Here is a 72,089-nt window from a genome sequence, read left to right on the forward strand (position 1 = left end):
TGGACTACTGTGTTTTAAAAAATGACATTCTTTTATTATTAATTTTGATTAATAAATACTTATCAATGATATATTTTCTGATTTTGTTGAGAACTGATTAAAGAAAGAATAAGAATAGTACATTAGGCTACCTTGATTTTAAGGGACTAGTTTATGTTTGTAAACCACACAAAACACAAACACAAAATTCAAACCCAGTGTTGTGATAATGTCCTGGATTAACCAATAAATAAATAAATAAATAATGTGGTTATTGTAGCGGTCGTAACTGACAGTGGACAAACAATGTGTTTAGCTCGCACGTCTAAGGGCATTTTATACACATAAGAACATAAGAACATAAGAAAGTTTACAATCGAGAGGAGGCCATTCGACCCATCGTGCTCGTTTGGTGTCCATTAATAACTAAGTGATCCAAGGATCCTATCCAGTCTATTTTTGAATGTTCCCAAATTTTCAGCTTCTACCACATTGCTGGGGAGTTTGTTCCAGATTGTGATGCCTCTCTGTGTGAAGAAGTGTCTCCTGTTTTCTGTCTTTAATGCCTTGAAGCCCAATTTCCATTTGTGTCCCCGGGTGCGTGTGTCCCTGCTGATCTGGAAAAGCTCCTCTGGTTTGATGTGCTCGATTATGTTATTCACACATTATACACACACCAAACCAAAAGTGTACTGCTTTATCGCACTGAATTTTGATGACGTCTTTTTTAGTTCCTATACAAAAATGAAAGTGCACTTTATATTGGTAAATTCTGGGGCCAACAAAATGGAGAATGGAAATGTTATGTTTGGCAAATAATTGCAGTCGCTACAGTGTGTTCAGAAATAAATGTCCAAGAAATGTATCTAATTTTAAATTTTCATTTGCATGAGTGAGAATAATAAAATATGCTTTTGTATTTTCCCTTTGTATAGCTGGATGTGTTATTTTTATTTGTTTATGGATGTATTATCTGATTTCTGTCAGATGCAATGCATTTTGCGCCTTTTTATATTCTGAACAATTATACTAAAATTGTGGAAAACAAGGCTATATATTTCACATTTCAGCATAGTTGGGATCTTTTAAAATCCCCCGTTTAAGTAAGTGTTATTGACGGGTTGAGACTTGCTAAGTGAGGCTGAGTTTGTAAGGGCACCCTATCGATACTGTAATTAAGATTAGAGTATCTTAGACAAATAGGACAAACTACCCTGTTAAAAGATATGTAGCAAAACACACACACACACACACACAACACACTTATGCAATGTATACAACAAAATACAAAGAATTTAGCAATCTGTGAAAATATTTATCTCAGTCATTTTTACATTTCAATTACGCAAGGTCTTTTCAGATTTCCAAATTCAATGGCTTTAAAATGCAAAATCCACCCTCACCCATGTCCAGTCAGAGTAATATCGCCCCCTGGTGTCATTTAAAAAAAAACAATTGTTCAGTGGAAATACGAATTTCACCAATTCATTACATTAGTATTTCTTAATGCAATTTAATAAGCAGGTCTCTGCAAGACTAACCCCACCTCATACAAAAAAATAAATCAGTTTATGAAGTGCATTAAAATAAGCAATGCGATGGAAATACATGAAATGGATGCGTCACACAGTGCATTGAGGTCTAATGAAATCACACGCCCCGGTGCACATTATTGTTCCCAGCAAGAGCGTCTCTCCGCGGTTCTGATGCCGTGTTTAACCCTTTAGGTTGCCATGTTTAACTTTTGCATTGTTGATCGTTTATGATATGTTTTTCATTTAACAAACGCCATGCATTTTAACAACAAAGGGAAGGAAATGCCTGAAGAAGAGCACGAATAAAAAAGGGCGATTGATTGTGCGTCGTAAGGGTCACTGGAAGAGCCGTCCTTGCTGTCAAAGCGCCACTGTGCACATGTCTAACTCCTATAGGGCGCACACTGAGCACATCAGGACACATCTCTGCCCTGTAGACGGGTTCAAAGCTCAGCTCATGTCGCAGTGTTGCATTGTGACGTCTGTCTCGCTGTTCTCGCTGTGTTGCACCTACTGTACCCGTGCAGTGAGTGAGAGGAGACTTTCCCTGAAACAGTGTCTTCCGGCTGTAAAGCACACCTGCAACCAAGTAGAGTCTAGTGCGAGTCTAGTCTACACTTCTCCTGCTTCACTTGAACGCAGTACATACACACATAAGCAGTTTAACTGTATTATCATATCTGTCACTTATTACAGGCAGGCTGCTGTCATGTGGGATGCGGTGATAGTCGGAGCCGGTCTGGCTGGGTTAACCGCGGCAGGCGAGCTGCTCAAGAGAAACCCTGATCTGAAGGTCCTAGTGCTGGAAGGAAAAGGTGAAGTAGCTTGTAGAGGACTTTAGTCTTTGTTGCTTGATTTTATTTCATGGTTATTTATCCTGTAAGGTCTGGCTTACTTTCTCTAAACATGCTGCCACTGCTGCAGGGGTACATATGACGCATGCCTTTGAACGTGTTGCATCACACAGGAAACCGAAAACAAACAAATGTAACAGCAGGAAACTCATTGCAATAGTAATGGAAGGTGCATTTGTACATTAGAACAGTGCTGCCCCACATAAGGACCTAATTGAGCTCTGCAAGGTCCATGCAGCTCCAGATATTCCCTGTAGAGTCCTGGACCACTGCAGGAAGGTTTTGGCCCCACGTGCTGTTGGAGTGATTCATGCGTTTGTTAGTTTGTTGATTGTAGGAATCAGAGAAGGTTTCCTGTGTGGGATGTGCACTTTTCAGCAGGGTCTGTGTGTAAACACTATCGCCTGTGTTTAATTCAACCTCTCTAGTGCTGTTTTGGCTTCAATGCGATGCGTACCATGTGCTTCACTTGTGTCCCTCAGATCGAGTGGGCGGACGGACAGTGACCCTCAGCCTGCCAGCAGCCCGGGGAGAGGATCGCTGGGACCTGGGGGGGCAGTGGGTGGGCAGGTACTGTAAGAGCTTTCACAAAACCTGGCATCTTCCCAGCTAAGCAGAAAATATTTTGTGGCAACGCTGCGATAAACTGAGCCCAGAGCAAAGTGATGTTGTGGCAACAGAAATGTGTCGACCAGGGGGTGTGGTCAAAACACAATTATACTGTATATATACATGCATTTTCTTGGTGGGTACTGTACAGAGAGGAGACTGAGATATGTGCAGACATGAGAAATGTAAGTGTTAGGTTTCTGCAACATTTTTCTCACACTGTCTTTTTCAGCACCAAAATACAACCAAATTACAACTACTTTACAACTAATTTACCCATAAATTACAACCTCACACACCGTTGTCAGGGTGCAGATTGTCCCTCTTTCTCTGTAAACCAAAACTGGCTTGCGCTGCAGGACTCAGACCCATGTGCTGGAGCTCATCCAGGAGCTGGGCCTGGAGACCTACTCACAATACACCAGCGGCAAGAAAGTGTACCAGTTAGGTGGACCTCAGGCCAGCATCCGCACCTACACCTCCAGTATCCCCCCGCTGTCCTGGCTGGCACTGGTTGACATGCAGTTGCTGCTGTGGAAGGTGGGAGAGACTCGGAGACACACATGGGCGGTGCAGGGTTCATGGGGCTGGCATAACAGAGGCATAACTACCAGTATGGGGAATGACCTAGGGCTTGTTAAAAAGAACTGATGTATCTATCTATCTATTTTATTTTTGTGTTTGTTTGCTATCTTAATGTGTGCATGGCGGTTTATTTGTCAGCAATTTGGCCTGTGATTAATGGATACCGTCAACCTCATGTGCCCAGGATCATTGTGGCATTGCCGGTGTTCTGGAAAAAATGTTGGAGCAGCTGCAAGGAACTGAAATGCAGTCTTTGCGGCCTGTGCAGAAAATAATAATAAACCAAAGCAAACAAACAGCAGTCAAGCACAGATTCTCTTTTCATGCACAGTTAGTAAAATACTACCAACATCACCTGCAGACAAACAAAACACAGCAAAATGCCCGTGTCGGCCTCCACTTATGAGAACCATCTGCTGCTGTTTGCAGATTGAGAAGCTGAGTAAGACGGTTTCTGTGGACAACCCAGGCTCCGCCCCCAGGGCCGCAGAGTTTGACAGCATTACGCTATATTCCTATATCTCTGATCACACCTGGACACAAGGTGAGACTGACTGGATAGCTCTTATTTATTTATGATGAACAGTATATCTTGTATTCTTATTATTCATAATCATTTTTGTTTTGTTTTGTTTATTTCACCCGTGCCTTTATCAACATCAACTTACAACGCATTATAAATACAGCTCTACATAGCAAAGGAGACATCATACAAGTTAAAGATGTTTTGACGTGCCTTAGGCAGGCCTGGGTAGGATTCAGAATCTGGAACCCACTGAGGGGGCTGCAGGGCTCTTAAAAAGCAGGCGTCTGCTGTAACTTGTCCTTCTTCTGTGACCTCAGAGGTGCGCGACGCCATGGAGGTGTCCTGCAGGTCTGTGTTTGGGGTGGAGAGCTCCCAGCTGTCCTTCCTCTACTTCCTGATGTACGGGGCGGCTGCGGGGGGCTTCTTGCCCCTCCTGGAAGCTACGGCGGGCTCTGCTCAGGAGCTCAAGGTGAAGGTACAGTACCCTCAGCAGACAGTTGGGTAAGGCTTTATATTAACTGTCTGTTTGAGTCTCATTCTTGCTACATATTAGTTAGGCCTACAAGCTTACATCCACATCCACATCCATTAGCAACTCAGCAGGTACTTTTATTTCTCCTGCTATTTATTAATAAAAAAAAGCATCTACAGCAACATGTAATTAATTAATTAGGCTTTCAATTGAATTATTAAGAGGCCATTTGGGATCCAGCAAACACAGATGACTTTACAACCAGGTTTTGAAAGACTGTTACATAATGTGAAGCTTTGCTCAGAGTGTGATTCTGCTCTCCTGCCACAGGGGGGCACCCAGCAGCTGTCGGAGAGGCTGGCAGACCGAGTAGGAAGAGAGAACATCCGCCTGGCCTCCGCAGTGACTGCAGTAGAACAGGTGGGAGAGAGAGAGAGAGAGAGAGAGAGAGAGAGAGAGAGAGAGAGAGAGAGAGTGACACTGAGAGCTGAGTTTGAAGCCACCAAGAGAGATATTCAGGAATGATCAGTCATTTCTTATTCTTCTTTTTAATTATCGGTTTTGTCTTTAGGCCTTTTTTATTATTGTTTTTTTAAGATTTAAGGTTGGTTTCATCAAAGAAAAGACATAAAAGAGAAAAGATATAGAAAAACAAAAACCCCATTTGTAAGCGCCACGGTCAGTGGGGGGGCAGCTATTGAATGGTGCGGTATCGCTCTGAAGCACGTGGCCGACTTCAAAACACCAGCCATCACTGGGATTAAAAAATGGGAATGCTAATAAGAAAAAAACAGCAGTCATTTTGAACAGCATCTCTGAAACTTGTTGAGTTGATGTATCCCTCTATTAAATGGAGCAGCAATCACGCCCCCCCACCCCTCCAACCCCATCTATATTATAACACAGTACATCACTCTTATATGTGTTTTGATTTGATCTACGTGGCAACCTGAGTGTCTCCATAGTGCAGCGCAGTCTTCAGACACCACGGACAGGAATGAGTTCTTATACCCTGTAAATAACGAATTGGTTCACAGTTTCAAGGGCCCCCTGGGGATCCTTGATGGACCTTTAATTGAGTAGCCTCTTCTTAAGTACTGCTGCAGAATCACTTACAACCTCTGACCCGAGGAGACACTCAGAGGTGGCCGTACATGGCACAGAGCCAGGACTAGAGCCCCTTAGGAACGTGGCCCTGAGATTCCCCGCTGGGCTACCCCGTGAGCAGAGTGTGGCCGTGTCAGGAGGTAGCCACACAGTGCTATACAAACAGCTCAACAGGTAGAGTTTCATAATTCAACCGAAATGTCTGGCCTTCACACAAAGCTTGTAGAGTAAATGTACATGAAGGCACCAAATCCGCAAAGCATGCTGGGTATGTATTCAACAACAAAACAAAAAACACATCTGAGAAAAACAAAATGTATGGATAAAACAGAAATAGCTTTTTTCAGTTGTTCTTCTATTCGCAATTACAGGCTGATAAACCCAGTCCAGCCTCAACCTAAAGTTCCTGCTACTCATGTGGAAATTTCTCATATCGCTTCGGCCTCCCTGATAGTGCCAGCCAAGGGCGATGACATGTCCCAGCTGAGCCGTCCCCCACCTCCCCCAGAAACAACAGCAGTGACAGTGACTGAAAAATCCCAGTGACAACTAGTCCCTCTTAGCAGTCTCCGGATGACCTCTTATATAAAGCCCAGAGAGCTGTCAAAAAGGTAGTTCTCTTAGGACCAAAAAAAAAAGACAAGAACCTGTTCTTCGTCTGTGAAAAAAAAAAAAAAAGATAATGGCTTTCTCTGGTCTCTAAAATCACTGCTATCTCTTGCCACCCCTGCCCACAGGGCTCTGACAGCGTGGAAGTGAGGACTGTCTCTGGCACTTTCACTTGCAAGGCTGTGATTGTGACCTGCCCACCTCATTTGGCGGGTAAGTTATCATTATTTTTATTTTTTTTCACTTTTTGCAAAAGCAATCAAATAAATAAAGTGTATGAAAGCAAGACTCCATATGGTCTCCGGGGGCGGGGGGTGGCGTGTCTTATTGTCTGGGCTCGGGGGTGGAATCTTACCCCCTCCCATCCCGATTTGATCTTTTTATCACAGAAACAGGACGTGTCTCTCTTCAACTCATATTAACTTCCCACTCAGAGCAGGTCACCGGTCTTAGGAATAAACATACAAGACTGTTCAACTCTGGTCAATGTAGGCCGCTGCACAACATTACCCAGGACCCCAGTCACGTGATGCTGGTGACACCCATAATCCCCTGCTGGACTGTGGATCCTCCAAGGCCGTGGCTGGCGGACCACTGTCGTAGTTTTCCCTCTTGTGTGTTTTCTTGCCCGGCTGTAGAAGGTTGTCTGCAAATGCTCCCTCCTCTCCTTTTCACTATTCTCCTCCTGACAAGGGTTTGGGGACTTGGGAGATGCCAGCTGGACGCCATCACCGCCAAGCTGTCGGTTTGCATTCGCGCCGGGGCGGTGTCATACTCCGGGCACCTTTCACTCCCTCTCGTGTCTCGGGAAGCTGCCAGGCAGAGGCGGCTCCCTCCGGACCCCCCGGCAGGACAGGTCACGTCAGGTGGAAAGAACGGATGACAGGGGCAAACTCTTAGTCACTTCCCCTCACGAGAAGCAAAATACATTAATTCAAGTTGGACTCTAGTAATAATTTAAATAAACAACTGTTAAAGCTACAGGAGAGCCCCCAAAAGCGCATTTTAGCTCCAGTGATTGAATTATCCTTTACATGCAGAGACCCCCACACAGAGGGGCAGCCAGATATGGGAGGGGTGTCAGTATCTGCTCCGGTATGTGTGTGTATTGTTAGTGTGACTTGCGAATTGCTCTCTCCCAGATGCACAACGCGCTCAGTTTCAGATCCCACTCTTCAACTCGTGTTTCCGTCATAACAATAGCGATGTTTAAATCATCACTGCCATATTGTGTCTCGTGAGGTTTGCACAATCACACTGGGAAACGTGTCAGGGCAAATTACGCTGGGAAGCAAGATGGGAAAAAACAAAACAAAATCAACCTTATTAGTGTAACAGTGACCTCTTCTCATCCCAGTTGCCTCCAGAGCATGCTGTATTTAAACTCTGCGTTCCCGAATTTATCTAATTATTTGCTCAGTTTGACACGTTTACTATTTCTCTCGTCACTGGGTGAGAGAGAGAGAGAGAGAGAGAGAGAGAGAGAGAGAGAGAGAGAGAGAGAGAGAGAGAGAGTTGCATTGGATTTGAGCTAAACAGCATTGCACACAGTGTCTTGAGGGAGACTTGAAATATAACCCTGTTAATTACACAATTAGGCCACCCGGTAAAGTAGCTCGGGATTTGGGGAAAGGAGCTCAATACTCCAGAATGATCTTGGAGTCTGATGTTGAGACCTGGGGTTGGTGCTGCCGCTGCAACCACACACGAGTGATACAGACTGAGGACAGATAAATGGACCTGAGCCAAGAGTGCCGAGCTACTACTGGGGGCTTGACTTGTACAATATTGATCCTCAGGAAGCTGCCAGGGCATTAAATCAGCGGAATAGGACAGTGTGGATGCTTAGAATCGATGGCCATAATTTAAGTGCATCCGTCTTTAAAGAGAAAGGGGGGGTAGTAAGTACATAAATACATACATACATACATACATACATACATACATACATAAATACAAACAATGACACATATCTGTGTTTGAAGTACCCCACTTTTGAAATCCAGCTGCACTGCAATCTAACCCCAGGTTCGCCCGATTGCAAACACACAGGCCTACACAGATGGGTGAAAACACACTTCCCACACAGGCACCGTGGATGCAGTGAGAGGCAAATTACTTGCTTTGACTCACCGTGTCAAACCCCCCCTTCCTTTAATTAACTGTCAAGGCACCTGTTAAGCCCATCTATCATTCATAACGAGAGAGGGCGTCTGCTTGCGTGTGTAGTAACTGCAGCTCGGTTGGAGTGAGGAGAGCCAGTATGGAGTCGGTCCCTGTGCCCCTTTACAAGCTTGGACCTTGAATACGGGGGTTAGAAGTATTTGGGCCTCTCTGTCTGATGACTTGATCCAAGTTGACTTCCAATGCATTCCACTCCTACATTACAATATGTCCAGTGCAAACGCTAACAGGTCAAGGGTAGCAAGGCAGAGAGGTGGACTGTGGGATTTGCAGGGACATTGTGAACTGGGTGAGTTTTCAGGGGGTGCTGGGAGGTAGTCAAGGATGGTGCAAATCTGACCCCTGAAGGGTAGATGGGACCCTGGGGCAGGCAGGGGGGGAAAGAGTGAGATGGAGGAAGAGCCAGCAAGAGACGAGGGGAGAAGGTAGAGAAGGGAGTGGAGACAGGAGGGGGTGGATGGACGGAGAGAGAGCAGTAGGCAAGGACAAGCATGCTAAAATATAATCATTATTTTCTTTCAATGATTTATGAGGTATTTCGATATTTTTTCCCCATCTGCCATTAACTGAGCTTTTGTGGTTTTCCTCGCTGCTTTGGTGTGTGTGAGTGCCGCGTCATCAGAGACCTGGCAGAAAAGAAAGAGCTATGCGTGATTCTCCCTGAAACGCCGAGACAGGAGGCGGGGCATTCATATTTCATGTGCCAACAACATTTTCTGTTTTTCTCGTACTACATTTTTTGTTGCACGATCTGCTTTCTTATTTTATAACAAACATATCTATACGGTCCATTTCTACACACGTGTATCTGTCTATATATCCATCTGTGGAAAACAGGACACTTTCACTGTCTTCATTCTAAAGCAGAACAGTTTTCATGTATTAATCTGAACACATTGCGCTCTTAACTCCATTCCCTTCGTTAATCCTGACTTTTTATAATGAGCACGTGTCACCCTGAGCATTGAAATTGAATTGTAGACACTCTTGACATGTTTCCTTTGCAAACTAGGCATCTGCTGGTGTGTCTTCTGCATGAACCACAAATCTCTCGCAATCCACTGTTTATCACGGTCTCCGGCGTGCTATAAATACATTACCCCGTTTCAATGCCAGGCGCCTTAATCTCTCAAACGCATTTATAAACAGCGTTCTCCCAAGGAATGTCTCTGCGCTCTTACATAATTTGCGTCTTTGTAGCGCCCTGTTTCCACCAAAACATGAATGAGCTCCGCAGAAAGCTGGAACGCACCGCATTGGGAACAAAAACTTTCTCCATTGCTTTTGTGGATGTAAAGATAAAGTCATGTAATCTTGTAGCAGGTGACAGTTGATTTATTTTTATTTTCTTCTTGAAATTGTATGATTATGATCATTTTGCACGCCTCCTTTTTGCCCAGAAGTTGAGTGACATGTGAGCTTAGCACAACCTCTTGGATGGCTTAGGGCTTTAATGAGCACATCTTGTAAAAGTAATTGTACCTGGTGAGATAAAACCAACGAAACTGAGCCTGACTGCCTGCCAGGCGACCGTGTCCGCGAACGCGCCATTCATCTCCGACGTTTGGGGAATGGAGTTTTACGATGATGCCAGGTGGCGCCAAACAAATATGCTTGACTGATGCCCAAAGTTCCAGAAAAAAAAGTGCAAGAAACATATAAATTGGAGGCAGTATGAAGCTTTAGTCTGCCAGCAAACGGATAAAACTTCAACAGGGGACTATGACTCACAGTGCGTCAAACACACTGAAGCACAGACGCCCGTATATTACTCCTTTTAAGGCAAAACCCACTGAGTCACTTTGACAGACTGATAAAGAGCCTTGTAACCTAGTAAGAAGCTTTCAGGTATTTTTCTTTAATACAAATTTTCATGTGAGAATAACAAATAAAGAAATAAAGGATAAGATTGGAGTACTCAACAGTTGTTATGAATTTTGTAAACCTGAAAATAGAAAAGAAAAAAATAACTGAAAAACATCATTTGTGGACTGAAGGGACCTTGTGTTGCTGTTTAGTGAAAGCCAGTCAGAGATTCAGTGTTATGGAGTCACTAATTAAACTAACTGTGTTGTGATTACATCTTGGTGAATTGTAACGGTAATGATTCTTGATTTTTACAATTCTCTGTAAGATACTTACAAACACTGCTGTAGCAGGAGTGCATGCCAATGTTTGAGGGGCAACTGGGGTCGGCACGGTTGGTGGGGACCTCATGGTTTTGAGAAGACTTGGGTCAGAACCCCGGTGTGCCAAATCCGTACTGTCATTTCACTGTCTGTGCACGTCTGTCTGCTCTCGTTTCTCCAGCCAAGATCCACTACCAGCCCCCCCTGCCCCTGGAGAGGGAGCATCTCACTCAGTACATGCCAGTGGCTCACATGATGAAGTTCATCGTCACCTACCCCACGGTGAGTGGACTCCACAGGATCCCACCCCTCCCAGGCTTCTCCTGCACCATCTGTTGCTTTCGCTGTGCACAACTCCAGGCAATTCCTTGAAGGCATGGGGGAGGAGCTCGCGGATCCATCTCGCCTGGCTATTTCAGAAACCACACGGATTAAAGATGAAGCAGGCGTGTGAATCCAGGAACAGCTTGGCCAGGTTGCACATGGGCGGCTTAGTTTTTTTCTTACTTTAAGGAGCACATCTTGTGTGTAGGTATCTGTGGTGTACCAGTAAAGATGGCTGCATCCACCCAGGAAATACATACATGAGACAAAAAAATTAGCCCGCCGCTCTGAGTATTGCTCTGCAGTCTAGTTCAGACCTCGTCAGCCAATTAAGTCATTTTCCTGGAGAGCAAAGGAAATAAATTGTACCGCAGTCATAGGAATAGACATTTTCTATCTTATTTACCTATAATACAAAACCAGAACATGAAATCATTAGTGAAATAAACTATTACACTCCTCATGTAAAGCAAATGTTAGACTTATGTCTTCATTGGCCGCATGATCATGCTCATTAGCTACAATTAAGAAGGATGTATTTATTAAATCTCTTGAATATTGCACCAAGAATAAATCATTTGAGGTAAGTGTTGCACAGGCACAGGCTTGTAACTCTTCAGATTAAGTTGAGTTGCACGTCGATGTGACAATGAGCTGTCCTCTCTGCCACAGGCCTTCTGGCGTGAGAAGGGATACTCAGGCGAGGTTGTGACTCAGCCCAGCTCGGACTGCCCCTTCAGCGTGACCTTTGATGCTACAAGCCCCTCTGGGAACCCGGCGCTGGTGGGATTTGTCGCTGGTGTACAGGCTACTGACTGGAGCAACAGACCAGTGAGGAAGACTCTCGCTCTACACACAACACTCTGCTCATCTTTTGCAATTTTGTTTTCCCATTTTCTGTTTGTGTGTTTGTCTTTAAGCTGATTTCGAGCTGACATGGTGTCTTAATCAGAGCATGAAACACAGCCATTAATTACCATCCTGTTTAGCTGCTTCCACCATGTGCGTTGAATGAGCCAGCTTAGTGGGGGCGAAGAACAGAGACTTCAAGCGCTCTGAGTCTGGCACTAACAAGGCCGCCGTACCGGTTGCCATCAAAGCCATCCGTGAATTTGCTGAGGTTCTTAATGGGTTACCCCTGTTCATTTCCAAAAGTTTTCTTCATTTGATTTGTGAAGAAAGCTGCATGCATTTTTAAATGTTATCTATTTGCGCAGCCACTGCTGGTTTCTGGGTAAATTCCACTATGTTGGCTCATGTGGTTATTTTCATACGTGTCCTTAAATGTTAAACTTATGCAAAATCGCTTCCCACCAGGCCCCTCTCAAGCCTTTAAATATTTTATCGATGGTCTGACGAAGTGGCAGGGTTTCGAAGGTTAACGCTCTCGTGTGATTACTGTAGCTGCTCAACCGCACGCAGCCAGAAACGACAAAAAATGGCACCATTTCTCAGCCTCAGCTATCATTCATGTACCACTCCACACAACACGGCTGCATGATACACACCACTGCCATTTCATTGGCTTGGCTTCGGTATTTAAAAATTCAGTTTGTTATGCATATTTAAAAGGATAGCTGTAGGCTAGTGAATGCATTAAGGTTCACACAGTTCTTGACATTAGACTGGCAATGTGTTGTACCCCAGAACCCTCGACAAAACAAGGTTACAGATGTCAGAACCCACCAGTTTGGTCTTGATTGCTGTGATCTATTTTATATTGAAAGCAATAACATCTCGGGTTCTAATTGTTTTATTTGTACTATTATTATGTTATATATACAATACCTGCTCTCTAAAATTGATATTGAGCTTGCTTTCATATTTACAAGAAATTGCTATTTTACAGCTAAATTAAACTAGCAGTTATTTTTAATCACTCACTAATTAATACCATATGTGTCTGGCAGTTTATTCTGCCTCCAACTGACTGGTCTATGGGTCTGATTGAGCCTTTCATTCCCAGTTTGAGCAGAGGAGAGATGCTGTGGTCCAGAGTCTCTCCAGGTTCCTGGGTCCAGAGGCTTCCAACTACATCCACTATGCTGAGAAGGTAAGGGGTGTGTGTGGGGGGGTGATAACATTAGGATCAGGAGAAGTTGCACCTAGATTTGTGCTTAATTTAGCAGCACTCTGATTCAGTCAAGATATGCCTAAGCCAAATCAACTGGCCCTGACCAGTAGTCTCTCTTAGAGGTCCATATCTAAATATTCTCATAATTGAATCCACTTATTGTGAGTGAAATCTTTGTTTGAGATGTTCAAAGCCCCTAGATGGGCCAGAAATACGGTAGTCTCATTGTTGGTTACATCTTTTCATTACATCATCATTACATCATTATATTCTCTGGCTTTTTGGACAAGGCAGGGAGCAGCCTGTCTAAAACCTTTAATCATTTATATATATTGGCCAGGGTTTCTACTCAGAGACTTCTTCACATCAAGGTATTCTCCCACCCCGATGAAGGTGTCGCTGATCATTGACAGGAAAGACTAAATTACATCGTTTGCATGTTAACTGCGGGAATTTTATAGCAGCTCGAATCACAGAGAGAGAGAAATAGGCAATTACTCATCGGAGAAGCTCAGTAAGGAGAAAAAACAGCGCAATACACTTTTTTGAAACTGTATTTATTTAATTATTTTTATAATGGAACTGGCGAATGTAGGCCTGCGATCCTGAGTTATGTCGTACTCAGTCATGCATTCATTTCCTACAGTATAACATAGATTTCCCCTGGCTTCGGAGACAGAGATTCAATTTCTTTCGTGAAAAATGGGCCTTGGAGAAGAATGCGCATAAAAACAGGATTGACAATCTTAACATTGACTTGACAGGAGCTCTTTTTCAAGTGCTTTGGTATTACTCAAGTTGTTTTCTTTGTTATTTTTTGTTTTGTTGTGTTTTGTGATGTTGATTTTCCTCCAGTAAATTTTACCTGCGAGGAAAGTCTGTTTATTGAAATGCCCAATTCTTTACTGGAGACAGACAGAGAAACAGAGAGAGCCAGAGAGGGACAGAGAGAGAGAGAGAGCAGCCTAAGTTGAGAACAAAAAAAAACAAGATACAGACATTCCTGTGAATGAAAACTACAGACTTGTAACACGTCTGAGTTCACATTGTCGTCGCTGCTTCTCCACTAGTAAGCCATCCTTTATTCATAGACACACATGAATACATCACTGTATGATAACGCTATGAAACACAAAATGCCTTCAGTTGGTCGAAGGCTGTTAGCCTCAAAGCTAATTGGCTTTGCTTTGTAGTTATTTTAATGTGATTTACCTGTGAGTAAATTTCCCTGAGCAAATTAAAAAAGTCAACTTTCCAAAGCCGACCTGCCAGCAAGCTTCGCCCCGCTTCCACGATACAATTTCAGTTAAAGTGTGTGAGAAAATAAAGCAAATACAATATTTCACAATTTCCTGAATGACAAAACATGAAAGTCAACAATCTATTTTATATTCTATTTTAAATTGTACAGCTTGTTTTGCAGGAGAAGTCTCCTGTTGTTTCACAGCCATGCCATCTTTTCCTCAAATGTGCTGATGCCACCTGCAAAGTTGGGTCCCTGGGGTAAAACTAGTTGTGTATCAGCATCTTGTCTACACTTAGAGTGGCCTATTGGAAGCTGCCATGGCAAAGGGTTTTGAGGCCGTACTAGATTGATAGATTGATTGATCGATGTATTGACTGAGGCAATAGTATACGAACAGCACAGGGACATCAATTATTATAGCGGTGGGGGATGGGGTGTGATGTGGGTTGTTCTTCCAGCTCTTCTCTTCCTGGTAGGGCCTCGGGACCTTGCCCTGCTTTGAACTCACTGCAGTAATTACGTGCTTGACTGCCTCCATCTGACACCACACTTGTTTACTTGTAAACAAATAAAAACACGGAGTTAGTCCACAGAGAGCAAATGACACTCTGCAAACTGCCTACCAACAAGCAAATCTTATAGATATAAACAACGGCAACGGTGTCCGACGCCCGGGTATACAGGGATGGGCAGAATAATGGTACCGCCACCATTCGTCACATGACTGGCACTAACAAGGTCGCCGTACCGGTCATGACTTTTTATTAAGGTTTCTAAGTGCTATGCTGGGAAATTCAACACATGCCCTTCAGCCTTGAAAGGATAACCATTTATTGATCTCACAGATGTACAATAGTGCTGATTAGGTAACATAATGAAAGCCAGGGACAAGGGGTGGCGTAGGTGTGTGGGTTCAGGTAAATTCAGAAACACAACACCCATATACCTGCAATCCACCTTTGTGTGGAGAATGTGCACACAATCCCACACATGGGTCAGTGACTACCAGGATAATGGCAGTCTGGCGAATTCCCTAACGATATATTCATTTATGGATGTAATTTCACTCGTTTAAGGACTGGGCCAAAGAGAGCTTCAATGGCGGCTGCCCTGTGAACATCATGGTCCCGGGAACAATCACCTATTTTCATCCAAGCCTCAGGAAAGCTTGTGGAAGGTAAGACTGCCCTTGAGGGACAGCTTTCATGTATCCTTGATGTATGAGTCTGTGTATAGTTTAGAATCCTGTGCCAAACATTTTGACGCAGAGACTTCTAACAGTAGTCATAAGCTCCTTAAGTTGCTTGGTATTCTCCAAATTAATGATTGACGCTAATGGGTTCAAGGCCAGATCACGGTCAGGAGGTAAGGAGATTTGTGATCCCGTTTGAAGGCGAGTGTCTTGCTGAATTTACATTTTGTTTTTGGGTGTGGGGGGAGGGGGTATGGGGGCGACGGGCTGCAGTATTCAGTGATAACAGACTAGGCTTAGGGGATTCCTGTCAATATACTAGAAGGTGCAGAAAGATTTATGCAAAATGTGGCTTTGATAAATTAAAGAAAAAGACACATTTTGCTTCACAACACGAAGGTCATCGCGCTTTAAGGCTTGTTAATTTTGGCGGAATGCGTAAGCGGCAGCCGGTTTCCTCACAGACTGCAGTAACGAATTCAAGGTCCGTCTCATTCAGGTTGCTGAATAATTCAGCGGCGGGTTTGATAGTATTAGAATGATCCAATAATGGCTCTGAGCGCTTTAACCTCTCAGTCAGATTCTTATTGATCAACACTTAAGGGGCCGAGTCAGATTGCTTGATTTGTTGGAAATTAATTTTCTCCTTTGTTAACTTCACTAACACAAACAGTCCTGGGCGGAAAAATAAATAAATAATAGGCTTATATCTGGATTCTGGAGGGCGGGCACAGCCAAAACACTGTGGGTTATTAGAGCAAGCATCTAGTCTGACCCTCTGGAGCACAAGCTGTCCTTTGAGTTACACTAGATGCATTCTGTAAACCTTTTGTACTTTTGTCATTTGCCAGTAGAATAATTAAAAATGGTTTGATATAACAATGGGAAGGGTCTCACTTCACAGCACAATACCAACCTATTTCTGCTGCCCTACAGGATTTACTGGGCGGGCACTGAGACTGCCACCCAGTGGTGTGGGTACCTCAGTGGTGCCATCCAGTCGGGACAGAGGGTGGCGGTGGAGGTCTTGGGGAGCCTCTCTCCTGAATCTCTGACCCAGGAGGAGCAGGAGCGGCACAGGACATCGACAGAGTCACCCATCTCAAATCGAGATCGAGGAAGCGCAGCCGGAGCTTCCTGTCTCAACACCTGCTTCCTCCTCACTGCTATCTGTCTGGGACCTGCCTTCCTATTGGCCCAGCCCCGGCGCTGTCAAAACCTGATTGGTCAGGGACTTTCCGTTCTCCAGAAAGCTGTCGGGAAGCGATAGAATGATAGAATTCCCCCATTTTGTGATATAATGATATTACAAACACTATAATAATTATAATACATATATTGTATAAAATGGCTTTCAATAAAAAGTCACAATGCACAAACAGCAAACAGAAACTTTAAATATAACAATGCATTTCTCAGTTAAACACCACAATAAAAACATATATTTTGTAAACTTGGGAGAATCAGGATTATTGTTAAACATATTATCTGGGATTGTTTTGGAAATGCATTGGGATCTGTAGACAACCCTGACCCAGCGTGGGTATGAACTAATCAATTCAGCTTCCACATGCTATTTGTCCTGCAATCAGGCAGCTCATAATCGTCTCCATTAGTGTTGTGATTTTATATCTGAAAGTCAATCATCACCATCTGTGTAGTTGGGCGCCTGCCTTCTTCTTTCTCTGTACTTTTGGCTTTATTTTCTGCCCTGGGTGCTGAGTCAATTTGCAATACTTTTTTTTCCTTTAGAAATATCAGAACGGACGGAGATTTAATCAAGTCATGCTCGGTCCAAGCCTTTAATGTGAACTAAGGCTCATTTTCTCATTAACTTTTAGTAGATTAATTTGTAATAAATGCTACATTGCGGAAGACTGATGGACTGTCAGTGTACTTTTTTTTCTACTCTCAGGCTGGTATTGCAGGTTGGGAAGCTGTTCATTTTTAAACTCAACATGTGAGATGTGCCAGAACATGTTAAATGTTGCATCTCTGTGTGTAAAGGGCAGCTACTTAAGAAAGACACTTCGGAGTTTCAGGTCCTGTTAAAAATCAACAATTTACAACAGTGTCAGGAAACTTCACTTGAAATTAAAATCAAGGCAACTCTTTCATTATTCTTTCTTCCCAGTTGTACTATTTCCACTTGAAGCAGTTTAATTAATCAAGACGTATCTGCGTGTTGAAGAGCGGAAATGAAAGTAATTGAATTCCACAGTCCTCCGTATCAGCAACGCTGCCTAGAATATTCTATAAGGATAAAACAGCAGATGGCAGAATTGTCAATATTTTTTTTATGAGAGCTTTGAGGAGCTGGCATCACGAGATTGAGAATGTCCTTCATACGTTCTGACTGGCACCTGTGCTTAAATTCACTGCACAGAAAGGCTTAGGCTGTTTGTGTTAGATAAAGGAACAATCAGTTCTCTGAAAACAGGAAATTGATCCTCATACCTGCGTTTAAAATTAATATCTGTGTTCTTCAGATTGTTGGGTACAGAGGTCATGGGTCTGGATACCTGGGTTTTTTGTTTACACCGCTTTGTTGACCAAGGGGCAGTGGCCATGGAGAACGTCAAAGACAGGGCAACGGAAACACAGAACACAGAAACCCACTCTCTTAAAATGGTCTATTCAGCTTTAGGTCCTTGATACAACCTTCGCTTTAATAGTTTCATTGAATTCATTATCAATCAGCCAAGCTATAGCTTATGTAAGAACAGCTGCTCATGCCAAAATAGCTCTTTTATGTCTTCATCTGCTCTAAGAAAGCATAATGCTGCACCGGGTGTTTAAAACAAACATGGTTCCAGGTATCTAGGTGGGGAATTCAAAATGTATCCAATGACTCTCCACCAGTTGGGCTTCCTATATATAGTTAAATCACTAAAGGGCTGTTCTCACTTGCATTGTTGCCCTAGTGCAATGGCCAAAAGTGGAGAGGTGGAAAGGGTTTTCTACCCCAGGGAGGAGCGTGAGCCCCAGGGGTGTGAAGTGCAGCTTTGGATTGTAGCGTGAGGGGTGGACTCTAGGTTGTGTCAACCGTGGGCTGCCCTTGTTAAAGCTGTTATCCATGACTTCTAACTTTATTGTGAGCGTGGCTGTGTGTATCTGCCTGTCACAGGACATCGGGTCCGCTCTGAGCTGGCTAACGAGAGCTGAAAGCGCTAAGTGATGCCTCTTGGGTAGATCAGATAATCAATCAATCAGTTTTTATTTGGTATAGCGCCCTTCACAAGATTGCCAAACAGAGCGCTTCAAAGAGTAAAAGAATATAACCATAATTAATCCAATCTAGTTTTTTCAATCCAGTGTCTTTCAGTTCTCCAATGGTGTCTTGATTTCTGAGGTACCTGTATAAGATTATCAGTGTGTCACAGTGGACAAGGGTGTCAGGCAGTTGTAGCAGCTGGAAAGATCTAATTAGACTTGCGATCAGACTTCAGCTTGCACTCCACTGAGAGGAATTTGGGATAGAGCGATGCCTTCACGAAAGGCTGGGAGACTCTTACGTCCTGCTCAGCCAATCACCGGCCTTGTGAGCTTGATTGAGCCAATAGACCCTGTCCAAAGTGGTGAAGAGAGACTGGGTAAAACAGACAGAACTGAATCAGAATCTTATTTTTTCTTTTCGCCAGCACAAAATTTGGCAAAGCGCTTGATGGCAGAGCAGCTCAGGTCGGGCAGCTGCAGAGTGGCCAGAAATGCAGCCCCCACTCCAGGGGATCACTTTTAGATGGAGTGATTCTGGTCACAGCAGATAAACACCCATCTCCCCATGAAATTAATTTGTTCTCAGCCGCCAAATTACACAGTGTTGATCGAAAAGCTTTTGTTAGATTTCCCCACTGATTTTCACAGGGGTGGGTAGGTGGGCGGAGGGGATTGATGAGACAAGGCTGATGCTCGGCTTTATTCACGGGTGCATTGACATTTATTCACATTTTTTAGTTTCTATTTTTTTGATCAGAAAAGATTAAATTCAGACTTAGCCCCCATGCCCCCTTTAGTGTGTCAGCTTTTCATCTTGAGATGACTGCAGGCACCAGGAAAACTTAATCAGTGTTGTCAATTTGGACAAGGACCTTTGCAACAGGTCCCCTAACATTTTGGAATTAATTTCCAAACAAAACTTGAAAACGGCATTGGCATATGGATGGCAATATTTCACGGCACACGGAGAACACAATCTGACAGACTTTGAATGAATAAATTATCTTGGTTTAGCTTCCCTCTGTTGCGTGTTTGCATTTGAAGACTCAGCATAGAGAGAGTTCTCTTTGAAAAACACACATTTAGCTTGGCAATCCCATGTGAAGAGATGGACGTTCACAAGCAGATTCACATCACATTTTTGTACGTAATGTAAGTACCCCCATAAGGTTTGGAGAGCTAAAATCAAATTCTAGCTGACAAGGGGCAAACCTCATCTCAGCTGAAGATCTCCCCAGCCAAATTCCAGTCACTCCCCTGTTTACCGCACACAGAAATCAGCGTGTTTTGCAACTTGTCTAATTCAGCTGCATCAATTGCTTCCCCAGCAGGTACTAAGGAGAGAACTGGTACCTCCTGGAATTCACATTAATTTCCTAAAAGAAAAAAAGCCAAGGATCTGAATCATGGAACTCTACTGTCCATTTCTCATTTTGGATGCCTCCGAAAGTCAGAAGACCAATTTTCAGTCTTAACTACCTATTCTGAGAGTTCAGGGTGCTGTGGACTGATTCAGGGACTCCTCCTGGGTCAGGATCCCAACAGGGCCCAGCTTCAGAGAAAGATGACGTCACCTGATGGATTGGGGAACTACCAAGCATCAGTGAGGCTCCACCAATGGGAGACGCAGGCACGTGCGTTTCATAACATATTGGACAAACCTGAGATTTTCACTCCTAGTCACACAGTGGTCAACGGCAGCGTTTCAAGCTTACGATGATGGAAACCATTCTATTTCGATACAGAAGAGACACAGAACTTAAAATCCTCTGGGTTTTACATGGAGGGAGACCTCTCTCCTGAGCCACCACCAAGGTCTGCAGAAAAACCTCTTTCTCTGTCTGTCTCTCTCTCTCTCTCTCTCCCTCTCTCAATGTGCTGGTTCTTTAAGCCACAGTCGCATTGATCCCAGTTCTCCAGCTCTTGCAGCTAAGCCACCTCTAAGACACACATAGCAAATCCACCGAGAGCAGATTCCATCCACGTCCTGTCCCCAACACCCCCCACCCCTCCCCCTCTTGCCAACCAGGCTTTCCTGCTGATAGAAGAGACACATTCTGCAATGGCCTCCCATTTATCTTCCTCTTTCTGAGCTTTCTCCACCAGAGGCATTTCAACACAGAGCAACTTGTGGCACAACTTCATCTTGTTATTTTTTATTTTTAAATGAAACCCGTGGGCTTTGCAAACGCTGTAATCACTGATCCCACCTGGAGAGAACAACAAATAACCATCACTTTTACTGTAAGCTGTAATGAGTCAAAGGGCTGGAGGTTTTCTGGATGGAAACAAAGTATATGAAATTCACTCTCGCCCCTCAGTGCTGTTGGCTGTTTCCACCAATCAGATGAGAGTCTCGTGGCAGGGACAGCTCCTCGGAGCCACATGCATGGCACATACACCATATCACCGACAGCGTTGCATATCCCCCCCTCAAGAGAAAATATAAAATAGCAATAATAATAACAAAGTAACACCTATTATCGTTTAATGCACTGAACTGCCAAGCGTGTTTGTATCCGTGTTTGTCAGCTTCCCTGCTTTCCAAATCAGACCCCCGTTAAGACGATAAGGAATCAGCATTGTGGAGAAAAAATAAATAGGAGAAAAAAAGGACCAGGTTAAAGCTTTTAATTTAAATAATTTAAAACATGTAATTGAGTCGAACGTAATTAAATGGCTAAGAACGGAATCAAAGGACAGGAGTAATTAAGCACCACTGCTGTAATTCCTTTATTTGTTTTCCAATTGGAGTAAATTTGAAAGGAAAATCAAATAAATGCCAGTTGTTATATTTAGGGGTGGTGCCTAACAATCTCACCATTGAGATTTGGTAAGTTATTAATTTATTATATATTTTCTGTATTATTTTCCTTAGAATAAAATTATGATAATAAATGCTTTATTTGCAAGGTATAGGCAAGATGAATATCCATGTCAAACACTCACACAGAAAAAGCTAAAATGTATGTTTTTTATAGTGCAAAAAATTGCGACCCAGGTTCTATGAATGATTGATGTCTGTCTTGCATTAGCACACAGTTTGCTAGTGTGCGCTTTGCAGTTTCTGACCTCTATCACAATATTTTGCCGACGTGACACAGGAAATAAAAATATACAAGGAGACTAGTGCGAGAATTAATATTTGATTGTTTCCCCACAACACAGCAGTATTGACCTTTAACTAAGAGCTGAATCTCAACAGACCCTGACTAAGAACTCCTGGGATCATTCTTCTGCAAGACTGGAAGTCCTAAAAGCATGCCTGGCAACTGGAAGACATTTACTCAGCAGTGTTTTAAACATTTATACGTAGGTGTACAAAAGCTGTCAAGTCCAGATCCGCTACTGCTCGCCTTTCAAAAAATCTTAATTAATAGGCAGTCACAATTATTTCTCTCCATGCCGTGATGGGGCCTGGACTGATGGAGATAATTGACTTCATGATCTGTTCATTTTAACGCTGCTGCCCTGGCAACAGCAGCCTCACAGCCTCGCTAAACATGTGCCACGGAAAGGAAGGGCGTGCGATTACGAGATAACGAAGAGTATGATTAATTAACTACCGGCACATAAACAATGAGAATATAAAACTAAAAAACATGTGTCCCAGATCCAGGGAGCTTGATTGCACGGAGTTCACCTCTGGACTGATAAGCCACAGCCTGCATTGCCCTGCAACGGTGTTTCTCTGAGCTCTGGAAAAGGCTGACGACCTGCACATTGCTCAGCAGTTGTCTGGGTTATGATAGTGGATAATGATGTCAATGTTGCAGGTCTTCAGCAAACAGTTGTGAAATACCTGGATAAAACACACTCACCTTTCAAAGTTCACAGTTTTGTGGAAGCCAGTTGTAATGCTCTGAAACCCTGCTGGGAGCTGAGTTGGGGTTGTTGCTCTTTTTTTAATTCGCCTTTTTAATTTTTCTTAAAGATTGCGGCGTATGTAAAAATGTGCATTTAAAAAAAGCAGGCAGCCTACATGTGCTTGAATAGCATAATGTGCACGGACCATGTTCCCTTGCACAAAAGACCAACGCAGACTGAAGACAGGTTTAAAAAGGTTGACTAGCTTTCACTTGGCACTGACCTGCATTACCCCCATTTAAAAAACAAAAGACAAGCAATAAAACAAATGAATAAGTAATCGCATTGTAGTACAAGTCAGCGAACTAACCTGTGGCATTATAAAAACATGAATGTGTGCCAAGAGAGATACATGAGGTTAAACCTAAGTGAGAATCCTTAATGTCGCACGACCTTCCCTGACCGTTGTGGCCGTTCGATATTTACCAGACGATCTACGAAGCCAACCGAAGTGCTGCCGACAGGCCCTGAATAATTGATGCTGTGTGTTCTGCATATCTTGTGTGTACAAACCCAGTGACTGGAAATTACCAAGTAATATTTAATTATAGATCTTTTTTTTTCCAGTGTAAGTATTTAATTATGTATATAATCAAATGTCTTTAGATTATTATATAATTATAAATCTAATATAATTATATATAATAATATATCTTTACATTATTTTTAGATGCATTCTTAAAATCGTATTCCCTTGTATATAAGTAGTGAATGGATATACAGAGACTGGGAGCAATCCCCTGTGATTTCCATGTTAAAGCAGGACAAGAGAATGTAGTCAAGCACACAGACAAGACATCTGACAGATTACAAATGACAGGGGAACATTTGAACCCCTTGTGCTTGTCTGTTTGCTACTGGCTAATTGATACAATCTAGTTGAGTCGTTTAAATAAAAAAAAAAAAAACTAACAAGTGTCCCAGCAACAACAGTAATAGTTCTGTGTTCTTTTCCATGTACCCTTCACTCTATCTCTTTGTGTGAACGATGTGTTCGGCATGGTTAACACACTTCTGAAGTGTCAGATAAATGGCTTTAGAAGAAGTGTGTTTATGTGCAGCAGCTCTGCTCTGTGGTGTGCTTTTCTCTGACATGGCTGGTCAATAGTCTTGGTGGAAATCGTTCTGATCCCGGCCTGTTTCCCCACAGACGGTGCTCCTAGCAGGCTGTTTGGGAAAGTTACAGCTACACATTCACCAGGAGAGTCACAGATACTTTTGTATGCATTTCTCAGCAGCTTGAAGCGATTCCTCATTACTTGTACAGAATAAAGATACGCTGCAAAGGCAGGGTTATCCAGAGGGTATGAATTTCTTCATTTTGTATTTATTTTTAGTTTGTATGTGTTCATTCTTTGTGAAGTCAGAATCCAGGTGTATGGATTCAGACTTTTTAAAATATCTTTTACACCAAAAGCCTTGAGAGAAATCAAGGGTAACTTTGGAAAAGGATTTGTTTTTCAACTGGGTTGTTGTTTGGAATAATTATTCGATCTTGGACAAACTGCATTGTACTTAAAACAAACAAAAAAAGCATCTCACCATTAAGAAGAAACGGATTTTCATAAAACAAGTTTATATTTGATTCCACAGATTTTTTTTTCACTCTTACAGCATTTTCATTATAAAAACAGTACTGCTTTTGTGACAATTGACACATTTCCTTAAAAAAATATCACCAACTCAAAGAAATGACAGTAATACAGTATGAAAATTTGAAAGCAATAGTCATGATCCGCAGCCTATTGCAGCCTTACAATGCACTTCAGGAATGTAATAGAGAGCAACCACAGGCTTGAAAGAAACTATCAGCTGGAACAGCAGATGAACTCTTAAGAGTAAAGAGCTTTAGAAGGCTTTCAGTCCCATTTAACACCAATCTGAGTGTGGTTGGGTGTCGTCTGCAGGACATTATACCGCAACACAAAACGAAACATCGGGCAGTTTGGCACGTGAGCGTTGCACAAGTTCACAGAGTAACCAAAGGACGGATGAGTCTGAAGACCAAACTCCCCCTCTGTCACCTGAAACCCCAGAGTGGCACCGTACTGTTAGACACTATGGTTCCTCCATCATCACCAGCTGCCTAGAGTACTGAGGTTCTCGCAAAAGTATAAAATCTCCAAGGGAAACTGAGACGATCCCTGTGCTTGTTAACTATCCTGTATGGCTGTTAATCTGAGAGAAGAAAAGCAATACCCAGGTTAAAATCATGACAGATCAGCTGTATTAACATCCCCAACCCCTCCCCCACCATCACCACCAAATATAACCACTTCTTGGCTTTACACGATTTATTAATAAAATAAATTATTCATCTCAGTGCTCAATGTCACCTTATTATTATTATTATTATTATTATTATTATTATTATTATTATTATTATTATTATATATTTTTCATCTGTGGTTTTGAAGCTGCCGATAGCACAATCACTGAGGACACCATTGCGTTTCCCAGATCTATCTCCAACCCATTTGAGTGATGTGTTGTTTTCCAGAGACAATGAAGGTTGTGGACTAATCAGCTGCACTTGAACCAGAGGGCAAATAGTCAGATATCCAGGGAAGCCATGATAGATCGTTTTTGTACAGCAGTGGTTGTTGAATTTGATGACGAGGAAACAGTCTCAGGTGGCCATTCCCTGGGAGTTACTTGTTGGTACCCCAGTGGATTCACTGTACTGGATCTTTGCTTTGAGCTGTTGGAGTGTACACAGACATAAGTGAATCAGTTTGTCCCATCTCCCCCTCTCCTGGTGCTATTGAGAAGGTATAAACTCCCAGTGAAAGGTGTCTACCATCGCAGCCAGTGCAACGCAACCATCCCAGCAGTTCAGTGGCGCTTGTGTGCAGCGGCTGAGCCCTATGAACCCTGGATGAAGCTCTCATGAGGGATCCATCCCGAGGCTTGTCGAAAGAGGAATACTGAGATGCACTGCAAGCTTTGCATGCCTCCTGGAAGTCTGTGCTACAGCATCTCAGTATCCTCTCCCCTGCTGGGTGGGACCTCTGTGACCACTGTGAATATTTTACATTTGTAACCACCAGGTCACTAAGAGGACTTGGCACTTTCGTGGCTTTCCTGAGTCCTTGGGACGTGACACCTGGAACGCAAGGAAAAAATAGGTTGTTCACACCAACTTGAGCTAGGATCGTGATTCTGTTACACTGGACCAGCCATGGGCAACCCAAAGAACTTGAGTCTGTCTCGTGCTGGATACTAGGGTGGTATTGGAAAGTTCAAAGCAGCCATAGTTCTTTTACAAAATAATTGAATCCCCCCAAAACGCAAAATCACGAAAAGGTATTGCTAATCAAGCAATGAGAGCAGGGACTCGAGTGAGGGGTCCGGAAAACCTTGTTTGGACCCTTAGTCTTGAATGTGGCCCCACCGGCTCCCGTACCTTCCACATGAGGATCTAAAGAGCGGTTAGGGGCAGCACAGAGGGTGGTGGGACTCTGGAGGTATAAGTGCGAATTCTTGCCTGCCATCAGCTTTGCTGTTGCACCTTCTTCCCCTCAGTGTATTGTGGGTATATCTCCAAACCAGACGCCTGGAAGTGGCCTAGGACAAGAGTATTCACTCTGAAGGATGAAGGAAAAATATATAAATAAACAGACAATTAGAAAAACAAAGCAAAAACTAATTAAGCATCATTCTTTCTTCTGGGTGAAGTGAATAGTCTGGCAATTATGTTTACTGTCATTTATGGTCAAGAAAGTTAATTATAGTCACGCAACATCTGGTGTTACCATAATATCAGAAATGCATGAAAACAGTAATGCAAACATACAAATATTAGCATCTGTTATCTTAAATGCCATTACCTTTTCAACTGTTACGGTAACTCTAGCTGATATAAACCAGTAGACTTCAAGAGCAGATTAGATTAGGACAAAGAAATCAGGTGCAAACAAATGAAATAAAATAACTGAACAAATAAGTAAATAAATCTAGAGCAAGGATCTGCACTTTAATTTCTTTTCAGTTCATTTTGATGTTAATTAATGTTCGGCAGATGCAATTAAAAAATTCCGTTCTGTTAAAGCTACCTTGATTCTATAATCGGTTGATCTTAAATGAATTAAAAAGTAAATAGGCAACTTCTTGCACAGCAATTATTAAAAGTGCACACTGATTGGTATCTCACTTCTCCTACAATGTAAGTGTCTTTTTAGTCTGTAGGACTGGATCATTTATCTGTATTTCATATTTTGTAAAAACTGCAATTTCATTCTCCCTGGTCATGGTGGATGTCCTCTTTAGAATATAATTTGTGTCCCTGAGGACATAGATACACACACACAACACACATGAACTGTGCGTGGATCTGAAACAAACCCAAACCTTTTCTATTAGCCCATATGTGAACATGCATAAATCATTAATGTTTATAGCACTGGCAGCGGAGTGACTGCAGTGCCTCATGAACCGCATGAGTGATTCCCACAAAGCTAGCTAACCGGGAAAAACAAATGGAATAAATCTAAACGATGTCCACGGCCATATGTAAAACACCGATAGACTCATGTTCTTTGGGGAAAATCTGAGTTTTTGGTTTTGTGTTGTTTAGTTTCCGTCAAGTAAACCTCTCGATCCACAAGGTCACATCACTGCTTGACTGTCTTACAGATAATGCATGGTGGACAAACCCAGGGAAAACCCTCTGGGAAAAATGCGATTCTATCCATAGCAGAATGTGTGTTTCTTCCGGACACAAAATGAGAGTTACATTCAAGTAGATTGAGATGTGGGACTGAGAGGTTTAGCTTTAAAACCAACAACCTTTATTTAGGACTTAGCTACAACATTACTATGGATTCTACCAATTCTATGAGCCAATTCAACTACAAGGAGGAGGTTAAGTAGGGCAGTCTGAATCCCGGAACTGGGATTTTAGCTAGGGCACTTTTATTTGGAATTCCTATTCTTTCAATGATGAATGATGAAATGGAGACCCATAATGGTTTACCAAGACTACATCATGTTTCTTCTGAGTGACCTTTCACTCAGGTGGACCCAGACCCAGCTTTTCCTTAATGTCTGACCTGCCCAGCACTTGCAGGAGCAAGATGACAAGACTGTGCAATCATTTCATGCTTCAAGCTGCTTAATGCAAAGACACTCGCCTTCTATCCATACATTAAACATCTCCACTATCCTGCACATCATGTGAAAAGTGGGTGCAAAGGAGTTAACTGCCCTGGTGAAATATTATATTAGTCAAAGAAATGTTTGGCAATTAAGGGAAGTTTTGAAAATCTTGAGTGTGACAATTACTTTAAATATATGCTCGGCACATGAGGCCACATGTTTTTTTTGTTTTGTTTCATTTTTTTCGTTGCTCTTGTTTTGTTCTTGCTTGAGGTGCCAATTAGTCCTTCAGATGTCTATAGAATGCATACAGCTGTGTGTATTTTAAGCTCCTTAAAGTACATCTTTCCACTGAGATTTGTGAGATGTTGAGTTCGTGCTTCTCTTTTGCAGTTTTGAAACAGCATGGGGATCCAGTGCTTTGCTGTAATCATCGGCAGCACTGCTGTCTTTGTGCACCTTTCGGTAGAAACACTCTGTCTGTGTGGTGAGAAGAGCAGCCAGTGTCCACGGAGATGGCATTTTGAGTGGGCGCCCGCTGACACAGGGTTTTGATCTTGGGGATGGGAGGCCGATGTACTTCACCATTCGTGTTCAATTTATACTGCCAATCCCTCTCTCTCAGATCCATACTTTTTCTTTTCAAAGTTTTTTCCCCCCTTACTTCCTCACCCTCTCACCCCGTTTCTGTCGCTTTGTCATTTATTTCCTCATTCTCAACCACGTCTCTTTCTTTCTCCCCTTTCTTTGCTCTCTGTACACACAGGCACACTTCAAATTACCATGAAATGAGTGGTGCAATCTGAACACCCTGACCGTTCAGTTCTGTGTACATTTACTGCGTAGGGGCCGTTTCTAAGCCCCTTTGTTACAGCCGGTTAAGTTACTGTGACGGAATCCCACGATGGTGCGCCAGGGTTCTTTAAACACTTAACAGATGAGTGCAGAATTAACCATCTTTGATTAAATCTGCATTTACATTTCATCTCTCATTCTGTTGCCTCAGTCTTGATTAACTGAAAGTCTGGTGAGTTCTTACGTCTTTATATAATAATTTAGTTTCGTAATTTAATTTGAACCTAAAGGACATTTTGTGAAATAGAAACTAACGTTCAATCTGTCTTCCTGATACCGTCACAGGTTTGCATTTTTCGATAATATATTTTTTCCTTTCTTTTTATCATACCAGCATTAGCTTTTGAAAAACAGGTTTTCATATCAGGCGGTAGAATTTTGATATGTAACATTCTCCTTGTGAAGCAGTAAATTGGGTTCACCCCCACCCCCACCACCAAAACAAATATATTAATAATAATAATTAAATAATAATAAATACATTTGGAGCAAGTCAGGGCATGTCTGCACTAAATTTTGTAGCAAATTGTTAAAAATAAATTAAACAAGTCCTCTCTTAGTTAGACCTTGGAAGAATTTGACCTTCAAATTTGTTTTAAATAAAAATATAGGCAAATCCTCAGAAGAAGAAACAAGTGTTGGTGAAAGTTGAATTCAGTGTTCAAGTTCAGGAATTCCTAAAGGAATGTCTTAGTGCTTTCAAATCTGTCACTGTAATATTATTTAGAATACATTTTTTACAATAAATTCCCCCCGGCATCCTTTCATTAATGTCTTATTGTCATGCTTTTCGCTTTGGCAAACACTGTTAACTAATGACGTTTTAATGGGTTCATTTTCAAACAAACTCGACATTTTTTTTTCCCTGGCATGAAATTAACTGCTGTTTTTTGTTTTAACTGAAACACTTAAAAAAAATCAGTTTGCTGTATATTATTTGGAAATAATTTAAAAGCAGGATCTATTCTACTACAACATGTATTTGTCCTATTGTTATACTAGCTTATTATTATTATTATTATTATTAATAATAATAATAATAATAATAATAATAATAATAATAATAATAGACTTATGTAGAAGAAAATACATTATATATTTTTTCTAAAAGATTTTCATACAAATACACATAAATAAATAAATACATGAATACATACAATAATAAGCTCAAGCTTCCTCTTGCTTTTCACAAATATAAAATCCAATCCATAAAATGCTTCAACAAAATCTAAACATCTGCAAATGAAACCTCTTAAATTGGCTAATATAGGTTTTATAGAGGTTATTCTAGGTTCAATCAAGGTTAATATAGGTTTAATAGAGGTTAATAGAGGTTGCTACACTTTTAGAGGGAAAATAAACAAAACGGGAGAAAAGGGAAATTTCCCCTTCAGCATAATTCTGCAGTGACTCAGTGTCTCTCGAAGCCAAGTTACTCATCGCGGACTTGTTAGGGATTAAGTTGACAGGATACTTTCTTGCATGGATTTGGAGCGCTTCATAGGGAGAAATGCTATTTCTGAAAATGGACTGAATTAATCTCACTTTGAGATGAATGAAGTCCATTAAGATCCAGACAGGTGATGGTTTCAATTGAGATGAAGGTCAAAAAAATAAATGCATATAAAAACATGTCACCGAGACCTGAGAGGAGTGTGGACTGAGGACCCACTGAAGGGGCTTGGACTTACGTTGATACAAAATAGTGTGAGAGAAGTCTGTGGCTTTCACATAAAACGTTTAAAATGCATTCACAACACTTCTGATAACGTGAAGCACAGACCGTGAAATTTGATTTTAGATGTTTCTAGATCAGACTAAACCACAACAAAAAAAACGTACAGATGTGGGAATTCATAAGCACATGCTCTGTGTGAAGACATCAAAATACATTTAAAAAGCGCTTTAGTGATAATATATTTATATGTGAATTCACCTGGAGAAAAGGTGGTTTCACAACATGAATTCACAGAGAAGTATAAACATTTAGGTCAAATTTCCCTGTTTTTTAAGGATTGGGACTGTAACTCGCATACCACAGATATGCAAATGCATGCCCCATAGGGAAGGAAACAAATGTGGATGTTGACAATTGTCTCCACTACTTGTAGTAAATCAGTCTTGAATTATTTAAACATTTGTTTCTGGTTTTGGAATGAAAAAATATAAAAAAGATAAGAGAGGGGGTAGAGATGGCGGTGGCTGTAAATATGTTCATACAAATCCTTGTACGAATCACAATCACTTGGGGGAATAAAAACAACAGCAAAAAAGTAAAAACACTTAGCACACCAATGCCAAGGAGGCCTGGAATGAATATGCAAATCAGACTTTGCTGTGATACTTTCAAATGCATTCAAGAGATTTTGACAAGGTCTGAGACACAAAGCACCAAGCCGTCCTTCGTCCTGCTGTTCTCCATCCTTTCATTGTATTAATCCCGCCCATGATATTAAAGTCCTTGTTCCTGTCTGTTGTGAGAGCCGGGCTGTTGAACCCGCCATCCAAGATTTTATCTATTATTCATCTAGACTGAGTGATTAAGTTAAAGCCATAAACTTCAGTCCTCAAGAGAGACCGTTCTTTGAGGGAGGGATTTATGTGGCTCAGTTTTCCGAGTGCTCTCCTTCCAGGAAGTCCAGCAAGCAGAAAAAAAAAACAACAACACAAAAAACCTAAAAAGATTTATCATTTCACCCCCATCCTGCAGCTGCTCCGTTTGTCAGCGAAGCAAATGAAGAGATAAGACCTTTAATCGCAGCCGCATGCGAAATTAATTTTGACAGCCTCTCGACTGTATTTCACTTTTGACAAATGCACAAATGGAACCACTTCTGCGCACATCTGGGCTCCACAATCCAGTGATTAAAATACCCACCGAGGTACTCACCACACTGCCCCCAAGCTGTTGCACTAATATCCCTATTATGGAATGTGTAATCTTTTTAAACCATATTTGCTTGGAACAACTCATAATTATCGTGCATATGGATGTGGGGGGAAAGCGGAGACCCCACAACCCCACAAAAACAGGAGTTGCTTGCCAATTATTTGTTTAATCTTGTGGGCTAACAATAGAATTGAGCTCCAGGTGAGAACCGGGTCACTCTCAGTGACTGAGCAACAAATCAGGTAAACCATCCTACTGTGGGGGCTGAAATCAAGCGAGTTTACATCACCTGGGCAATGTGAGGGAACAGTTCCGCTCGGTAATCCCTGCAAATCTGACCGCCAACATTTGGGATTTTTATTGATTGATTGTGCGTACGCCGAGGTGAACCTAAGCTTGTTCAGTATTGCTGTTTCATTTCCTGTCTCCTCTTGACAAATTAAAGAGAGGATAACCGGGGGGGGGGGTGGATTAAGTGATATTTATGTATTTTTTTCTTGCTAAATAAGAATGGCCTGCAAATTGCAAAGCCTGCGTGTGTGTGCGTGTGCATGTGTGTGTGTGTGTGTGCAGGCCACTGTTCTTGCGTCACTATTTCTGGAGTGTAAACCAGAGCCTTCCAGATTGAGACACGGCCCGCAGTGTGGGAGACGGCTATTATCTTCGAATTGCTCGGCAGCGCATGGAGGGAAGAAAAGATGGAAGATTAAGGAATTTAATAAAGTGACAGCAGGGGGAGAAACCCAGGCAAGCTGCCATGTAACGCTCGGTGTAGCCCCCTCACCTCCAGCACCTGCCCAAAAATACCCTCGCCCAGAACCCCCCTCTTGTATCATGAAATGTCAGAGCAACGTGCTGCTGACTCAAAATCTCTCCTGTGACTACTCCTCCACCTCAACAATTGAGACTTTTTTCCCCCTCTCTTCATAGCTGAGGGCTAAACCCACGCATCCTGTCCTATTCTTAGCCATTGCAATTTCCTTCGCATCGGGATGCATTATGAGGTGGGGGAACTGAAGAGAGCTGGAAGGGATCTCCCACCCGTGGACTGAGCACCGGCCACTTCTAACAGTCACCGCTATGAATCCCAGTCGAAGCGTGTCTGGGTTTTCAGGGAGGGGGCCGGGCATGTTCGGTGATGTCACGCAGGGGTCACGATCTGGGTGACGATCGCGGCCGCAGAGCCTCAGGGAGATTGCTGTGAACTCGGGAGCGCAGAGGAGAGTTGCCAGGCAATGACCTCCCACACAAACACATGGCTGTATTTGTCGCACAAAGCCTAACTTGCAAGGTCAAAAGGCCTTCGCACATTATAGCCCCTCATTGTCAAAATCTACATCTCCTGTGACAGGCCGATACAATCAACACAGCGCCTGGAGGGAGGAATTGGAGAACAGAGAGTTCCAGACCTGAGACACCATCCTGGTTTAGCCGGAGGATTTTTTAAGGAGTAAAACTAAAGCTACGTTCCCAAATCTGAATCCCTTGCTTTGGCAGACTGGGCTGAAACTGTCTAAAGGGGCATAAATTCAGAATTATGAACAACATTGTCATGGTCAGGCTTTCTAAGCTTAGGAAGTAACCATACACTTGTGGATTGCCCACTCCTGTCCCAAAAGGACCGCCTGGGTTTCTGATTCAAAAAGCAACTGTCCACGCCACATGCTAAATGAATTTAAACTGTGTAGGTGTTCAATGCTGGATTGGTCAGTAACAGGGGGGCTGGCCGAGTGTCCCAGAGGATTGGAGAAGACAGAGACCAGCCCTGGATATCAGTGTATGTGCTGAACTGAATTATTGGGGCCTTGGTTAGTGTGGCATAAAGTCCTGCTTTGGCTCGTCGGCTGAAAACAGGATTAGTCCTGAAGAAGGGATTGGAGGATGCCTGCTGAGGACACAGCCGGACACCACTGCTCACTGTGTAGCGGTTTGATTTGAATTATGTTTCTCAAACTGAGCAGATGAACCGGGGGGACCATAGACATGAGTCAGTGCGCCTCTTTGTAGGGTCGCCTTTCTTGGACTGTGCAGTCAGTGCGGCTTTCTCTCTCGGAGTTTGTGGTCAGTGTGTTATTCTCTCTCGTAGTGTGTGGTCAGTGTGCCGTTCTGTCTCGGAGTGTGCAGTCAGGGTGGCATTCTCTCTCGAATTGTGCAGTCAGTGCAGCGTTCTCTAATACATCTGATACAATTGTGTCTGATGGAGAAGAAAACGAGAACTATCCTGCCCCCCGTGGGGAATGAATGGAGTAGGATGTGAGATGGGCACCCTGTTGACAAAGGCAGCAGTAATAGAACCACATGGATGCCAGCTAGATTCCAAGATGACTTGGTCTGGCCGCTCATCTGGTGCGACTGCTCTGTGTGTTTCTGACTTGAGCACAGGAGGAAAATCAGATCATAGGAGGGTTCTAGGGAAGGGACTGACAGGACAGGACGCCCAGAGTCTGACAGCTCCTGTTCCCCATGCTGTTTAAAACCCTTTCCTGCCAGGGTCACTCTGTCATTAGAGAAGCCAGCTGACTACCTTTTGATTTAGCTGCCGAAACCGAAAGCACCATGATAAATCAAATCTGCATGGCTGTCTTTTCTTTCCTCTCCGAATTCCCTGCTGTAAGGAGCTCATCCATAACCTGCCTGTATTTCGCCTGTAGGTCCTCAATCTGTAAACACCCAGCTTTGGTTTCGACCCATGTTTTGATTCTTAATCCATCAATAATAGATTTGTCTTTGAAGAATACCCACATTTATTCCACTTTGTATCAGGTACAAATACAATCTCAGTTCTCGTTAAGCTACAGGCCAGCTCGTTCTATCCGTAGGAAGGGGTTGAGGCCTAAAGTCGCATTGAGTCAAACCTTCATTAGGAGACCCCTGAACTCAAACCCTTAACAACCAATTAAAATGGAAGGGCTGCTCTGAGGAAAGGACAGATGAATGGCTTTCCCACATAACTGTCAGGGAAATGAGATCTGATTCTAAATAGCTGAGAGGCAAACATGTGCTCTCCCTGTCCCCTGAGACCCTGAGTGGCATCCAGAGAATCCACCCTCTAGATAGCTCTGATATCTAGAATATGAAAAACTGCCACAATGCACTGGAAACAGCATAACAAAGAAAACGTTTCTTTGCAGGGTTTTAAGATAAAAACTCAGATGCCCCTTCAGCTGCTAAACTGCTCTGGGATCCCTAAGAGCTCCTTTGAAGCTAAAGCCATGTGCAAGGAGGAGGCTGCTGGCAAAGACAGCGTGAGTATGTAGGTATGTATGTTTGTGTGTATGTGTGTATGTATTCATGTATGTGTTTGTATGTATGTTTATTGTATGCATGTATGTTTGTGTGTATGTGTGTATATACAGTGTGTATGTATGTATATATGTATGTATGTATATATATATGTATGTATGTGTCTTTATGTGTATGTGTGTATGTATGGGTGTTTGTGTGTATTATACATGTTTGTATGTATATATGTATGTGTGTTTGTGTGTATAAATGCTCAGAGGAAGTTCAGAGCAGGAGACTTGGGGCAAGTGGAGTGTATGGGCTGGAAGATGTGCTCATCTTAAAGGCACCCGTCATCTTCATGTCCCAGTGAAAACACATCCGCTGGCTTGCCTATTAATGCTGTCTCTAATGACTGCTGCAGCTTATTTCTGCCAGTGTAAGCATGCCGTCTCCAAAGTGACTTTGAAGTTAATGATGTTGCTGTCTGTGCTCCTATTCATCTTCCAGAGCACAGGCCTTGCGTCCAAGCACACTGGGACAAGATAGCAGTGCGCCACTGGAGTAGTAGGTGCAAAGGTTTTAAACATCACACTCCATCAATCAGCATAGCTTATCCTGTCATTCCAATGAGGTTCCAACATGTTTTCTTGGCTAAACTTTAATACCAGATGTATATGGTCACGTTTCGTTTGCTTGCTTGCTTTTTCCCTTGGCAGTCTTGGTGTAGGAGTCCCCGCAGCACTGCACATAAATGTATAAGTGGGGTAACGCCAGTTTACTGCCCCGACTGAAACAGACAAATAATGATGCATAAAAACTATCTTTCAAGTTACACAGAATTACATGCGTTGGGAAGGGAGCAGAAAAGCATAAACGTTTTCATTTAGAATCGTTTTGAGGCGTCCAAACTCCTTCTTAAAAAAATCTGCCCATTGCAGACACTTTTTCCCCCCGAGAGGAATTTGCTTTATCTGTCTTCTTGTGGGCTTTCTTTTCCCAAGGAACCTCATCATGCCTCTTCAATTACGTGACATGTAACTTACTGCTCCAACCTAAACTTTTAACAGTCATATAAATGCGTCTCTATGGGGGCTAGCTTTTGGAAGCTCTCTAAATAATGCATAGCTACACGAAAAACTCAGACGCTGGTTAAATGCAGAGCTCTATTTGATTTTTGTTTCTGGTGGCCCGGGGATTTGGATACATATAATTGCTTTTGCATATGGTAAAATGTCTGAAACATGGAGCTGTAAAGTATTTATAATTTCCCAAAATAAATTGCCTACTGCAGTTCAGAACATTCACCTCCACATTTTCACAGTGTGGTATATTTTATTTATTCATTTGTCTGTCTTTGCATTACTTAGCACGCGCCAAGTATGAGAAGCCCCAACTAACAATTTGCAAGTGGACTGAAACTCACGAATAATGAATGGATCTCTAAAGCTTCCTGCTTATGAGAAAGCAGCCGTTGTCCCCCCAGCTTATCTCTTACACTTTAGTAATTACTTTAGGTAATACGAAGCTGCAGGGATAATTGTCCACAACATCTACTTGGATTAAATGTATTACTCTACACATACAACACAATTTGAGAGTGATTATTTTAGTCACGTGGCAAAAAATATAACAGTGTACAAAGCAATGACCCCCAATATCCATAAATAAATTAAAGAGATGGCATTTTAATACGTGCCAGATTTTCTATTGTAAAAATAATCATGAATAAAATGGTAACAGGTTCTGCATTGTTTTAAAAGCCAAAAACAGAATTTTTAAGTTTTGGATCCTTAAAGCATGGTAATCTTTTGGGATTTTAAGAGGATGTGATTTTTTGATTATTAAATTGGGTTTTTGGCATACTGGACTGATTCCACTTTGCCCATACAAATGATTTCTGAACCCATATTGCTTCTACACATGTGACTCCTAACTGCAATCTGTGCTCAACCCTGGGATGTCATTTTCCCCCCTATGTGTTTTGCAGCATTTTCCAGAACACTCCTGGGAACCTCTTCAGTTAATTTTAGTTCATAATTTATAATTCATTAATGAAACACATAATTAAATTATTCAACCAGATTCTGCAGGTGTCATTGCTGTAAAAACAAAACAAACAAATAAAGACATTGATAGTATGTTTTTTTAGCACATATTACTTTCTTCTGCAAGGGACAAGCAAGACATGTAAGTGGCCTGTTTTTGGATTGTGTTGTAGCCGATGTACCCCAAATTAGGTCGTCAAAGATTGCCATGCCCCTGCTCATTGCTCCAGCCTTCATTTTTTAAATCCATAAATTAAGTAATTATTTAATGTATTGGTTACATTTTCCATCCCTTGCACACTTAAGCAGACCTATGACAAGACCTATAAATCTGTCCCTCCAGAAAACCTCCCTCTGTGTGCATCTTATTTTCTTATTTTAGTGTTCATCATCACTAATCATCTTCCATATGTTTCTAATTCAGTTGTGTCCCTGCAACCACATTAATTACAATTTAAACAATACAATTAAGTATTGCAATACAATCCAATTATGGGCTTTAAGTTTTATAAAAACTATATTTTCCTGGCATACTGTACACAACCTTCCTTAACTATGTATACAACATCCCAGATGAATCTGCAGATTTTGCACACACAGAGGACGTGATTGTACCTGCCAGTCTCAGCAGGTTTGGTTTAAAAGCTTCCTTCCTTTAAATTACCATAAAACTAGTGGTCTGGAATGAATGTGACTGACAGATTGACAAGGCTGAAGTGTCTCTTTCAGTAGAATTGCAATAAATCTCTGTAGCTACAGGCCGTATTAGTCCACAAAGTGTAATCATTTTCCGCTAGGCTCGGCGAATGTTAATTTGAATATTTGCCCATTATTTACCCTGCTTCCCGATCTGATAAGACAGCTCAAACTGTGTAACCTTCCTTTATGCATAATGGATTAGATTATGAAAGGAGATGCAAAATAACATCCAAATAGTTTCTTTTCAAATCAACACTCCGGTTTCGGTATTCAGCACAATTTACGTTGTTTTTTCTAAAGCAGCAAGAGCAACAAAAAAAAAAGTCATAACAGAGCAACGTGTCACAAAAGCAGCGCTGTCCAATGGGCAAGAAATGAAATCTTGCAGAATGCATTTGTATGGAAACACTGCCCAGATTTAAATACATCAAGGAATTGTGACATCTCCAGTAATAGTGGCTAAAAAGGCCCCAGAGGGTTACAGACATGTGAAGAATAACAGTGAGCAACATTTATAGAGACACTCTGAGCAGCAGCCTGTAAACTCCTGTTTTCATCCGGCTTCTGTAGGAGGCGTTAATTGCTCACACGATGGTGAGAGGGTGAGGTAGGCTGTTAAACCACTTGCACAAATGGATGCACTCAATGTGCCGCTGGATTTATAACCTGATAACTGTGTCAACTATCATCCCATAAACTGGCCGAAATTAACTCAGACCTTCAACCTGCACAACCATTGCTTTTTCCAGGAACAAACGCACACATGTACACATACACACACACACACACACACACACACACACACACACACACATATGTATGACACCTGACTGATTAAGACTTCAGACTGGAGCAGCAAAACAGAAACAAAGGGCATTTCTATGACCAGGATCGGGAAACGCTGCCCTCAAACCGCACATAACCTCCTTTAAAAAAGATTTACCTCTCGTCCCAGCCGTGGAAAGCGTTTTTAGGAGGGTGGCGGATCATACCTCGCATTCCCTGGAGCCAGAGATAGTGCAGGTGCAGGGCCCCGTACCATTGACCAGCACGTCCATGGTCTCAGAGTTTGTGGGATTGTAGTTCATATAATACTCCTGCAACTGAGGGGTAAGGTTGTGCTCAGTCTCCTGTGCCTTTTTCCTGCGCTTGCGGCCCATGGAGTGCTGCTGCAGCTGCCGCATGGTGTTCGGGTAGCGTTTCCACGAGACGTAGATCACCAGCAGGATCAAGGCTACTGACAGGAAGAGCGCCACGCTGCCCGCGATGATCTTGTGGAAGGACATGTGCTCGAACTCCGGCTCGGGGGTGAAGGAGAGGACGCTGGGGCGGGGCGCTGTTGGCACGGCATCGTGAGAGTCTGCCTTCCCCAGTCTGGGAGTGGTCGGGTGGGGCAGGAACCTGGGCCTGGCCGGTGCCTGGGAAGTGGGAGGAGGGCTTCTCCTTGTTGTGGTTGTGGCCATTGTGGTGGTGGTGGTGGTTGGAGGAAGAGTGGGAACCAGGGTGAGAGGCTCTCTGCAGATGCTGTAGTTTCTCACTGCTTCCATCACCTTCTCCCCCTGTAGTGGCTTGGGGCTGGTACAGATCATGGTGGTGTCCTTGGTGCCTTTAAAGCTCCTCAGCCAGGCCACCAGGGGGCAGATGCTGGGGCTGCAGTCCCACACGTTGCCCGCCAGGCTGATGGTGGTCAGCGAGATCCAGGCAGAGACCGCATCCTGGGAGACGTTGCTGAGCTTGTTAGATTCCAGGTTGAGCGTCTGCAGGTTGGGCAGGCACTGGAAGACAACTGTGTCTAAGGCTTGGATTTCATTGCCCGAGAGGTCCAGCTTCTGCAGGGAGGTCCAGGTCCAGGAGAGCCCCTGACTGATGGAGCGAATACGGTTCCACTGCAGGTACAGCGCCCGCAGGTTGGCGAGGCGCGGGAAGAGGAAGAAGTTGATCTTGGAGAACTGGTTGTGCTCCAAGTGCAGCTCAGTCAGCTTCAGCAGCCCCAAGAACGTGGTGCGAGTCAGGCTGCGCAGACGGTTGTAGCCCAGGTCTAGGAACTCCAGGCTTCGGCACTCCTGGAAGACCCTAATGGGGACACTCTTGAGAGAGTTGGAGCGCAGGTGGAGGCTGAGCAGTTTGCGCAGGCCCTGGAACTGCCCGGGCTGCAGCGCCTGTAGCTTGTTGTAGGACAGGTCCAGGTTGCGCAGGTTGGGCACGGTGTGGAAGGTGGTGTTGTGGAGCTGCACGATCTTGTTGGAGCTCAGGATCAGCTCCTTCAGCCGCCGGACGCCCCGGAAGGCGTCGCTGTCCACGCTGTTGATGTAGTTGTGGTCCAGGTAGAGCCAGATGAGCTGGTTGAGGTGGGAGAACTGGGAGGAGTAGAGGCGCTGCATGTTGTTGTAGCGCAGGGACAGGCCCTGGCAGCCTGCAGACACATTGTCCGGCACGTCGTGGAAGGCTCCCGACTCGCAGTAAACGATCTTGCCTTCGCAGCGGCAGGTTGGAGGGCACAACCTCTGACCCCTGCAGTGCAACACAAGCAGCAGAGCCTGGAGGAAGGAGAAGGCTAATCGGCCATCGAAAACACGAGACCCTATAGAGAAAAACAGTAGAGAGAGAGAGGATAATTATACATAGACATACAGAAATGCACAGTGGAAGACTTTTAGTACAGCAGTGATGATTGAAACAGTAAGAAGCTGGCGTACATTTCTGTGAAAATTCATGTTGTTCTCCATTTTTTCCGAGTGAATCCTGAGTGCCTGCTTTTTTCTGTGCAATTGATCTCTGACATTTAGATTTTCTTTTTTTCGGGGGGGTGGGGGCGTTTTTTACTTTGCAGTAAACAGTAAAGCCGTGTGTATCCTCCTGTGAAAGAAAAACAACAACCTGCAGACTCAAGTCACATACAGGAGACTCAGAGTTTATTTAATTTAAGGATCGTCGGAAATGCGTGGCAGCCGCGGCAAACAGAGCTGACGGAGTGTGATTGAGCGGGTGTCCCTCAATCAAAAGACAACAGGAACGCTTTCCTGTACAACACAGAAACCCCATTGCACAAGCTCCTAGTTGTCTTTGTTCAGCTGTCCACCTCCCCTGCCTCCCCCTTCCTTGCAGCAGTCTTTGTCTAGCTGACTTCTAATTTATTTTCATTCATTTTTCATTCGCTTCCATTCACAGTGCCTTTTTATCACGCTAGCTGAGCAGGTGGAGAAAAAAAACAACTGAAGAAAAAAAAAGAGAAAAAACAGGTTGTTCCAACGTACAAAGCCACGGGCTGAAATTTCCCGATCAAAATGAATTTGCAGCCACAGATCTTCGTTTCACAGATCTAGGCATTCCAGTGGGGGTTATTTTCGAGATTTCCTTTTCTTGTTTCCACACAGAGACAGCTGGGCGTGAATGGGTTAGTGCAGGAGAGAGGCACTAGAAACCCAGCACATAACAATTTACAGAGAGCCATCAATTCTGTAAATGTAATCCTATGGAAACGGTTAACACTTATTACATTGTAGCTGAAAATCACTCCCCAGTTAATTCAGTTATAAATCAGCACTGTTCCCATTTCCAACCGTCTAAAACCTATGTACGGCGAACATTAGTGTGGGAGTAATGGACAGAATCCATTCATATTAATTCTGAATTCTCTTGCCATGCATTAGATCTTAACCAGTACAATTCTACCTTCTTCTCCTGGCGCCTTAACAGCACTGTCATATACTAATGGCAATCAGTACTTATTGGCTTAAAACTTAATGTATACCATGCCCTAAAGAGCAGTGATGTCACCCTGAGGTTCTTAAAGTAAAACCCTATCGGAAGGCCCTATCAATTTGCTTGAGTGCTTTTTTTTTTTTCTTTTCTGAAGCCAGTGAGGCATTTGCCTGCATCTCAAAAGCACCTGCCAACCCCTCTATGCCGGTTTTACTATTGATGCACCTTATCATTTGATAGTAATTCAAGCTTTTCCCTGTCTATGCCATTCTAAAGGGTTGTGCGTATGATCCTTTCAGACGAGATGTGACAGGATGTGTTTTAGCTGACAGTGGGCCTCTCTGATTTACACACAACACAAAGGCTCTGTTCCATTACCGCCACAGCATTGTCTAATTGTGTGCCGCCACTTTGCTGCTGTGTGACTAGTTCAAAATATTGTATACCCATGGAGTATGATAATCCTGAATTTGAAAAGAGCTGAGAATAATAACAAGGATGTCATTTTGTTTCCTATATGTTTACAGTCATTGACTCCTTCCATCATTTGAATACTACATATTTAATAAAGAAATTTAATCCTGTGTTACAGATAGCTGAGGTATAAAATTATAATGATGGCAGACAACATCTGTGCATCATATCATGCATCCCCGCCTTCGGTTTTAAAAATATCTTTTCTGCTTCGTTGACGTCTTAACGGCCATCCTTTCGCGGCGGGTTTTCTTGCAATTGGCGGATGACCAAGGAATATTGGATACTGTCATAATCACAATACAACATAATGATATAATAATAGTACAGTGCTGTGTCGTCGAGGTCAGTCTAAGTTCAACAAACTCCTGGATTTCATGCATCATAAATCTGCTTCTTTCTTACACATCTGCAAACCGACAGGAGCTCTGTGCCTCAAAGTTTATATTTTTTTGAGTTGGATTCATTTAATTATTTATGGTTTGTTTATTTGGTTTATTTGTTTGTTTACACTCTGTGGCTACACTGAGAAAGGTGCTATACTAAATAAAAAGTGATTGAATGATTAACCTGCAGTGAGAAATGGTTTGTTTTTATTTTTGGTAGTGGTAGAACTTTTCAGAGAGAAGGATGACTGTTTGGCACCTAAGAAAAGTCCGCTCTTTTCTCCTTTGGCAGGGAGACAAGCTGATATTTCAAGTGAATGCTGCAGTGTTACATTACGTTGACAGTAAGTGCATTACTCCAAAGACTCACTTAGAGATAATCACCATACAAAACCCTGCAGGAACACCACAAGGATAATATATGCATACATATTGGACAGGTCCAGGTATATAGATGGCCATATAGGCATCTACAGCTTGAAGTTAAACGCATCGCCGTCCCATACCCATCGGCTAGCAATCTAATTAGGCTTTGATTCATGGCGAGGCACTCATCTGCAGTAAATTAATTGACTCTCACTCAGACACACGCATACCAGCGCGAGCCACAAGCACAGGGTTGGGATTCATGGTCTGGCTTTCTCACTCAGCTGCAGGTTTGACAGCTCCAGCAAAGCAGCTTAAAAATTGATTTAGCCAAAAAGGGACACAGTAGAGGTACTAACTGTTCTTATACTCCCCCCCCTCCCCTTGCAACCGCCCCTCATTTCAACTGCACCGCTGAAAGATAAGGGACATCAGGTTCAAGATGATCTTTTTTGTGAATATTAATTGTGGAGCGGTTGGAATTATTGTGGGGCCTGAAAGGGGCCTGATTTCAATCCAGCTCATCAGCGGAGAAGGAGAAGTGAGTGAATAATTACAGCACAATCCGATCCGTGCGCCATTAGCATGGAAGGGTACACTCACTCTGGTGTTCGTTTATCCCCTGTGATGGAATTGGAATCCCCTCTCCGCGTTGTTCTTTAATGAACCACACGCGCCAACAATAATAATCAAATAATCATTGTATAATTAAATAAAAAAATAACCTATAGCTGTTACTAAGTGCTTTTGTCGTTCATCTATTCAGGAGAGTGAGAAGATTGGCTTGTGGCAGAGACGGAGGCGAATGGGGGTCCTTGCTTTCCTGCAGGAGCGTGGAAATTGTGCTTGTTCTCTTTCTGATTAGCGGCGCTGCTTGCCTAATAGATGCATGGCAGAGGTTGACCACTCCAGGCTGTACTGACAGCTCTGATTGCTTTAATAACGCCATCATGTTAGTGTCATTCTTTATCTTTCTGGTGTCAAGTCGTTTAAGCAGCTCGGCAGAACAATGATGAATAGACTATTTGCATCCTTCACAATGCGCCGCTCCGAACGTGCCGGCGTTCGCAGCTTCATTAGCCAAACATTTTGAAAGATATCAATGTTAGATCCCATGCTTTTTTTTTCTCACGCACGCAGTTGTGACTGAACAGGGGTGCTACAACAGTCTCTCTCCACTTCATTGTTTATCTTCTTGTTCTTTGGTTTCTGTTTTGTTTGTTTTGTTTTTTGAGGCAGAAACAGATTTAATGCTGAAAACGATAGGGTGACATTTTGCATTGCAGGCTAAACTAAAGTGCCTTGGCAGGATGTGACACAAACGCATCTGCTTGCGTTGGAGACTTGTTTTTCTTCTTGTTTTTTTAATGTAGACGATGCACGTGACATCAGAGAAACAGCTGCTCGAAGGCGTAGAGAGCTCGGGGTGACTAGGGCAGGTGGCCTGTGCTCTTTTGGACCGGACATCATTGTGGGGCCTAAACCATAATATGTACCAAGTAGCAAGTGCAGAACACGTAAGCAGGGGACTATTAGATCAGGGAATTGTACCGACAGGATTGCATAATGTTTCCTTTAAAATGGATTAAGACCTTGTATGTTTCACACCTGAATCTTCAAGGTATTCCTGTCTTTGTTTTACTCTGCGTTGCCATGACCACTGAAATGGGTTGCAAGATTTTTTTAGCAAGGATCTAGTTACACCTTTGTACAAATAACTGTCACAGTCAAATATGCATTTTAAATAACTCCTCCAAACACTCAGCAGATGTAAAGCTGCTGAAATATGGGGACAAGGTAATCTATAAAATTACTTAAAAAACTAATTATATATGTTAAAAAGATGTAGGGAAGTGCAGTTAAGGAGAGAGGCTTAAATTAAGTATTCTTGGATATTCCCAGGGTCTAGTTTCATAAGGACTTTATTGAATTCAGAATATATGACCTCAATTATACACCCTGCTTTCTTACACATAAAGACAATCTGGAGTCTCTGTATTTACCCATCCAGTGAAGTACTTACAGATTGAGGGCAGACAGTAAGCCTTGCCTATGGAGAGTGAAAATCGGGAGAGATTTGTGTAGTGTGTATTACCATTTTAATTAGAAACAGTTAAAGGATGGTTTTGCTGAAATGAGCAGCATTGCACCATCATGGCAAAGATACCTTCTTATTTTGCAAAAAAAGATATATACAGAAATATAGCTCAGCCTCCCCCAGACCTCATTCACAGCCACAGTGCAGGCTTTTAAAATGTGATTTTTTGTTCTATGGAGTGCAGCAGACAAGGAAAATATTTTTAATGTCTTGCAGTTCTGGGCCATATATGTTAATGATCTCTGTTGACAGCTCGGGAAAATATTTCATTCACGTAATAAAAATGTAATTTAATTAACCCAGCAGCCGAAATGCTTTTGTCAGCTAGCGTTTGTCATGCCTCGTTTTCCAGACTGTTATACGTCTTCAGTCTACAATCTCAGAGATGTGAGTTTTGCTACAAAGAGAGTCTGACAATAAAGTCTGATTGTACAGATAGGACAGTACCATTGGAATCAGTTTCTGGCCCTGTTTCAGTTGCAGACTTAGATTTAAGGGTTGCTGTGGATTGTGACTGGCGTTAAGGTGACTGAGGCCTAACTGTTTTTGCAGGGTTGGGATTGCTGAAGGATTGGGTTCAGGCTCAGAGGTCTGGAAATAGACCCTACGGTGGTACATGATGTTTGAAAAGTGAAAAGAAAGTGTTTGTGGAGAGCATTATGTTGTGATGTGGGATTAAAATACCCAACTCATTTTCTTTGGCCCAAACGATAGCCAGCCTCCTGCGTCTTGGTTAGCCTATTTCCATTGGCACAACCCTAGCTCTATTAGAACTTTTGCTGTACCTGGAAGTCAATTCACACCTTTACCAGTATCCTGCAATCCATTTTGCAGTAACCCTGTGTCCAGCCATTTAGTTTATTTTGGGGCTAAGGTATGTTCAGGGCTGGCCAAAGTATTAAGATTGGTTTGGGCATCTCTCCAAGTCATGAGAACCACTTCCACATTCCAGCCCTGAGGTTCCAACCCAAGCAGAGCAGGAGGGTTGTGCAATGAGAGTCTCCCCACAGTTACCCCAGACAACAAGGAAGTCTTCGTCCCCCTTAAGTGACATCTAATCAGGTTCCTTCCTTGGCTAATTGTTCACAAGCTGTCAGATGAGCAACCACTGAGCGAGGAAAAAGAAAAGACCCTCAGCACACGCCTGTCTGCTGTCAGAGTGAACACTGGGGCATGCCAATAAATGCACCTTTGATGTAGTCATTAGGCCAGACAACAGCATTGTGGGACCCAGAAGGCAATCTGAAATGCACGCAGTATTACACGGTTCACACGTGTGCCAATAGCCGGAGCACGGAGTCGTTTGAAACTGCTTATTCTGCTAATAAGAGTCATTGGCAAACAGTGCAGAGATCAGGTGTGTACCCTTGCCTGGTCCTCTGTCATAAGCGTGTCAATAATCCTGAGGCTCTTCTGTCTGTATGATGAATGAGGATCTCAGCGACAAGGGAAGCCCAACTAAGGAGAGCCCAACCAATTCTCCCAAGAGCTCGGGGGAGAAACGGTACCCTCAACCCCAGTCCCTCCAGAACTCCATAATTTTCAGCTGACACCCCACAAAACAAAACATTTTTTCCCCACTTCATAATCTGTATAAGCAAAGGATGTGAACAATCTGAATTTGAGCAGGATATCAGTAATAAATATGCAGCATGTCTCCAATACATTTTTTTTTAAATGTCTGTCCTTTATTAAGCTGTTAACACACATGTATTAGAGAGAGAGAGAGAGACAGAGATAAACTTACTATGAAGCAATCATATACATACATACATAGACATTAAAAAAAAAAAAAAAAAAAAAAAAAAACAACAGCTGAGGACCATATCGAACCTGCAAAACAGATTAAACCTGCGTTGGATAAATGCATTACTGAGTCTGTCTATAACGGCGACAACTGTCAGCCGCGGCCACTGATCCCTGCATTTGCAGCTGCTACGCAACGAGAACTAAAACTAGCTTTTGAGAAATGTCTGAAACACCTAGGCACTGTGGCCAGGCTGCTGCGTCTAACCTGTTACAGTAGTTGCTAAAAATAACATCGCACACAAAATGACTTTTAACTTTTTGTTGATGGGGATGATTGACTCGGGTTTTGTTTTCACTTACCGTGTGCATGGTAAGAAATCAGTCAAAACAATAATCATTTTAATAGGAACCCCCCGCAGCCGATCCAGCCCTTCATCCAGCCCCAACCCCAACAAACTTACCCATGTCTGCTACTCTGGATGTCAGCTGCCTTCCTCGGCTCTAAACCCTTGTGGCGCCCGACTCCCCAGCCCTCATGGCCCGCAGTCCCCTCAGAAGTCGCCGCTGCTTTGCTGGTCCGGTTCTGACCCCGATCCAGCCCGACCGTGCGCCGCCTCCCTGGGCACACAGGGCGCCCCTGCCCGCCGCTGCGCTCCCGAAATGGACGAGATGACGTATACAGACTGGGGAGAAGGACGCTTCCACAGCCTCAAGCTTCTTCTTCTTCTTCTTTTTTTTTTTTTTTTTCGGTCAACTACCCTTGACTTTCCCACGATCCCAACCAGTTGCGTAAAATCATTTCTAGTTAAATAAAATACTATAAATACTACTATTACAACTACTAATTATAATACTACTAATTCCAAGTAATTGGTCGGAAATGGATTAACTACATATGTAAAAAGTGAAATAAACAAATAGTAAAATAAAATAATACGCAATAAAACACAAATATAGTCATTTTGTTCATGCTGTGATTCCAGGTCGTTCAGATGTCCATCCACAGAGTTAAACCATCCTTGAGTGAGTTGTAGGGAGCTGTCGGGCGGACTCGGGGTGTTGGGTACTGCGGTAGCTACTGTCTGCACGGAGTCCTCAAGTTGCTCTGGAGGGAAAGAGGCAGCAATGTGGTGGAATTAATCTCTCTCTCCCTCCCTCTCCCTCTCTCTCTCTCCCTCTCTCTCTCTCTCTCTCTCTCTCTCTCTCTCTCTCTCCCTCCCTCCCCCCCTCTAAAACACACTCACGCACTGGCACACAGTTAAACACTGTTCTCAGTGCCCTCCACCCACTCCACACATTCAGGCTCCCCACACACGGATCCACTGAGAAGGGACTCTGCTGGTAAAATAACACGCGTTTTATTTATTTACAGTGATTTCTCCTTTTTAATTATTATCATTCACTGCTGATGGAGAAAATATATATATATATAATAATTGCAAGATGAATGCAATGCTTTCCTCAGTTTTAAGTGCCTATGCACATGTGTGCACACAGTCCGTGAGTGGTGCAGCAAAACATACAGAATACAAGATAATGGAATAAGTGATACAAATTAAGCGAGAAAACTAACGCAAATGAGGCCATGGGTTATAATATAATATACTTAATAGCAACCATGTAATAAACTAAGAAATGAACAAAAAGCATTTCCTTTAAAAACTGTTCATCTATCATTTGAACCCCATGAAGATCTCTTACATGTATGTTGAATGTCATGTATAGATTTATTATGAACCGTTTACTTTCAGTTGCGCCTATATTCGCTGTTGCTGAAGAGAGGACAGCTCCCGGTGCTGAACTGGGCATCAGCCGCTAAACCACTTTGCGCATGCATATTACTCGGACAGATTTTTAAATCAACCAAACCGGCTAGGGTACATCCACCCGCCCTCATTCTGTGAAACTTTCAGCTCCGACAGTAGAGGTATCTTTACCTGCCGAAGGTTTAAAAGGTAACTAAGTGCTGCAAAGTGATCTGTCAGGTTTTTAGCTCTAGTACTTGATGCAAGTTGAGACTGTTGGACGACCTTGGCAGGAGGGAGGCTCCTCATTGCTAAGAAGAGGAGTTTGTGGGGACAATGGGTGGTTGTGTGATCGAGGCCCATTTGGAGCCTGCCAGTCAGAGTCTGCGTCCATAGGCACTCAAACCAAAGTATAGCCATTCCTGGAGCTCCAAATATCTTGACTATAGATCACAATCCTTCTGTTTCATTTAATTTAGTTATATATGTATTATTTCTCATCATAAATAACAAAACAAATAACTACAGCAGGCTCTCTTTCCAGGTCTGCCTCGTCTTCAAAGAATATTCTTGAACCAGAACAGACTAGAATTGCCACATTTAATATCAATAGAAATCTACAGATGAATTAGTGACTGAATGGCTTGGTCCTCCTTCCTCCATTGAGAGTTGTGGTTGGGTGTTTGCCAAGTGCTCAGTGCATTAACACATTTTCTGTTGTTGTTTTATTCTTGGCAGTGATCTATGCAAAACAGAGGGCCACATCCGAGGCTAATGTGCCCTGTTGTACCGCCCTCAACCTGGGCATTAGCAAACAGGAAGTTGAGGGATCACTTTGTCTTTGACTTTGTTTTTCTCTGCTTTATGATAGTTGTGTGTGGACATGGTTAAGACATTGCTCTCTGCATGAACCTGTGTCCTCTGGCTGGCATGTGCTAACTGTTGGCTAAGAAATGCATCTGCCCATTTTAGGGGTTTTGTGTGCATATGTGTCTCCTACTCATTCATCACATCCTTGCCCTGATCTTTCCCTGTTTCTTGGGCTGGCACGAGACGTACTGAGCTCTTGCCACACATACCATGGCACTTCCCTTTAAGGAGGGGTTTCCAACCATTCAAGGGCCAATGGATTTGAGGTGGCTGTGGGTGGTGCTCAGTGGGATCCAGAGCAAAATGTAGAGCACCACGGCACACAGGCACAGCCACTGGATTGCACCTGCTTTCTGCTGCAGTGATTACAAGAATACGCTGCATTTAATCAGACAGATTTTCAAAAGAAAAAGCAAAATGTGCACAGCAGTTGGCCACTTGAGCTAACACACAAATTCAGTAGAAAACCCTTATTCTATATATATATATATATATATATATATATATATATATATATATATATATATATATATATATACATACACACATACACTCACCTAAAGGATTATTAGGAACACCTGTTCAATTTCTCATTAATGCAATTATCTAACCAACCAATCACATGGCAGTTGCTTCAATGCATTCAGGGGTGTGGTCCTGGTCAAGACAATCTCCTGAACTCCAAACTGAATGTCTGAATGGGAAAGAAAGGTGATTTAAGCAATTTTGAGCGTGGCATGGCCAGACGGGCCGGTCTGAGTATTTCACAATCTGCTCAGTTACTGGGATTTTAACGCACAACCATGTCTAGGGTTTACAAAGAATGGTGTGAAAAGGGAAAAACATCCAGTATGCGGCAGTCCTGTGGGCGAAAATGCCTTGTTGATGCTAGAGGTCAGAGGAGAATGGGCCGACTGATTCAAGCTGATAGAAGAGCAACTTTGACTGAAATAACCACTCGTTACAACCGAGGTATGCAGCAAAGCATTTGTGAAGCCACAACACGTACAACCTTGAGGCGGATGGGCTACAACAGCAGAAGACCCCACCGGGTACCACTCATCTCCACTACAAATAGGAAAAAGAGGCTACAATTTGCACAAGCTAACCAAAATTGGACAGTTGAAGACTGGAAAAATGTTGCCTGGTCTGATGAGTCTCGATTTCTGTTGAGACATTCAGATGGTAGAGTCAGAATTTGGCGTAAACAGAATGAGAACATGGATCCATCATGCCTTGTTACCACTGTGCAGGCTGGTGGTGGTGGTGTAATGGTGTGGGGGATGTTTTCTTGGCACACTTTAGGCCCCTTAGTGCCAATTGGGCATCGTTTAAATGCCACGGCCTACCTGAGCATTGTTTCTGACCATGTCCATCGCTTTATGACCACCATGTACCCATCCTCTGATGGCTACTTCCAGCAGGATAATGCACCATGTAACAAAGGTCGAATAATTTCAAATTGGTTTCTTGAACATGACAATGAGTTCACTGTACTAAACTGGCCCCCACAGTCACCAGATCTCAACCCAATAGAGCATCTTTGGGATGTGGTGGAACGGGAGCTTCGTGCCCTGGATGTGCATCCCACAAATCTCCATCAACTGCAAGATGCTATCCTATCAATATGGGCCAACATTTCTAAAGAATGCTTTCAGCACCTTGTTGAATCAATGCCACGTAGAATTAAGGCAGTTCTGAAGGCGAAAGGGGGTCAAACACAGTATTAGTATGGTGTTCCTAATAATCCTTTAGGTGAGTGTATATATATACAGACGGGTGACAAATTAAAGGAAAACCCTGAATAAATGAGTGGAGTAACATAACGAATGCAGGTGCCTCCAAACAGGTGTACTGCATAATACAATTATGCAATTAACATCCTATCATGCTCTGTGGCATGTATACAAATGCTGACCAGGACCTAAATTTTAGATCAAGATGGGAAGAGGAGATGACAAAACGAGAAAGAACCATAGGCACTGTTCTAAAGATGTGGAAAAAAGTGATATTGTCAGATGAGTCATCCTTCACCATATTTTCGACAAGTGGGCGAGTGAATGTGTGGCGACACCAAGAGAACAGTACAGGCCTGACTGCTTGACCCCTACAGTGAGGATCTGTTATGCTGTGGGGGCATTTTCCTGGCATGGTTTGGGTCCACTTGTCCCCTTAGAGGGAAGGGTCACTGCAAATCATTACACAGTTATTCTGAGTGATAACCTTTATCCTATGGTGACACATTTCTATCCTGATGGGAGTGGTCCAACGTGTTAGACAGCACTCTCCACCACCATCATCAAAACACCAAATGAGGAAATATCTTTTGGAAGAATGGTGTTCATCCCTCCAGTAGAGTCCAGAGACTCTAGAATCTGTGCCAAGAGCATTGAAGCTGTTCTGGGACTCGTGGTGCCCGACACCATGTTGGTTTTTCCTGTAATTTGTCACCTGTCTGTATATATATATATATATATATATATATATATATATATATATATATATATATATATATATATTTATTTTTTTATTTTTTTAAAGATTGTACAGATCCTGTGCTCTGGTATGCATATATAATTTAGCCATATTGGTTCAATGAGTCATCACATTTCTGTGTATGTATTTATTAATATATTTAAATCTCTATATATACCTTAATAAACAGTTGGTATCCATAGATTAAAAAAGGTCTCATTCAAGCTACACATAAATAAATAAAGCAAAGCAATTTTGATATAAGCAAACTTGGCTGTATTAGATGGCTAGCTTAATGATTGCTGGGTGACAGCTTCAAAGGCAGGTGAACTGGTAAGAAATAAACACAGAAAATACCAGATAAATTAAGGCCTTGATCCTGCTTTACCTTTGGGCGGTGTTGTGCATTTCCACACTGGCACATACAGGGATCTGCAGCAAGGAATGCCAATAAAAGCCCCTGGTTTTAATATTCCAAATCAAACAATTAGCTATTGCGTTAGACAGCAATGCCTAACAATACCTCTGATGGGCTCTGTTAATGTGGTGTGATTTGTAGACTGTGATGACAAATCAAACTGTGATTAAATCATCAAAAATCTTGCTCAGAGAAGGGGAATTCACATTTCTGGCAAGGAAAATGAAAATGTACTTCCAATTTTTTGCATTAATGTCAAAAGTAATTACAAAGCGAAGCGCTTATCACTTGGTGAAATCAACATAACTGCTATGTCTCTTCTCATCTAATAACAGCTAAGTGGCTTCATTGGCCTTAGATATTTTCAACTCCAACGCATGTGTTCAGGTCAGTTAGGAAACAAAAGCCCTCATTTCCATAATTAGCTGGTACCTACTCTTTTTCATCATTAATCTCAGGATTTAACTGCCATTGGAGCTCAGAGATCTTTTGCAAATAATTTCAAGTTCTCCATTGCCAGGGAACCCAATCCTCACGATTTTACATGCATGGAAGCACCTAGTAGAAGAAAATTATATCCAATAGAGACGAGTGGGGGTCACCCCTGTAGCTCCCGGAAATAAAGACATATGCATTGAGCATCCACGATATAGCCCCCCATTGTAGTCTATGGAACAACTACCACAAATCACCGCTAGAGGCATGCAAACGTTGCTTTATCCTATACTTACCTGGCCCCCCAGAAGCTGGCATTCACTCGCTTCAACCTTACATCTCGCAGCTTCCAGGTGCCGCACACAGTATGTTTTAGCCCACCTGCTCCGCGCCCCCAGAAGCCAATATGCCCTTGTTTAAGCCTTATTCTCTCAGTTCCATATACAGCACTACATTTGTTGCCTTCAATTGATCCCATATAGAGGCAAATTAAAACGCTACATTTTAAAAATGTGATGTATGTATAAACATGTATTTTAATAACCAAGACCATGCAATAACAGGGCCGTGCAGAGACTCAAATGAGGGGGGGTTAGACTGTAGTGCGGGGCTGTGGATGAATTGTCGGGCGAATCAGCAGTGGCTAGTAACAGCCCCTGCCCTCCCTCCTCCCCTCTGCACGTCCCTGTTTTCCATCCAAATTATACCATCAATGCCTTATCGTGTCTTTCAAGAGTATATCGGTAATACCATAATTATGCCAGTCGAATATTCTGCACTGATTGACGCATCAGGCATTGTTTCCATGACAACAACAAGGTGCATCGTCCTTGTGCGTGAGGAGAGCGGCCTGGTTTTTGGGTCGGAACCGAAGAGCAGCCTTGCGTTTTGATTGGGCCGCATCTGTCAAAGATATATGTCAGAGACATCACACCCTGTTTATAGTCAGAGAGCGAGAGACGCAGACACCTGCAGCTATTCCAATATTGCTAGCCCATATCAATAACATTACATTACTACATACATCATATACCGATCAGCCATAACATTATGACCACTGACAGATGAAGTGAATAACACTGATAATCTCGTTATCATGGCACCTGTCAGTGGGTGGGATATATTAGGCAGCAAGTGACCATTTGTCCTCAAAGTTGATGTGTTAGAAGCAGGAAAAATGGGCAAGCGTAAGGATCTGAGCGACTTTGACAAGGACCAAATTGGGATGGCTAGACGACTGGGTCAGAGCATCTCCAAAACTGCAGCTCTTTTGGGGTGTTCCCGGTCTGCAGTGGTCAGTACCTATCAAAAGTGGTCCAAGGAAGGAAAAGCGGTGAACCAGCGACAGGGTCATGGACGGCCAAGGCTCATTGATGCACATGCGGAGTGAAGGCAGGCCCGTGTGGTCCGATCCAACAGACGAGCTACTGTAGCTCAAATTGCTGAAAAAGTGAATGCTGGTTCTGATAGAAAGGTGTCAGAACACACAGAGCATCGCAGTTTGTTGCGTATGGGGCTGCGTAGCCGCAGACCAGTCAGGGTGCCCATGCTGACCCCTGTCCACTGCCGAAAGCGCCTACAATGGGCACGTGAGAATCAGAACTGGACAACGGAGCAATGGAAGAAGGTGGCCTGGTCTGATGAATCACGAGTTCAAGGTGTTGACTTGGCCTCCAAATTCCCCAGATCTCAATCCAATCGAGCATCTGTGGGATGTGCTGGACAAACAAGTCCGATCCATGGAGGCCCCACCTCGCAACTTACAGGACTTAAAGGATCTGCTGCTAAAGTCTTGGTGCCAGATACCACAGCACACCTTCAGAGGTCTAGTGGAGTCCATGCCTCGACAGGCTGTTGTGGCAGCAAAAGGGGGACCTACACAATATTAGGCAGGTGGTCATAATGTTATGGCTGATCGGTGAAATAGATTCATACATAGTTATATAGATATATAGACTGTATCGTTACATTGAGACATTAAGAGAGAGAGAGAACCTCTACAATGGTGTAAAGGGTTAATCTAACAGTGGGGGAGCACTACTTAGTTAAAGTTATTCACAAATATAATTTTTGGCTGATGTTAATGTTTTAATAATGCATTCATGGTATTATTGGTATTGTAACAGTTTTGGGATGTTACCACCCTGCTGGGTCCCAAACAAGAAGTCAGACACTGACATGAGGCAGAGTGCTCTTTATTGGTACACAGGCACAGTCCACTTTTACAAAGGCAGCACTAGCCATGGAAAGAACTGCTCAACTGCAGCAGAAGCACTGGGGCTACACAGAGCCCGATCACCCAAACACAGGAGGGGAAACCCAAACAGAAAACAGACATGCAGAACAAAGGAGAATTAAACGACACAAATGTACAACAACACAGAACACAATGGACTTCATAATGAACTAATTTACACAGCCTTGGGACCACCTCCCAGCAGCCCTAGTGGAGATGCTCACATATTAATGCACCTGGGTGGCTCTGCCTTCCCTTCTCTGTTATAGTATTTTAAAAATAACTTTCTGAGCTGTTCTATCTTTGTGAAACGGCCGGAATATGGGCTACCATTTAAATTACTACATAGCCTATATATATATATATATATATATATATATATATATATATATATATATATATATGTATATATATACAGTGAGGGAAAAAAGTATTTGATCCCCTGCTGATTTTGTACGTTTGCCCACTGACAAAGAAATGATCAGTCTATAATTTTAATGGTAGGTGTATTTTAACAGTGAGAGACAGAATAATCCAGAAAAACGCATTTCAAAAAAGTTATACATTGATTTGCATGTTAATGAGGGAAATAAGTATTTGATCCCCTATCAATCAGCAAGATTTCTGGCTCCCAGGTGTCTTTTATACAGGTAACGAGCTGAGATTAGGAGCACTCTCTTAAATCTCAGCTCGTTACCTGTATAAAAGACACCTGTCCACAGAAGCAATCAATCAATCAGATTCCAAACTCTCCACCATGGCCAAGACCAAAGAGCTGTCCAAGGATGTCAGGGACAAGATTGTAGACCTACACAAGGCTGGAATGGGCTACAAGACCATCGCCAAGCAGCTTGGTGAGAAGGTGACAACAGTTGGTGCGATTATTCGCAAATAGAAGAAACACAAAATAACTGTCAGTCTCCCTCGGTCTGGGGCTCCATGCAAGATCTCACCTCGTGGAGTTTCAATGATCATGAGAAGGTTGAGGAATCAGCCCAGGACTACACGGGAGGATCTTGTTAATGATCTCAAGGCAGCTGAGACCATAGTCACCAAGAAAACAATTGGTAACACACTACGCCATGAAGGACTGAAATCCTGCAGCGCCCGCAAGGCCCCCCTGTTCAAGAAAGCACATGTACAGGCCCGTCTGAAGTTTGCCAACATCTGAATGATTCAGAGGAGAACTGGGTGAAAGTGTTGTGGTCAGATGAGACCAAAATTAAGCTCTTTGGCATCAACTTAACTCGCCGTGTTTGGAGGAGGAGGAATGACCCCAAGAACACCGTCCCCACCGTCAAACATGGAGGTGGAAACATTATGCTTTGGGGGTGTTTTTCTGTTAAGGGGACAGGACAACTGCACCGCATCAAAAGGACGATGGACGGGGCCATGTACCGTCAAATCTTGGGTGAGAACCTCCTTCCCTCAGCCCGGGCATTGACAATGGGTCGTGGATGGTATTCCAGCATGACAATGACCCAAAACACACAGCCAAGGCAACAAAGGAGTGGCTCAAGAAGAAGCACATTAAGGTCCTGGAGTGGCCTAGCCAGTCTCCAGACCTTAATCCTATAGAAAATCTGTGGAGGGAGCTGAAGGTTTGAGTTGCCAAACGTCAGCCTCGAAAACTTAATGACTTGGAGAGGATCTGCAAAGAGGAGTGGGACAAAATCCCTCCTGAGATGTGTGCAAACCTGGTGGCCAACTACAAGAAACGTCTGACCTGTGATTGCTAACAAGGGTTTTGCCACCAAGTACTAAGTCGAATGGGTTGTAGCGTTATGTTGGGTGTATTTTGATAAGAGCATTTGGGCTCTGAGCTGAAGCACTGATCTAAAGAAGACCTCTCCCCCCCAAAGTTATCAGATTTCCTTAGCTCATCAGCTTGGAACTGGTTTGCATCAAAGTGACAGTTTTGGGGAGGATGGCACTGAGAATAGGCCAAATAGTTTTGGAATTCTGCTATGAGATGTCTGGAGAAAGGGGCCTGTAGGTGATAAAAACTCTTTGAAGTGGATGAGAGCCGAAATCCCGACATAGAGCTACGAACCCAGGCCAACCGGCATTTCCAAAAGATGGCATGGATTGACATCAGTCATAAATCAAGCCCCCCTGCAATAGGACACTGGGGGCTGAAACCGAAATCCTATCTCAAGAACTCAGGAACCAATCACCTATTGATCTGACAGACAGTAAGGAACAGCGCACAGTCTCTCTCTTTCTCTCTCTTTCACCTGAACCAGAAACTCGCTGCCACAGCTCAACCTGTAGCTCTGTTGCCAGAACCGGAACCAGAAACCAACCAAGTCTTTGCCGGCAACAGAAGAGTTAAACTGGGAGAAGGAGATTGAGCCGTACAAAGAATTCTTTTAAAGGACTTTATTAAATAAAGAACTTTACAGACTGCACTGCCCGCCTGTGCCCACCTGATCAGTGGAGTTTTACAGCTGGACAATTGACTAAGTCGACTGCCTTTGTTCCAAACCACACGGACCTCGTGCCGTGTGCTGTCATCTGAGCCCGAAGACAGAGAGGCCTCTCTGCGACGAAGTTCAGATAAGTTTAACAGTTTGGAGTTCATGATTCATGACATTTGAGAAATCAATTAGAAATGTTAATCTGTGATTCATAACTCTAGAATGTGTAATATCATTTAGTTTTCTTAAATATAAATGTGTGTTGCATTAAACTGTTTTGTTGATAATTTTAGAAATAAAATCTGTCAACGCCGAGAAATATCTTCTCATTCCTGTTTAACTGTTTAGTCTGAAATTGACACAAGTTAATAGACATTAGATTATTGGTAGCCCTGCCTATCCTTGATCATTGAATAATAATCAGTTAAGGGAAATTGTGGTAACAAGTAATGATAGGATCTTTCTCGGCACCTAAACGTAAATGAGACTGATATATATATAACGAGAAGTTACCAGACATAAATACTAACCTGCGTAGTTATTTAATGTCTGACTAATAATACTAACGAGAGACTCACCTTCGTCTTACTAACCGGTATTGTAGTCAATGTGTTTATAACCTTTTTTGTTTAACGATTTGTGTTATCATATGCGATCCCATGGTCTTTGATTTGGTCACGGAAGTGATTTGTCTTTGATTTGTTGATCTAGAGTTGAATTTTAATTAGTTTTTCCCTTTTGTATAATTAGTGTAGTGCTACATTTAGTCTTTGTTTTTGAATAAATTTGACAATTTATATCTTTGGAATTGGTGTCTGTGTCCAATTATTACAGAAATTGAGTTCTACAAGATTCCAGGATTTGTGATAAGGTGATACTATAAATTCACTTCTTAAATTGAAATGTATAAGTGTACCTTACGCTACAGGGTCAAATACTTATTTCCCTAATTAACATGCAAATCAATGTATAACTTTTTTGAAATGTATTTTTCTGGATTTTATTATTGTCTCTCACTGTTAAAATACACCTACCATTAAAATTATAGACTGATCATTTCCTTGACAGTGGGCAAACATACAAAATCAGCAGGGGATCAAATACTTTTTTCCCTCACTGAATATATATATATATATATATATATATATATATATATATATATATATATATATATATATGCTCTCGAGGCAATTGTGCCACTTGTAGAGTCCATTGTAAAGCTGCCACTGATTCATCCACACACACCCCCAACACCCCTGTTGTGGAGAATTCTTCCCCCCCCCCCCCCCCCCCACACACACACACACTGTAATATGTCCTCCAACCCCCCCATATCCTCATCTTGACAACTCGTTTACACAAACAAACACCGGGGGACAATGATATGTAAAATATGCAAAGTAGGACAATTAACTACATAATAATGTTTTTAATAGGGGTACTTATTTCCTTGTGTATTTTTTAATAATCATATTCAAATGCAAGACTATGCCATGTAGAACATTCAGCATATATGTTATTATTATGATGATGATGATGTTAATCGTTGTACTGTGTGTGCGTATGTTTCTGTCTGAATTTGGTTCAAGAACTACAGCTCCCATACATCATTGCAGCGACACAGCTAAGCAAAACCTATAGAGGAGAGACAGCAAGGTGTTTAACACAACATGTTTAAAATGTAGACTATCAATTGTTCCCCTCGATAGGATCACATACAATGCGAGAAATGGGGGCTGTAAGAGATGAAACTGAGACCAGAAAGGTTAAAGCAATATGGGCTTCTGGAGGCGCCAAGCTGGAGGGTTAAAACATGCAGTGTGCGGCCCCTGGGAGCTGAGAGAAATAAGGCTGAAGCAGGTGTATTGCAACTTCTGGAGGCGGCGGCTAGCTTCCATACAGAGCGCATGAACCTGTCCTCTTTCTATTATGATGTCTTAAATACACTGCATATACATACATAAACAAATACACAAATGTATAAATAAAAGCTCCTTCAAGACATCACATGTTTAACATGTAGCCTATCCATTTGCCTCTCCATGGGATCAAATGAAAGGTGACAAATGGAGAGCTATAACACACAGAGCTGAGAGAATAAGGATAAAGCAAGTGAATAGCGGTTTCTGTGGGCATGGAGCAGGTGGGCTAAGGCATGCTGAGTGCGGCACCTGGGAGCTGCGAGATGTAAAGCTGAAGCGAGTGAATGCCAGCTTCTGAGGGGATTTGCCATAGTTGTTCCATAGACTACAATGGGGGCTATATCGTGAAGGCTCAATGCATGTGCCTTTATCTCCGGGAGCTACAGGGGCTCCCCACTCACCTTGACTGCATAAAAATGTCTTCTACTAGTCTCTTCCATGTAGAATCGCGAGGATCGGGTGGCCAGGAAGGTACTCTCTCTGCATGTGGGGACATGCTTTGCATTATATATGTTTTGGTAATCATGGTAACGTGGTGGTGCATTATTATAAAGTGTGTAAATTATGTTTGTTGCTGTGTAATAGCAGGCAGTCTATGAAAGAATGTGATTTAGTCTATAAGTATATTTAAAATGTAATATTTTGTACAGTTCTATGCAGGTTAATATGAGGGGTTGTTTGTAACCATGGTAGCAGTAGTATAATTTAGGGTAAAATGGACCAGTAGGAAAGGTCTCAGAACTTGCTGTACTCAGCCACAAAGCCTGGAAGACCAATAATAATCCTGCTGCATTTATATTTTGTTTTAAGAGCTGTTAATAGCTGCTTAAACACATGCTGTACTGCACCGGAGTGTAAAAAGGCCGCTTTTGATCCTGAATTAGAGAACGCGTTAATATATGCTGACAGGAGGTGATTTTCATGTTTCATTTACGTGCATTTATCGGAGATGATCTCGCAGGCACAAACTTTATTATGCCACTTGCTATGCCTCTGTGAAGCAGATTTGATTCTTGGGGAAGAACTGCATTTCTTAACTGCAGGGAGTGCATCCACCCAGTCTCTGAAAATGTCATGACCTACACTCTGTGAGTTCACATGCCATATACGGGTGTCCCTGGTTAGTCCAGACTTTGACAACCCTTCTCTGTACCTGTGAACTAGCAAAGCTGTCGTTTGCGAATTGTTGCTGTTCAAGTTCTGTGCACAAGTTAATCCTGTCCATGTTATTATTACTGTGTGTATGAGTGTGTGTGTGTGAGGGAGAGAGTGTGTGTGTGTGTGTGTGTGTGTAGTGTGTCTGAGTGCACATTTTTTGTGTTTTTTTACCTTCAATTATACTACTGCGATTGTAGTTATATTAAGCTACATACTACTCTACATGCACACAGGAATACGAAAATGGACAGGATTAATCTATGAACTGTAATCAAACATCAACAAAACGCAAACAAAAGCATGTGTGTATGTACGTGTGTGTGTATGTGAATGAACATGTGTGTGCATGTGCATGTGCATGCATGTGTGTGTGTGTGTGTGTGTTGGGAGTGGGGGGTATGGGGAGAGTGGTGTGTGAGATGATTGGAAAGGTTATTCCGAATGAGAGATGATTTTGTGGCCTAATACTGAGCGTCTTGTAAAAGCTTCAAGCTGAAAATCAATCTCAGCAACCCAGCGAGGGCGAAAATACAACCCGGCCAGGATTACATTAAAACCAAATATGTGCTTGTTTGTAAGTTATTGATTCTGGGGCTTCAACAAGCCATATCTTGAAAAAAGCTCAGTAAATAAATGGCCAGGTAATTGCTTGCATTCAGCCGCTGCGTACGGGGGAGAGATTCTTGGTGGTGTTTTAGTTTTGTTTTGTTTTTTTCATCCCTGAATTCAACCCACTCCCACTTGTTTACCAGGTTTGCTCAGTGATTCTGGCCTGTTTGTCTTTTGCATTTGATCCTGTCAGGTATCATTCACACACTGCCCGTTGCTCATCTATATCAAAGAACCAAAACATAAATTCTTATAGATAAAAGAAAAACTCTGTTTGGACACAGCAAAGCAGTTCGCACCAGGTTGGATTATCTGATTCCGTCCTTTATTAATTAAAACCACAGCGATTTGTCAACACCGCCTGACCAGCCTTCACCTGGCCGGGCGCAAATGGCGGCTTCCATCTCCTTACCTCCTTCCAGCTGGATGAGTTCAACCCAGGCTGCAGCTACTGGAGACACACTCCTTTTGTTTTTTACCCTTCTACACCATGCCCAAGGGGCTGAGGAACCATAAGTGTGGCTTGCGGAGGGCACTGGGACTTAGATTAAATGTTTCAAGCATGAAAGATAGCCATGCAAATTCAAAAGTGGGAAGCTGACAGCTACAGACAACAGCCTGGAGTATTTCAATGCGGTGCCGGAATCAGCGGAGAGGGGATAGCTACCTTATACGTGAGTGAATAAGACATTAATTCTATCGATCAACTAAACATAACACATTCTCTTTAGATGCTGCTCCTCGATCTTAAGATAGCTTTTCTTGTAGTTGAGATTTCAAGAACAGGTATAAATAAAAGATCAGAGAAAACAACAGAGGATTATCGTACATGAAACACGTAACTATCCTCCCATGTCTGATTGCACATATGTGTATTCATGTTCTGCCCCTTGACCAGGTTCCAATGCCAAAAGCAGAATAATTTAAGGTAAACTAAGCTATATGCTGTAGCTATGTAAGGATAGAAAACATTCTTATTAAATTTTTCTTAAGTACATCTTTAGATTTTAAAGTACAGTCATTACAGACAAAAACAGACCAGTAAAACAATCATTTGCACCATGTTCAAGGACCCTGAATTCACAACCCAGAGAAGAATCTGATTCTCTGTAACAGGCCAACCAATCTCTTCTCGGCTTTGTTTGAATTATAACATTTACAGTACAACATTACATGCCTGTGGTTCTCCAAGCTTGCCTTCATTCTGTATTCACAGCAACCTTGAATGAATTACCACGGCGGCAGGTATTATCCACATGCTCATGCCTAATGCAATCCATAAATGAAGGCATTTTCTGTGTATCTAGATTTACAACATTATGTAAAGTATCTTAATACACTAAGTAGCTAGCGAAGGGTGCATGAAATACTCAACGTTGAAATATGCCCAAATCCACTGAAGTACAAGACATCCACTGCCTGTACCACTGAGAAGTGATACACTCCGTGCATGTTAGAGAGACAACATTATCAGTATCATTTTAGATTTGATTACACAAAGTGATGGGCAAATTCTTAATTTTGTATGTATATTTTAGATAGGACTCCATAAAACTTTTGCTTTTGTTGTTTATGTAGTAACCCTGAAGGGAATTCTGCACATATAACAAGATTTTCATAACAATTTGTTTGTTATCTCTGCAAAACTGAAGTTAAATTGCTCGGCAGAATAATCTGCGACTGGAGATATCCATTCCAAGTGTGTTTCTTGTTTTGTTTTGTTCTTTCCACTTAACTGTTTTAGATGATGAATTTAGCAGTCTTGAGCACATCTCCCAGAGAAAGGAATACTGTCTACTATGATGACAGATACTTTTAACATAGCTGTTATATATCCGTGTTGTCAAATGTATTAAACACAACTCATAAATGAAGGGGGAAAAATATATGGTATACTACCTGGAGGAATCACATGGCACTCAGAAATCTAACAAAAGCATTACCACACTCACTAAGACTGAAGACATGCCTATACCGAACCATCTTCAATACACTGTCTTTTGAATTTCATCTGTTGTTGGTAATATGGTGCACTCTTGGCATCTTAACTCATATCTTTGTGTTTTAATGCCTACAGGAAGCTGAGCTCATTCTGGTGATACCTCCATGTACAGATTATGGCAATACCAAATACTAAATATCGACAAGGGAGGATGTGCTTGTTGGTTCCAGTGGCTGTACCTGCTGGCTGTATTTATCAGAGATATGTCAAGTCCCTTCTCTCTCAGTCTTTATTCCCCCCAAAAAAGGTTTTCCTCTGAATGCAATACATACTGTAAATACAGTGCCTTGCAAAAGGATTCCCACAAATGCTCCATAGGATGTAAGTCAGGACTTTGACTAGGCCACTCAAGGACATTCACTTTCAATATCTTTAGTCACTCCAGTGTAGCTTTGACTGTGTGCTTTGGATCATTGTCCTGATGAAAAGTGAATTGTGACCCCAGTTTTAAGTCTTTAGTCTTTTTCCTCTTGTATTTGCCTGTACTATGCTCCATCCATTTCCCCTTCAATCCTAACAAGCTTTCCAGTGCCCACTGAGGAGAAGCATCCCCATAGCATGATCCTGCCACCACCAGGCTGGACTGTAGGGATGGTGTTGCTGTGTTGGGTCTGTGCCAAACATAACGCTTTGCATTTAGACCAAAATGTTTCAGTTTGTTTTCATTATTTTTGCAGGACCACTCAGGTGCAAATCCATGGGGGCTTTGAGATGGCTTTTATTAGTAATATCTTCAGTCTTCCCACCCTGCCATACAGGCCAGTTTTGTGAAGTGTTCTGAATATTGTTGACTGAAGCACATTTTCTCCCTTCTCAGCCATTGAACTCTTTCAAAGTTCTCGTTGACCTCATAGTGGTATCTCACCAGTCTCTTCCTTGACCAGCTGTTCAGCTTGGAGGGATGGCTTGATCTGTGTTTGGATGGTACAATGCACCTTCCATTCCTTGATGATTGAGTTTACTACCCCTTCTCCTGACCTGTGATTTTCAATTATTTTATCCCTGACTTGGTTTTGGTGTTGTATGAAATTCATTACCTAACTAAGGAACCTCACAGACACAGGTGTTTTTATTCTGAAATCATGGGAACCACTATTATTACACACAGCCAGAGGCCATTCAGCTCATTATGAGGCTCGTTAAGGTCATTTTGTGCACCTGAATTATTTTAGGTTATATATTTCAAACCAAAGGGTTTGAATACTAATCAATACTTTATTTTCCATTTCTATTTTATATGAATTGTCTTCTTACTTATTTATTTTTGTTTTTGCTTTGAATTTGTAAGTTGTGTATATACCATCAAATTCTTAATTCAGTGTCATGACTGCGAGCTTTAAAGCAACAAAATGTGAAAACTGTGAGGGTCTGAATACTTTTGCAAAGCACTGTATGTTTATTTTTGACATTTAATGCTGCTGTCTACCTGATTGCAGTGTCAGTTTAATGAGCAGCATTTTTTAATATATGAGTGAATCATGATCAGATCTCCGTGATTTAATTGAGAAAGGGACAGGAATGAAATATGCTAATTAGCAGAAATACATTTTGAAAGCAAGCAGCTCTGTGTGTAATGGATAGACAGATGCGCATCATAGCATCAGAGACACACATACTGCAATCTGAGAGCCCTGCGTCCCACAAGGGTGACCACTGAGGGCTGAAAATGCACCATATACTCATTTTCGCTTATTGCACATCGCCGCGTTAGGGCACTCCCGTGTTAAGATGTTTTGTGACCCTGGGAACCTTGCTAAGGTTCCTTGATTAAAAATGTCCTTGAAAAAGTAAAAAAAAATAGATATACAAATAAGGACTAAAAAGTATCGCTTGAGGTGTTTCAAAATTGACTTAATTAGCCCCTTCAGATGAGAACTGACGAGAACTCAAGTCACTTCAGAGGTGAAAGTGTCATTCACACAGTGGGGGGGGGACATTCCAGCTGGGAGAAAACACACAGATCCTGGAGACAAGCTATTGCTATTTAGGAGGGAATTCCATAATTAGGGAGCTGGAGGACTGATGCCCCCACCACAGTCTGGAGACGGGGGGCGTGTGGTGATGTCATCAGTCAGACAAGATGCTTCCAACATGCTGTGCTTTGGAAGTCAGCACAAGCACCTTACAATCACTGCTGAAAGAACCCAGTAGCCCATGTGGAAGTGCTACAATTTTTGGTTCATGGAAAAAAGAGAAAATAAAAAGGTGTGATAGTAGGTTTGCACTGAATACATTTGAATACATTCTGCACATGTTCTCGCAACATAGTTTCTTAAAAGAGTAGAATTTTTAGACATTAATCGCTAGATTATACCTGTATTTAATCAAAGTGATATTTTGTGTGCAATACAAGCCTGGATTAAATCGAAACTTCAGCCCTCATGTTCATCAGAAAATCCAAAGCCAGTAACCGGTTGGCAGGCTTCCAATGGGTAGAAGAAAAAGTCTCCTTTGCGTAGAAAAAGCACTTATCAAAAAGCAGGTTTTTAATTTGATATTGGCATGCAGGTGTTAGTTTTGATTGAATTTAATTTAGGACAACTGGAAGCTGCTAGAGATGAAAACACTGGCACATTGGTCAACGGCTTATATTTCCACCAGAAGCTGCCAGCACTAGCCTCCGACCAGACACTGGCTTGTGGCCTGGATCAGCACAACTCGCTCACCTGATAGGATTAACAGTGCCGTGGGAGGGATCTGTTGATGAGGCGTACAAGAAGAAGAGACTAAACTAGCTACTGAAGTGGAATAATGAGAAAGGAGAGTCTGGGTTTATTCAGTGGAAGTGGGCTGTCATGGATTTCTGGCACGCTCCCCACATCTCAGAGATGTTGGATTCAGTGGTCAAGCGTTGAACTGCACAGTGAAGAGCTTATCTGAAGCAGCAGTGGAGCAGCAAGGGTCTGTGTTTGAGATGAAAAGATTCTTGTTGGGGTCCTCCAGTACAAAAGGAAAAAACGTAAAGCTGATGCACAGGTAAGTTGGTCTGAGCAGTGGGGGACGGATGGGTTGGTTCTGGGTAGAATCAGTGTAGAGCCCTGTTGAGCTGTCATGGGCTAGTCCACAATATCAATATCAAGGATGGAAGGTGCCCAGTTGAAGACCCCAGAAATGTACCCTACTTAGCTCAGTCCAGACGGTTGTCATGCTGATGATAGGGAGACATTTTCTCCTTCAAAAAATAGGCAGACAAGGAATATTCAGGACCCAATTTAATTCGAATAAAACCAAAAATGTTTATTCAGCTTTATCCAGGGCTTAAATTCAGCCGGAGCTGTCCAGAGCGGAGCTCTGGTCAATATTTCCAAAACCTTCACCTGAGACTGTGGCTGTTCCCTAGTACAAACAATACAACATTCAGCCTTACTATAAGTAATTATGCAACAATTTATTTTCGTGAGTACTGTGCAATGTATTTGCATAATATGAATAATTAGTATTATGTGGATGACAGCAGGAACCATCCAGACAGGCAGACATGATACAGAATATAAACAAGTGTGTCTCTCTGATGTAATCAGCGTGCTGCTGAGGTCAAGGGAATCTTGCACATGATACAATCTTATTTGATGGTAATTAACTAGTTTCTAGGGGTTGTGAGTGAAAAATAATATCACACATTGAAGATGGAGAGTCCAGGCTCTATGCCATAGGTTGCAACAGGACGAGAGAAACGTTGTATGTGGGTTCAAGGATAATCAGCAGAAGACAATGCCAACTCCAGTCAAGTCTTGTTTAAAGTGCATAAATATCATACTGATAACATCAAGCAAATGTGAACAGGGCTTCTCACACATTTACATAATCATGACCCCTTTGCGATCACCTCTGACAGTTCAGACCATATCAATCCTACCTTTCATGAGCTTGATTGAACTGCCTCTCAAGATGTTCATATGAGTTATATGTGAGATACTGGATCGGTATAGGAAGACACGCTGCAACTGATCTCAACATGATACAGCTATGGAGCCTGCTCAAGTAGCTTTATTTTTTCCAATTATTGTAGAGAATGGACAATAGGGCTCCAGGAAAAATGGAATGAAAATTTAAGCCCTGGCTTTAACGAAGCACACCGGAGGCGGCCAGTCAGGAAGACACATCTAAAAGTTTTCTAAAGAACATACTATCATATAGAAGATTGCTCCCTTTGGTTGCTGGGCAACTACATGACGTAATTGAGGAACCCCAAACTTTATCACACACGTCTCCTTTGCCTTCTGTTCTCTCTGGCCTTGGATGAAAATGTTTTTCTAAGAATCAGCTACACAGAACTGCTACTCCTGGCGGTAAGGTAAGGATGTGTGGTAAGGATGCTCACTGGTATGCTGCCTTTGGAGCTATACCGGGCATGGCCCACTTCTTTGACATAATTAAACTGTACTTATGAGTAACTACAAATGTAGTTACTGAGTACCTACTATGTAAATACACAGTAACTAGAGAGACTTATTGTAAAGTGTAACCGACATATATATTTATATACATATAACTTACACAACAATTAAGAACTCTTATGCACTATAAAATATACAACACAGTGCAGTGTAGTTAGATAAATTGGGTTTAAATCCTTGCTTTTCAATCAGTGTCCTTTGTCACTGACTGTGTGTGTGTGTGTGTGTGTGTGTGTGTGTGTGTGTGTGTGTGTGTGTGTGTGTGTGTGTGTGTATACAGTATATATATAACCTCTTTCTGTCATGTCCTCTACACCTGTAATTAGGATGGCAGGGTCGATTGACGAAAAGAGAGAATGAAAGCTTTTTTTTCAGTCTGCGGCAGCTAAATGACCAGGCTATAGCAGGCGAGGGAATTCACATCTGAGCCAAGAGCACAGCTCCGGATGATCAATAGCTGACATTTAATCTCTATTCTGCTACTCTGGCTGCCTGTTTTTCCTATCCCCCAGTGTCTGAGCTTGTTGGCCATCCCTGCGGCTTGCATGGAACCAATGTTTCTCCACGGGGAGTGAGAGTGCCCCAGCAAACAGAAAGGCTTTCTCCTGCATCACGCATCACAGCTGTGGGTCCCCTGGGCATCCAATTACAGCGCGGTCTTCCCGAAGGAGAAACACCTCGGGAAGGAGGCAGTGTCTGCTCGGCTGACCTCACACCACCCGTCCAACTCTGATCCTCCTCAGTGCTGTCTGGCCATGGATGCTAAGCAGATCGTTAAGAAAAGAAAAAAGAAAAGAGAAACAACAACAGCAAAAATACAGATTCCTGCACCTGTAATACAGCAGCCTGATCCCCTGGGCTCTTGCTATCTTGCACGTTATTAAACTCTGCTTCCTTATGCTCCTACGTACTAATGTATTGTTGGCACTTCTCTAGTTTTAATCCCCCCCTCACACCACCTCTTTAGCACATACCTGGGACTTCACTATATAATGGGATGCATGCTCAATGGATTTTGTATTGATTATATGACTGCCCTTTGTAATGTTTTAAAATGCTTCTTGTCTAAACTGTAAGGCCCCATTCACACTCAAATTTAGTCCTGCTTCTTTTTTTTAACCCTGTTCACAGTTGAGGTTTTAGGAGGCCGAAGTGTGTTCACATATGTAGCTGAAAAGGAGGCCTAAATGAAATGCATGCCGGGAAAGAACAAAATCTGCTAAAGCAAGTCACTTACACATGATATTAGATGTATGCGATGTATTTATATCACAACTTAATCATATGAATCACTGCTATATTCTCTTTGAAAGTACACTTAACTCTTTGCAGGCAATGCTTTCTAATATAATTTTAAAATACATGACAAGACGTGTCAGTTTAGCAAAATGGTTCAATGTGTAATCTAATTAATACATGATCCATTTCCAATTTCTGTATTTTCGGTTCTACAAGTTTAAAGTGCTGTTAAACAATTCACTGGAAAATGAAGCACATTTTGTCCCATACATTATTTATCAATATTCAGATTTCTAATCTGAAATGTGTATAGAATACATACAAACACACACACACACACACACATATATATATATATATATATATATATATATATATATATATATATATATATATATATATATACACCGATCAGCCATAACATTATGACCAATATTGTGTAGGTCCCCCTTTTGTTGTCAAAACAGCCCTGACCTGTCGAGGCGTGGACACCACTAGACCTCTGAAGGTGTGCTGGGGTATCTGGCACCAAGACGTTAGCAGCAGATCCTTTAAGTCCTGTAAGTTGCGAGTTGGGTCCTCCATGGATCGGACCATGGATCGAACACCCCACAAGAGCTGCAGTTTTGGAGATGCTCTGACCCAGTCGTCTAGCCATCACAATGTGGCCCTTGTCAAAGTCGCTCAGATCCTTACGCTGTCCATTTTTCCTGCTTCTAACACATCAACTTTGAGGACAAAATGTTCACTTGCTGCCTAATATATCCCACCCACTGACAGGTGCCATAATAACTAGATTATCAGTGTTATTCACTTCACCTGTCAGTGCTCATAATGTTATGGCTGATCAGTGTATATACACTCACCTAAAGGATTATTAGGAACACCTGTTCAATTTCTCATTAATGCAATTATCTAATCAACCAATCACATGGCAGTTGCTTCAATGCATTTAGGGGTGTGGTCCTGGTCAAGACAATCTCCTGAACTCCAAACTGAATGTCTGAATGGGAAAGAAAGGTGATTTAAGCAATTTTGAGCGTGGCATGGTTGTTGGTGCCAGACGGCCGGTCTGAGTATTTCACAATCTGCTCAGTTACTGGGATTTTCACGCACAACCATTTCTAGGGTTTACAAAGAATGGTGTGAAAAGGGAAAAACATCCAATATGCGGCAGTCCTGTGGGGGTGAAAATGCCTTGTTGATGCTAGAGGTCAGAGGAGAATGGGCCGACTGATTCAAGCTGATAGAAGAGCAACTTTGACTGAAATAACCACTCGTTACAACCGAGGTATGCAGCAAAGAATTTGTGAAGCCACAACACGTACAACCTTGAAGCGGATGGGCTACAACAGCAGAAGACCCCACCGGGTACCACTCATCTCCACTACAAATAGGAAAAAGAGGCTACAATTTGCACAAGCTCACCAAAATTGGACAGTTGAAGACTGGAAAAATGTTGCCTGGTCTGATGAGTCTCGATTTCTGTTGAGACATTCAGATGGTAGAGTCAGAATTTGGCGTAAACAGAATGAGAACATGGATCCATCATGCCTTGTTACCACTGTGCAGGCTGGTGGTGGTGGTGTAATGGTGTGGGGGATGTTTTCTTGGCACACTTTAGGCCCCTTAGTGCCAATTGGGCATCGTTTAAATGCCACGGCCTACCTGAGCATTGTTTCTGACCATGTCCATCCCTTTATGACCACCATGTACCCATCCTCTGATGGCTACTTCCAGCAGGATAATGCACCATGTCACAAAGGTCGAATCATTTCAAATTGGTTTCTTGAACATGACAATGAGTTCACTGTACTAAACTGGCCCCCACAGTCACCAGATCTCAACCCAATAGAGCATCTTTGGGATGTGGTGGAACGGGAGCTTCGTGCCCTGGATGTGCATCCCACAAATCTCCATCAACTGCAAGATGCTATCCTATCAATATGGGCCAACATTTCTAAAGAATGCTTTCAGCACCTTGTTGAATCAATGCCACGTAGAATTAAGGCAGTTCTGAAGGCGAAAGGGGGTCAAACACAGTATTAGTATGGTGTTCCTAATAATCCTTTAGGTGAGTGTATATATAAACATACTACAGTATGTCAAAAGTGTCGTTGTCTTTGGTGCTCTTTACCTGGCTGCGGTTCGATATGTCCCATGCAATCGAACAGCCCTGGTGGGTTTTTCTCTGCTCTGCTCAGTATTTTTTTCTCAGAGTTCCCTGAAACATTTAAAAGTTTTTCTCTGGACTCCACATCGTTTGCTGTGGTCTACTATTTTTTTTTGTCTGATTTTATCATTTATATTTTCCTTTTAACTTGGTTGTGTGAGAGATTGATACCCATCGAAAGAAGCTGCCCACTTACATCCTTATAGACAGCAGCGTTCGTATACTTCCTAAACTTCATCTTCCATTAAAATTATAAACAGTGCTTTCATTTCTGCATCGTCCCAGTTGTCACCTCTTAAAGACAACGTTTTGAAGTGTACTACAGTCGACTCATTAAAATTGCATATCGGATTGCATAGCGAACAGCTGAATCTGTTTGAAAATGCATAGTTTGTAGTGGAAACATGCTTCGGTTAAATTGATATAGTTTAAATGCAAAATTCGGATTAGCGAATAAAGTGGTCCTGTTCACAATCGCACAGTGCATTGTACACCTAATAATTGCCTAGTGTGGTCCACAACAGTAAAATTCAGACTTCAATTATACTGAGTAGAAGAAGAAAAAACAATGGAAAGTTAATCAGCTACATTATTAATCTATATACTTTTTTCTATGAAGATGTAAGCTAGCGAAATAATCAGTTCATTTGAGGCTAGATAGACATGACAAAGACTGAAATTCAAACAACTTAGAGAAAATACTGTTTATTTTTGGTGCCTTTATTTTCTTTTGCATTTCCGAGAAGCGGCGTTTCCTTTGAAACTGTACAGTTTGACACTCGAGTCCCTGGGGGCGTGGTTTGAATTGTGTCAAAAACTTTAGGCCGCCTCAAAAAGCTTATCTAAGGGCCACCTGGAGTGTCCACATATGAGTTAAGGCGGGCTTGGGCTGGTGAACAGGGTCTAAGTCGCCCTAGATAAGGACGTCTGCTAAGAAATTATTAATAATAATAATCATAAACATAATATAAAACTGTAAAAGTTTAGCCCTGTCTTAGAGTTTAATGCCCATGTCCCCCTGTGTTCCACAAAGAGTGGCCCTTGATTGAACGAGCCCTGCTCTACTCTGTCCGTGCCTCGGATCTGCCGTGACTTACCATTCACCACGCTGCAGTGGCGTTTACATGAGTAATGCGAGACGGCTAGGTGTAAACGCTGGTGGCCAGGGCACGGCAGCATGCTTCAGGCATCGCATTATATTTGAGGTAGACTCATCCCTTACATTAGCATGTTTACTGTATAGACAGCTGAAGCAGTCACCAGTGAAAAGCCTGTATTCTCTGCATTTACTTGCGCTCGTCTCTGCATTGTCATCGCCCTTACCAATTGCCCCCCCCTTCCTGTCACGACATATTTTCAGAGGGCACATCTGCACCACAGAGCGTGTGTGAGAAAGTCTCTGGAAATGGGATTTAATGAGCAGGCTCATTGTGCAGGTGCAGCTCTAATGGGCGCAGAGATTGTGACACAGAGAAAGCAGGGGGAGGGTCTCCAGGTGTATTGCATGCAAACAAACAAGACAGACAAACAAAGAGAACACAAATGTATAATGTGTGTGAGAACAACAACAACAATAATAATAGTAATAATAATAAGCATTATATTTTCATATAATTATCAATCTTAAGCCCCTGAATCCTAGTGGGAGGACACATTATTTTAAGCCTCATTCCTGTCCTAAATGTTGCAGTTTGATAGAAAAAGTAAGATGCACAGTCATTAAGTGGAAGTTATAATTCATTTTTTGGTAACACTTTACAATAATGGGCATTCATTCCTCATGAATTCTGACAGTATGACACAGGAAAAATACATGAATACATGATGTAATTCTTGTGAACTCATCTGACTTTCATTTGTCATTCAAGCATGTGAATTCATAATGATTTAAAGGGT

The 72,089-nt window shown here is 42.4% G+C and overlaps 2 protein-coding genes across 4 annotated transcripts; one reads left to right on the forward strand and one right to left on the reverse strand.

Annotated features, from left to right (window-relative positions):
• Nucleotides 1–1,935: 1,935 nt before the first annotated feature.
• LOC136759284 (probable flavin-containing monoamine oxidase A) lies at nt 1,936–17,306 on the forward strand. 3 transcript variants are annotated; one of them, XM_066714205.1, is made up of 13 exons: nt 1,938–2,103; nt 2,211–2,329; nt 2,851–2,938; nt 3,337–3,517; nt 3,992–4,106; nt 4,406–4,563; nt 4,891–4,980; nt 6,405–6,489; nt 10,771–10,871; nt 11,586–11,744; nt 12,880–12,966; nt 15,310–15,410; nt 16,362–17,306. In XM_066714205.1, exons 2-13 carry the CDS (start codon nt 2,224–2,226, stop codon nt 16,693–16,695), a joined length of 1,605 nt encoding a protein of 534 aa, XP_066570302.1. In that variant the 5' UTR covers nt 1,938–2,103; nt 2,211–2,223; the 3' UTR covers nt 16,696–17,306. The 3 variants fall into 3 exon arrangements, with proteins under 3 accessions (XP_066570301.1, XP_066570302.1, XP_066570300.1); XM_066714204.1 differs by having other exon boundaries at nt 1,936–2,329; nt 4,406–4,557; XM_066714203.1 differs by having other exon boundaries at nt 1,938–2,329.
• A 20,962-nt stretch (nt 17,307–38,268) lies between these two features.
• On the reverse strand, nt 38,269–46,559 carry LOC136758329 (leucine-rich repeat transmembrane neuronal protein 4-like). Its single transcript, XM_066712577.1, has 2 exons — nt 46,556–46,559; nt 38,269–39,900 (listed from the first exon to the last, which is right to left on the reverse strand). The coding sequence occupies exons 1-2, from the start codon at nt 46,557–46,559 to the stop codon at nt 38,306–38,308; spliced, it is 1,599 nt and encodes a 532-aa protein (XP_066568674.1). The 3' UTR covers nt 38,269–38,305.
• Nucleotides 46,560–72,089: the final 25,530 nt, after the last annotated feature.

This window comes from Amia ocellicauda, chromosome 9 (genome assembly GCF_036373705.1).
Source record: "Amia ocellicauda isolate fAmiCal2 chromosome 9, fAmiCal2.hap1, whole genome shotgun sequence".
Classification (NCBI taxonomy): Eukaryota; Metazoa; Chordata; class Actinopteri; order Amiiformes; family Amiidae; genus Amia; species Amia ocellicauda.

Excerpts from the sequence above, each read along its gene's own strand:
- LOC136759284 (XM_066714203.1), top strand. The coding sequence starts at position 1,972 with ATGTCGCAGTGTTGCATTGTGACGTCTGTCTCGCTGTTCTCGCTGTGT. Across the intron at positions 2,330-2,850 it reads CCTAGTGCTGGAAGGAAAAG|ATCGAGTGGGCGGACGGACA; the intron begins GTGAAGTAGCTT and ends TGTGTCCCTCAG. Across the intron at positions 15,411-16,361 it reads CTCAGGAAAGCTTGTGGAAG|GATTTACTGGGCGGGCACTG; the intron begins GTAAGACTGCCC and ends GCTGCCCTACAG.